The sequence below is a fragment of the Ascaphus truei genome, chromosome 1, assembly GCF_040206685.1.
Source record: "Ascaphus truei isolate aAscTru1 chromosome 1, aAscTru1.hap1, whole genome shotgun sequence".
NCBI lineage: Eukaryota > Metazoa > Chordata > Amphibia > Anura > Ascaphidae > Ascaphus > Ascaphus truei.
Genome location: NC_134483.1, coordinates 279451823 through 279523911, shown reverse-complemented (window position 1 = coordinate 279523911; position 72089 = coordinate 279451823).

Genomic DNA, 72089 nt, shown 5'->3' with positions numbered 1-72089 from the left:
TGAGCTGGCGATTTCTAAGTCTGTGGTTCCGAGAGGGGGTAACCAGGCTCACTAATAAAGGTCAAGCCACTTGGCTGCCAGAATGCCCTGCTTCAGCACAGACCAGAAAGGCATTGTGATAAGCGTATCCCCGGTATAGTCAGGGGTTAATGGGAGTCGTCCCCGTCCCCCCAGTATACGGCCAGAACCATGGACCCGGTACTTGTGATTCGGACTGTCTCCAACCAGCCATAATGTTGTGAGAGTGAAATTATGTCTAAGTCCAGCTTTGGTACATTAGAAGCAACTCTGAAACTTAACCTAAGCGGTTTTCGAAGCTACTTTTTGGCTAACTTCTTATAGGAAGGTCTACGAGCTCTGAAAATGAACGTGCGCGTCTTTCACTCTTCCCGAGGAATTTAGAAGAATTTTGTGATATTTTTTATTAAAATGGTGTATAAGGGTATATATATAAATATATTTTATGCACTGTATATGAGCTGGCGATTTCTAAGTCTGTGGTTCCGAGAGGGGGTAACCAGGCTCACTAATAAAGGTCAAGCCACTTGGTTGCCAGAATGCCCTGCTTCAGCACAGACCAGAAAGGCATTGTGATAAGCGTATCCCCGGTATAGTCAGGGGTTAATGGGAGTCGTCCCTGTCCCCCCAGTATACGCCCAGAACCATGGACCCGGTACTTGTGGTTCGGACTGTCTCCAAATAGCCATAATGTTGTGAGAGTGAAATTATGTCTAAGTCCAGCTTTGGTACATTAGAAGCAACTCTGAAACTTAACCTAAACGTTTTTCGAAGCTACTTTTTGGCTAACTTCTTATAGGAAGGTCTAGGAGCTCTAAAAATGAACGTGCGCGTCTTTCACTCTTCCCGAGGGACTTAGAAGAATTTTGTGATATTTTTTATTAAAATGGTGTATAAGGGTATATATATAAATATATTTTATGCACTGTATATGAGCTGGCGATTTCTAAGTCTGTGGTTCCGAGAGGGGGTAACCAGGCTCACTAATAAAGGTCAAGCCACTTGGCTGCCAGAATGCCCTGCTTCAGCACAGACCAGAAAGGCATTGTGATAAGCGTATCCCCGGTATAGTCAGGGGTTAATGGGAGTCGTCCCCGTCCCCCCAGTATACGCCCAGAACCATGGACCCGGTACTTGTGGTTCGGACTGTCTCCAACCAGCCATAATGTTGTGAGAGTGAAATTATGTCTAAGTCCAGCTTTGGTACATTAGAAGCAACTCTGAAACTTAACCTAAGCGTTTTTCGAAGCTACTTTTTGGCTAACTTCTTATAGGAAGGTCTAGGAGCTCTAAAAATGAACGTGCGCGTCTTTCACTCTTCCCGAGGGACTTAGAAGAATTTTGTGATATTTTTTATTAAAATGGTGTATAAGGGTATATATATAAATATATTTTATGCACTGTATATGAGCTGGCGATTTCTAAGTCTGTGGTTCCGAGAGGGGGTAACCAGGCTCACTAATAAAGGTCAAGCCACTTGGCTGCCAGAATGCCCTGCTTCAGCACAGACCAGAAAGGCATTGTGATAAGCGTATCCCCGGTATAGTCAGGGGTTAATGGGAGTCGTCCCCGTCCCCCCAGTATACGCCCAGAACCATGGACCCGGTACTTGTGGTTCGGACTGTCTCCAACCAGCCATAATGTTGTGAGAGTGAAATTATGTCTAAGTCCAGCTTTGGTACATTAGAAGCAACTCTGAAACTTAACCTAAGCGTTTTTCGAAGCTACTTTTTGGCTAACTTCTTATAGGAAGGCCTAGGAGCTCTGAAAATGAACGTGCGCGTCTTTCACTCTTCCCGAGGGACTTAGAAGAATTTTGTGATATTTTTTATTAAAATGGTGTATAAGGGTATATATATATATAAATATATTTTATGCACTGTATATGAGCTGGCGATTTCTAAGTCTGTGGTTCCGAGAGGGGGTAACCAGGCTCACTAATAAAGGTCAAGCCACTTGGTTGCCAGAATGCCCTGCTTCAGCACAGACCAGAAAGGCATTGTGATAACCGTATCCCCGGTATAGTCAGGGGTTAATGGGAGTCGTCCCCGTCCCCCCAGTATACGGCCAGAACCATGGACCCGGTACTTGTGGTTCGGACTGTCTCCAACCAGCCATAATGTTGTGAGAGTGAAATTATGTCTAAGTCCAGCATTGGTACATTAGAAGCAACTCTGAAACTTAACCTAAGCGTTTTTCGAAGCTACTTTTTGGCTAACTTCTTATACTGTAGGAAGGTCTTGGAGCTCTGAAAATGAACGTGCGCGTCTTTCACTCTTCCCGAGGGACTTAGAAGAATTTTGTGATATTTTTTATTAAAATGGTGTATAAGGGTATATATATAAATATATTTTATGCACTGTATATGAGCTGGCGATTTCTAAGTCTGTGGTTCCGAGAGGGGGTAACCAGGCTCACTAATAAAGGTCAAGCCACTTGGCTGCCAGAATGCCCTGCTTCAGCACAGACCAGAAAGGCATTGTGATAAGCGTATCCCCGGTATAGTCAGGGGTTAATGGGAGTCGTCCCCGTCCCCCCAGTATACGCCCAGAACCATGGACCCGGTACTTGTGGTTCGGACTGTCTCCAACCAGCCATAATGTTGTGAGAGTGAAATTATGTCTAAGTCCAGCTTTGGTACATTAGAAGCAACTCTGAAACTTAACCTAAGCGTTTTTCGAAGCTACTTTTTGGCTAACTTCTTATAGGAAGGCCTAGGAGCTCTGAAAATGAACGTGCGCGTCTTTCACTCTTCCCGAGGGACTTAGAAGAATTTTGTGATATTTTTTATTAAAATGGTGTATAAGGGTATATATATATAAATATATTTTATGCACTGTATATGAGCTGGCGATTTCTAAGTCTGTGGTTCCGAGAGGGGGTAACCAGGCTCACTAATAAAGGTCAAGCCACTTGGCTGCCAGAATGCCCTGCTTCAGCACAGACCAGAAAGGCATTGTGATAAGCGTATCCCCGGTATAGTCAGGGGTTAATGGGAGTCGTCCCTGTCCCCCCAGTATACGCCCAGAACCATGGACCCGGTACTTGTGGTTCGGACTGTCTCCAAATAGCCATAATGTTGTGAGATTGAAATTATGTCTAAGTCCAGCTTTGGTACATTAGAAGCAACTCTGAAACTTAACCTAAACGTTTTTCGAAGCTACTTTTTGGCTAACCTCTTATAGGAAGGTCTAGGAGCTCTAAAAATGAACGTGCGCGTCTTTCACTCTTCCCGAGGGACTTAGAAGAATTTTGTGATATTTTTTATTAAAATGGTGTATAAGGGTATATATATAAATATATTTTATGCACTGTATATGAGCTGGCGATTTCTAAGTCTGTGGTTCCGAGAGGGGGTAACCAGGCTCACTAATAAAGGTCAAGCCACTTGGCTGCCAGAATGCCCTGCTTCAGCACAGACCAGAAAGGCATTGTGATAAGCGTATCCCCGGTATAGTCAGGGGTTAATGGGAGTCGTCCCCGTCCCCCCAGTATACGCCCAGAACCATGGACCCGGTACTTGTGGTTCGGACTGTCTCCAACCAGCCATAATGTTGTGAGAGTGAAATTATGTCTAAGTCCAGCTTTGGTACATTAGAAGCAACTCTGAAACTTAACCTAAGCGTTTTTCGAAGCTACATTTTGGCTAACTTCTTATAGGAAGGTCTAGGAGCTCTGAAAATGAACGTGCGCGTCTTTCACTCTTCCCGAGGGACTTAGAAGAATTTTGTGATATTTTTTATTAAAATGGTGTATAAGGGTATATATATATAAATATATTTTATGCACTGTATATGAGCTGGCGATTTCTAAGTCTGTGGTTCCGAGAGGGGGTATCCAGGCTCACTAATAAAGGTCAAGCCACTTGGCTGCCAGAATGCCCTGCTTCAGCACAGACCAGAAAGGCATTGTGATAAGCGTATCTCCGGTATTGTCAGGGGTTAATGGGAGTCGTCCCTGTCCCCCCAGTATACGCCCAGAACCATGGACCCGGTACTTGTGGTTCGGACTGTCTCCAAATAGCCATAATGTTGTGAGAGTGAAATTATGTCTAAGTCCAGCTTTGGTACATTAGAAGCAACTCTGAAACTTAACCTAAACGTTTTTCGAAGCTACTTTTTGGCTAACTTCTTATAGGAAGGTCTAGGAGCTCTAAAAATGAACGTGCGCGTCTTTCACTCTTCCCGAGGGACTTAGAAGAATTTTGTGATATTTTTTATTAAAATGGTGTATAAGGGTATATATATAAATATATTTTATGCACTGTATATGAGCTGGCGATTTCTAAGTCTGTGGTTCCGAGAGGGGGTAACCAGGCTCACTAATAAAGGTCAAGCCACTTGGCTGCCAGAATGCCCTGCTTCAGCACAGACCAGAAAGGCATTGTGATAAGCGTATCCCCGGTATAGTCAGGGTTAATGGGAGTCGTCCCCGTCCCCCCAGTATACGGCCAGAACCATGGACCCGGTACTTGTGGTTCGGACTGTCTCCAACCAGCCATAATGTTGTGAGAGTGAAATTATGTCTAAGTCCAGCTTTGGTACATTAGAAGCAACTCTCAAACTTAACCTAAGCGTTTTTCGAAGCTACATTTTGGCTAACTTCTTATAGGAAGGTCTAGGAGCTCTGAAAATGAACGTGCGCGTCTTTCACTCTTCCCGAGGGACTTAGAAGAATTTTGTGATATTTTTTATTAAAATGGTGTATAAGGGTATATATATATAAATATATTTTATGCACTGTATATGAGCTGGTGATTTCTAAGTCTGTGGTTCCGAGAGGGGGTAACCAGGCTCACTAATAAAGGTCAAGCCACTTGGCTGCCAGAATGCCCTGCTTCAGCACAGACCAGAAAGGCATTGTGATAAGCGTATCCCCGGTATAGTCAGGGGTTAATGGGAGTCGTCCCTGTCCCCCCAGTATACGCCCAGAACCATGGACCCGGTACTTGTGGTTCGGACTGTCTCCAAATAGCCATAATGTTGTGAGAGTGAAATTATGTCTAAGTCCAGCTTTGGTACATTAGAAGCAACTCTGAAACTTAACCTAAACGTTTTTCGAAGCTACTTTTTGGCTAACTTCTTATAGGAAGGTCTAGGAGCTCTAAAAATGAACGTGCGCGTCTTTCACTCTTCCCGAGGGACTTAGAAGAATTTTGTGATATTTTTTATTAAAATGGTGTATAAGGGTATATATATAAATATATTTTATGCACTGTATATGAGCTGGCGATTTCTAAGTCTGTGGTTCCGAGAGGGGGTAACCAGGCTCACTAATAAAGGTCAAGCCACTTGCCTGCCAGAATGCCCTGCTTCAGCACAGACCAGAAAGGCATTGTGATAAGCGTATCCCCGGTATAGTCAGGGGTTAATGGGAGTCGTCCCCGTCCCCCCAGTATACGGCCAGAACCATGGACCCGGTACTTGTGGTTCGGACTGTCTCCAACCAGCCATAATGTTGTGAGAGTGAAATTATGTCTAAGTCCAGCTTTGGTACATTAGAAGCAACTCTGAAACTTAACCTAAGCGGTTTTCGAAGCTACTTTTTGGCTAACTTCTTATAGGAAGGTCTAGGAGCTCTGAAAATGAACGTGCGCGTCTTTCACTCTTCCCGAGGAATTTAGAAGAATTTTGTGATATTTTTTATTAAAATGGTGTATAAGGGTATATATATATAAATATATTTTATGCACTGTATATGAGCTGGCGATTTCTAAGTCTGTGGTTCCGAGAGGGGGTAACCAGGCTCACTAATAAAGGTCAAGCCACTTGGCTGCCAGAATGCCCTGCTTCAGCACAGACCAGAAAGGCATTGTGATAACCGTATCCCCGGTAAAGTCAGGGGTTAATGGGAGTCGTCCCCGTCCCCCCAGTATACGGCCAGAACCATGGACCCGGTACTTGTGGTTCGGACTGTCTCCAACCAGCCATAATGTTGTGAGAGTGAAATTATGTCTAAGTCCAGCATTGGTACATTAGAAGCAACTCTGAAACTTAACCTAAGCGTTTTTCGAAGCTACTTTTTGGCTAACTTCTTATACTGTAGGAAGGTCTTGGAGTTCTGAAAATGAACGTGCGCGTCTTTCACTCTTCCCGAGGGACTTAGAAGAATTTTGTGATATTTTTTATTAAAATGGTGTATAAGGGTATATATATATAAATATATTTTATGCACTGTATATGAGCTGGCGATTTCTAAGTCTGTGGTTCCGAGAGGGGGTAACCAGGCTCACTAATAAAGGTCAAGCCACTTGGCTGCCAGAATGCCCTGCTTCAGCACAGACCAGAAAGGCATTGTGATAAGCGTATCCCCGGTATAGTCAGGGGTTAATGGGAGTCGTCCCTGTCCCCCCAGTATACGCCCAGAACCATGGACCCGGTACTTGTGGTTCGGACTGTCTCCAAATAGCCATAATGTTGTGAGAGTGAAATTATGTCTAAGTCCAGCTTTGGTACATTAGAAGCAACTCTGAAACTTAACCTAAACGTTTTTCGAAGCTACTTTTTGGCTAACTTCTTATAGGAAGGTCTAGGAGCTCTAAAAATGAACGTGCGCGTCTTTCACTCTTCCCGAGGGACTTAGAAGAATTTTGTGATATTTTTTATTAAAATGGTGTATAAGGGTATATATATATAAATATATTTTATGCACTGTATATGAGCTGGCGATTTCTAAGTCTGTGGTTCCGAGAGGGGGTAACCAGGCTCACTAATAAAGGTCAAGCCACTTGGCTGCCAGAATGCCCTGCTTCAGCACAGACAAGAAAGGCATTGTGATAAGCGTATCCCCGGTATAGTCAGGGGTTAATGGGAGTCGTCCCCGTCCCCCCAGTATACGGCCAGAACCATGGACCCGGTACTTGTGGTTCGGACTGTCTCCAACCAGCCATAATGTTGTGAGAGTGAAATTATGTCTAAGTCCAGCTTTGGTACATTAGAAGCAACTCTGAAACTTAACCTAAGCGTTATTCGAAGCTACTTCTTGGCTAACTTCTTATAGGAAGGTCTAGGAGCTCTGAAAATGAACGTGCGCGTCTTTCACTCTTCCCGAGGGACTTAGAAGAATTTTGTGATATTTTTTATTAAAATGGTGTATAAGGGTATATATATAAATATATTTTATGCACTGTATATGAGCTGGCGATTTCTAAGTCTGTGGTTCCGAGAGGGGGTAACCAGGCTCACTAATAAAGGTCAAGCCACTTGGCTGCCAGAATGCCCTGCTTCAGCACAGACCAGAAAGGCATTGTGATAAGCGTATCCCCGGTATAGTCAGGGGTTAATGGGAGTCGTCCCCGTCCCCCCAGTATACGGCCAGAACCATGGACCCGGTACTTGTGGTTCGGACTGTCTCCAACCAGCCATAATGTTGTGAGAGTGAAATTATGTCTAAGTCCAGCTTTGGTACATTAGAAGCAACTCTGAAACTTAACCTAAGCGTTTTTCGAAGCTACTTTTTGGCTAACTTCTTATAGGAAGGTCTAGGAGCTCTAAAAATGAACGTGCGCGTCTTTCACTCTTCCCGAGGGACTTAGAAGAATTTTGTGATATTTTTTATTAAAATGGTGTATAAGGGTATATATATAAATATATTTTATGCACTGTATATGAGCTGGCGATTTCTAAGTCTGTGGTTCCGAGAGGGGGTAACCAGGCTCACTAATAAAGGTCAAGCCACTTGGCTGCCAGAATGCCCTGCTTCAGCACAGACCAGAAAGGCATTGTGATAAGCGTATCCCCGGTATAGTCAGGGGTTAATGGGAGTCGTCCCCGTCCCCCCAGTATACGGCCAGAACCATGGACCCGGTACTTGTGGTTCGGACTGTCTCCAACCAGCCATAATGTTGTGAGAGTGAAATTATGTCTAAGTCCAGCATTGGTACATTAGAAGCAACTCTGAAACTTAACCTAAGCGTTTTTCGAAGCTACTTTTTGGCTAACTTCTTATAGGAAGTTCTTGGAGCTCTGAAAATGACCGTGCGCGTCTTTCACTGTTCCCGAGGGACTTGGAAGAATTTTGTGATATTTTTTATTAAAATGGTGTATAAGGGTATATATATAAATATATTTTATGCACTGTATATGAGCTGGCGATTTCTAAGTCTGTGGTTCCGAGAGGGGGTAACCAGGCTCACTAATAAAGGTCAAGCCACTTGGCTGCCAGAATGCCCTGCTTCAGCACAGACCAGAAAGGCATTGTGATAAGCGTATCCCCGGTATAGTCAGGGGTTAATGGGAGTCGTCCACGTCCCCCCAGTATACGCCCAGAACCATGGACCCGGTACTCGTGGTTCGGACTGTCTCCAAATAGCCATAATGTTGTGAGAGTGAAATTATGTCTAAGTCCAGCTTTGGTACATTAGAAGCAACTCTGAAACTTAACCTAAACGTTTTTCGAAGCTACTTTTTGGCTAACTTCTTATAGGAAGGTCTAGGAGCTCTAAAAATGAACGTGCGCGTCTTTCATTCTTCCCGAGGGACTTAGAAGAATTTTGTGATATTTTTTATTAAAATGGTGTACAGTATAAGGGTATATATATAAATATATTTTATGCACTGTATATGAGCTGGCGATTTCTAAGTCTGTGGTTCCGAGAGGGGGTAACCAGGCTCACTAATAAAGGTCAAGCCACTTGGCTGCCAGAATGCCCTGCTTCAGCACAGACCAGAAAGGCATTGTGATAAGCGTATCCCCGGTTTAGTCAGGGGTTAATGGGAGTCGTCCCTGTCCCCCCAGTATACGCCCAGAACCATGGACCCGGTACTTGTGGTTCGGACTGTCTCCAAATAGCCATAATGTTGTGAGAGTGAAATTATGTCTAAGTCCAGCTTTGGTACATTAGAAGCAACTCTGAAACTTAACCTAAGCGTTATTCGAAGCTACTTCTTGGCTAACTTCTTATAGGAAGGTCTATGAGCTCTGAAAATGAACGTGCGCGTCTTTCACTCATCCCGAGGAATTTAGAAGAATTTTGTGATATTTTTTATTAAAATGGTGTATAAGGGTATATATATAAATATATTTTATGCACTGTATATGAGCTGGCGATTTCTAAGTCTGTGGTTCCGAGAGGGGGTAACCAGGCTCACTAATAAAGGTCAAGCCACTTGGTTGCCAGAATGCCCTGCTTCAGCACAGACCAGAAAGGCATTGTGATAACCGTATCCCCGGTATAGTCAGGGGTTAATGGGAGTCGTCCCCGTCCCCCCAGTATACGGCCAGAACCATGGACCCGGTACTTGTGGTTCGGACTGTCTCCAACCAGCCATAATGTTGTGAGAGTGAAATTATGTCTAAGTCCAGCATTGGTACATTAGAAGCAACTCTGAAACTTAACCTAAGCGTTTTTCGAAGCTACTTTTTGGCTAACTTCTTATACTGTAGGAAGGTCTTGGAGTTCTGAAAATGAACGTGCGCGTCTTTCACTCTTCCCGAGGGACTTAGAAGAATTTTGTGATATTTTTTATTAAAATGGTGTATAAGGGTATATATATATAAATATATTTTATGCACTGTATATGAGCTGGCGATTTCTAAGTCTGTGGTTCCGAGAGGGGGTAACCAGGCTCACTAATAAAGGTCAAGCCACTTGGCTGCCAGAATGCCCTGCTTCAGCACAGACCAGAAAGGCATTGTGATAAGCGTATCCCCGGTATAGTCAGGGGTTAATGGGAGTCGTCCCTGTCCCCCCAGTATACGCCCAGAACCATGGACCCGGTACTTGTGGTTCGGACTGTCTCCAAATAGCCATAATGTTGTGAGAGTGAAATTATGTCTAAGTCCAGCTTTGGTACATTAGAAGCAACTCTGAAACTTAACCTAAACGTTTTTCGAAGCTACTTTTTGGCTAACTTCTTATAGGAAGGTCTAGGAGCTCTAAAAATGAACGTGCGCGTCTTTCACTCTTCCCGAGGGACTTAGAAGAATTTTGTGATATTTTTTATTAAAATGGTGTATAAGGGTATATATATATAAATATATTTTATGCACTGTATATGAGCTGGCGATTTCTAAGTCTGTGGTTCCGAGAGGGGGTAACCAGGCTCACTAATAAAGGTCAAGCCACTTGGCTGCCAGAATGCCCTGCTTCAGCACAGACAAGAAAGGCATTGTGATAAGCGTATCCCCGGTATAGTCAGGGGTTAATGGGAGTCGTCCCCGTCCCCCCAGTATACGGCCAGAACCATGGACCCGGTACTTGTGGTTCGGACTGTCTCCAACCAGCCATAATGTTGTGAGAGTGAAATTATGTCTAAGTCCAGCTTTGGTACATTAGAAGCAACTCTGAAACTTAACCTAAGCGTTATTCGAAGCTACTTCTTGGCTAACTTCTTATAGGAAGGTCTAGGAGCTCTGAAAATGAACGTGCGCGTCTTTCACTCTTCCCGAGGGACTTAGAAGAATTTTGTGATATTTTTTATTAAAATGGTGTATAAGGGTATATATATAAATATATTTTATGCACTGTATATGAGCTGGCGATTTCTAAGTCTGTGGTTCCGAGAGGGGGTAACCAGGCTCACTAATAAAGGTCAAGCCACTTGGCTGCCAGAATGCCCTGCTTCAGCACAGACCAGAAAGGCATTGTGATAAGCGTATCCCCGGTATAGTCAGGGGTTAATGGGAGTCGTCCCCGTCCCCCCAGTATACGGCCAGAACCATGGACCCGGTACTTGTGGTTCGGACTGTCTCCAACCAGCCATAATGTTGTGAGAGTGAAATTATGTCTAAGTCCAGCTTTGGTACATTAGAAGCAACTCTGAAACTTAACCTAAGCGTTTTTCGAAGCTACTTTTTGGCTAACTTCTTATAGGAAGGTCTAGGAGCTCTAAAAATGAACGTGCGCGTCTTTCACTCTTCCCGAGGGACTTAGAAGAATTTTGTGATATTTTTTATTAAAATGGTGTATAAGGGTATATATATAAATATATTTTATGCACTGTATATGAGCTGGCGATTTCTAAGTCTGTGGTTCCGAGAGGGGGTAACCAGGCTCACTAATAAAGGTCAAGCCACTTGGCTGCCAGAATGCCCTGCTTCAGCACAGACCAGAAAGGCATTGTGATAAGCGTATCCCCGGTATAGTCAGGGGTTAATGGGAGTCGTCCACGTCCCCCCAGTATACGCCCAGAACCATGGACCCGGTACTCGTGGTTCGGACTGTCTCCAAATAGCCATAATGTTGTGAGAGTGAAATTATGTCTAAGTCCAGCTTTGGTACATTAGAAGCAACTCTGAAACTTAACCTAAACGTTTTTCGAAGCTACTTTTTGGCTAACTTCTTATAGGAAGGTCTAGGAGCTCTAAAAATGAACGTGCGCGTCTTTCACTCTTCCCGAGGGACTTAGAAGAATTTTGTGATATTTTTTATTAAAATGGTGTACAGTATAAGGGTATATATATAAATATATTTTATGCACTGTATATGAGCTGGCGATTTCTAAGTCTGTGGTTCCGAGAGGGGGTAACCAGGCTCACTAATAAAGGTCAAGCCACTTGGCTGCCAGAATGCCCTGCTTCAGCACAGACCAGAAAGGCATTGTGATAAGCGTATCCCCGGTTTAGTCAGGGGTTAATGGGAGTCGTCCCTGTCCCCCCAGTATACGCCCAGAACCATGGACCCGGTACTTGTGGTTCGGACTGTCTCCAAATAGCCATAATGTTGTGAGAGTGAAATTATGTCTAAGTCCAGCTTTGGTACATTAGAAGCAACTCTGAAACTTAACCTAAGCGTTTTTCGAAGCTACATTTTGGCTAACTTCTTATAGGAAGGTCTAGGAGCTCTGAAAATGAACGTGCGCGTCTTTCACTCTTCCCGAGGGACTTAGAAGAATTTTGTGATATTTTTTATTAAAATGGTGTATAAGGGTATATATATATATAAATATATTTTATGCACTGTATATGAGCTGGCGATTTCTAAGTCTGTGGTTCCGAGAGGGGGTAACCAGGCTCACTAATAAAGGTCAAGCCACTTGGCTGCCAGAATGCCCTGCTTCAGCACAGACCAGAAAGGCATTGTGATAAGCGTATCCCCGGTATAGTCAGGGGTTAATGGGAGTCGTCCCTGTCCCCCCAGTATACGCCCAGAACCATGGACCCGGTACTTGTGGTTCGGACTGTCTCCAAATAGCCATAATGTTGTGAGAGTGAAATTATGTCTAAGTCCAGCTTTGGTACATTAGAAGCAACTCTGAAACTTAACCTAAACGTTTTTCGAAGCTACTTTTTGGCTAACTTCTTATAGGAAGGTCTAGGAGCTCTAAAAATGAACGTGCGCGTCTTTCACTCTTCCCGAGGGACTTAGAAGAATTTTGTGATATTTTTTATTAAAATGGTGTATAAGGGTATATATATATAAATATATTTTATGCACTGTATATGAGCTGGCGATTTCTAAGTCTGTGGTTCCGAGAGGGGGTAACCAGGCTCACTAATAAAGGTCAAGCCACTTGGCTGCCAGAATGCCCTGCTTCAGCACAGACCAGAAAGGCATTGTGATAACCGTATCCCCGGTATAGTCAGGGGTTAATGGGAGTCGTCCCCGTCCCCCCAGTATACGGCCAGAACCATGGACCCGGTACTTGTGGTTCGGACTGTCTCCAACCAGCCATAATGTTGTGAGAGTGAAATTATGTCTAAGTCCAGCATTGGTACATTAGAAGCAACTCTGAAACTTAACCTAAGCGTTTTTCGAAGCTACTTTTTGGCTAACTTCTTATACTGTAGGAAGGTCTTGGAGCTCTGAAAATGAACGTGCGCGTCTTTCACTCTTCCCGAGGGACTTAGAAGAATTTTGTGATATTTTTTATTAAAATGGTGTATAAGGGTATATATATAAATATATTTTATGCACTGTATATGAGCTGGCGATTTCTAAGTCTGTGGTTCCGAGAGGGGGTAACCAGGCTCACTAATAAAGGTCAAGCCACTTGGCTGCCAGAATGCCCTGCTTCAGCACAGACCAGAAAGGCATTGTGATAAGCGTATCCCCGGTATAGTCAGGGGTTAATGGGAGTCGTCCCCGTCCCCCCAGTATACGGCCAGAACCATGGACCCGGTACTTGTGGTTCGGACTGTCTCCAACCAGCCATAATGTTGTGAGAGTGAAATTATGTCTAAGTCCAGCTTTGGAACATTAGAAGCAACTCTGAAACTTAACCTAAGCGTTATTCGAAGCTACTTCTTGGCTAACTTCTTATAGGAAGGTCTAGGAGCTCTGAAAATGAACGTGCGCGTCTTTCACTCTTCCCGAGGAATTTAGAAGAATTTTGTGATATTTTTTATTAAAATGGTGTATAAGGGTATATATATAAATATATTTTATGCACTGTATATGAGCTGGCGATTTCTAAGTCTGTGGTTCCGAGAGGGGGTAACCAGGCTCACTAATAAAGGTCAAGCCACTTGGTTGCCAGAATGCCCTGCTTCAGCACAGACCAGAAAGGCATTGTGATAACCGTATCCCCGGTATAGTCAGGGGTTAATGGGAGTCGTCCCCGTCCCCCCAGTATACGGCCAGAACCATGGACCCGGTACTTGTGGTTCGGACTGTCTCCAACCAGCCATAATGTTGTGAGAGTGAAATTATGTCTAAGTCCAGCATTGGTACATTAGAAGCAACTCTGAAACTTAACCTAAGCGTTTTTCGAAGCTACTTTTTGGCTAACTTCTTATACTGTAGGAAGGTCTTGGAGCTCTGAAAATGAACGTGCGCGTCTTTCACTCTTCCCGAGGGACTTAGAAGAATTTTGTGATATTTTTTATTAAAATGGTGTATAAGGGTATATATATAAATATATTTTATGCACTGTATATGAGCTGGCGATTTCTAAGTCTGTGGTTCCGAGAGGGGGTAACCAGGCTCACTAATAAAGGTCAAGCCACTTGGCTGCCAGAATGCCCTGCTTCAGCACAGACCAGAAAGGCATTGTGATAAGCGTATCCCCGGTATAGTCAGGGGTTAATGGGAGTCGTCCCCGTCCCCCCAGTATACGGCCAGAACCATGGACCCGGTACTTGTGATTCGGACTGTCTCCAACCAGCCATAATGTTGTGAGAGTGAAATTATGTCTAAGTCCAGCTTTGGTACATTAGAAGCAACTCTGAAACTTAACCTAAGCGGTTTTCGAAGCTACTTTTTGGCTAACTTCTTATAGGAAGGTCTACGAGCTCTGAAAATGAACGTGCGCGTCTTTCACTCTTCCCGAGGAATTTAGAAGAATTTTGTGATATTTTTTATTAAAATGGTGTATAAGGGTATATATATAAATATATTTTATGCACTGTATATGAGCTGGCGATTTCTAAGTCTGTGGTTCCGAGAGGGGGTAACCAGGCTCACTAATAAAGGTCAAGCCACTTGGTTGCCAGAATGCCCTGCTTCAGCACAGACCAGAAAGGCATTGTGATAAGCGTATCCCCGGTATAGTCAGGGGTTAATGGGAGTCGTCCCTGTCCCCCCAGTATACGCCCAGAACCATGGACCCGGTACTTGTGGTTCGGACTGTCTCCAAATAGCCATAATGTTGTGAGAGTGAAATTATGTCTAAGTCCAGCTTTGGTACATTAGAAGCAACTCTGAAACTTAACCTAAACGTTTTTCGAAGCTACTTTTTGGCTAACTTCTTATAGGAAGGTCTAGGAGCTCTAAAAATGAACGTGCGCGTCTTTCACTCTTCCCGAGGGACTTAGAAGAATTTTGTGATATTTTTTATTAAAATGGTGTATAAGGGTATATATATAAATATATTTTATGCACTGTATATGAGCTGGCGATTTCTAAGTCTGTGGTTCCGAGAGGGGGTAACCAGGCTCACTAATAAAGGTCAAGCCACTTGGCTGCCAGAATGCCCTGCTTCAGCACAGACCAGAAAGGCATTGTGATAAGCGTATCCCCGGTATAGTCAGGGGTTAATGGGAGTCGTCCCCGTCCCCCCAGTATACGCCCAGAACCATGGACCCGGTACTTGTGGTTCGGACTGTCTCCAACCAGCCATAATGTTGTGAGAGTGAAATTATGTCTAAGTCCAGCTTTGGTACATTAGAAGCAACTCTGAAACTTAACCTAAGCGTTTTTCGAAGCTACTTTTTGGCTAACTTCTTATAGGAAGGCCTAGGAGCTCTGAAAATGAACGTGCGCGTCTTTCACTCTTCCCGAGGGACTTAGAAGAATTTTGTGATATTTTTTATTAAAATGGTGTATAAGGGTATATATATATATAAATATATTTTATGCACTGTATATGAGCTGGCGATTTCTAAGTCTGTGGTTCCGAGAGGGGGTAACCAGGCTCACTAATAAAGGTCAAGCCACTTGGTTGCCAGAATGCCCTGCTTCAGCACAGACCAGAAAGGCATTGTGATAACCGTATCCCCGGTATAGTCAGGGGTTAATGGGAGTCGTCCCCGTCCCCCCAGTATACGGCCAGAACCATGGACCCGGTACTTGTGGTTCGGACTGTCTCCAACCAGCCATAATGTTGTGAGAGTGAAATTATGTCTAAGTCCAGCATTGGTACATTAGAAGCAACTCTGAAACTTAACCTAAGCGTTTTTCGAAGCTACTTTTTGGCTAACTTCTTATACTGTAGGAAGGTCTTGGAGCTCTGAAAATGAACGTGCGCGTCTTTCACTCTTCCCGAGGGACTTAGAAGAATTTTGTGATATTTTTTATTAAAATGGTGTATAAGGGTATATATATAAATATATTTTATGCACTGTATATGAGCTGGCGATTTCTAAGTCTGTGGTTCCGAGAGGGGGTAACCAGGCTCACTAATAAAGGTCAAGCCACTTGGCTGCCAGAATGCCCTGCTTCAGCACAGACCAGAAAGGCATTGTGATAAGCGTATCCCCGGTATAGTCAGGGGTTAATGGGAGTCGTCCCCGTCCCCCCAGTATACGCCCAGAACCATGGACCCGGTACTTGTGGTTCGGACTGTCTCCAACCAGCCATAATGTTGTGAGAGTGAAATTATGTCTAAGTCCAGCTTTGGTACATTAGAAGCAACTCTGAAACTTAACCTAAGCGTTTTTCGAAGCTACTTTTTGGCTAACTTCTTATAGGAAGGCCTAGGAGCTCTGAAAATGAACGTGCGCGTCTTTCACTCTTCCCGAGGGACTTAGAAGAATTTTGTGATATTTTTTATTAAAATGGTGTATAAGGGTATATATATATAAATATATTTTATGCACTGTATATGAGCTGGCGATTTCTAAGTCTGTGGTTCCGAGAGGGGGTAACCAGGCTCACTAATAAAGGTCAAGCCACTTGGCTGCCAGAATGCCCTGCTTCAGCACAGACCAGAAAGGCATTGTGATAAGCGTATCCCCGGTATAGTCAGGGGTTAATGGGAGTCGTCCCTGTCCCCCCAGTATACGCCCAGAACCATGGACCCGGTACTTGTGGTTCGGACTGTCTCCAAATAGCCATAATGTTGTGAGATTGAAATTATGTCTAAGTCCAGCTTTGGTACATTAGAAGCAACTCTGAAACTTAACCTAAACGTTTTTCGAAGCTACTTTTTGGCTAACCTCTTATAGGAAGGTCTAGGAGCTCTAAAAATGAACGTGCGCGTCTTTCACTCTTCCCGAGGGACTTAGAAGAATTTTGTGATATTTTTTATTAAAATGGTGTATAAGGGTATATATATAAATATATTTTATGCACTGTATATGAGCTGGCGATTTCTAAGTCTGTGGTTCCGAGAGGGGGTAACCAGGCTCACTAATAAAGGTCAAGCCACTTGGCTGCCAGAATGCCCTGCTTCAGCACAGACCAGAAAGGCATTGTGATAAGCGTATCCCCGGTATAGTCAGGGGTTAATGGGAGTCGTCCCCGTCCCCCCAGTATACGCCCAGAACCATGGACCCGGTACTTGTGGTTCGGACTGTCTCCAACCAGCCATAATGTTGTGAGAGTGAAATTATGTCTAAGTCCAGCTTTGGTACATTAGAAGCAACTCTGAAACTTAACCTAAGCGTTTTTCGAAGCTACATTTTGGCTAACTTCTTATAGGAAGGTCTAGGAGCTCTGAAAATGAACGTGCGCGTCTTTCACTCTTCCCGAGGGACTTAGAAGAATTTTGTGATATTTTTTATTAAAATGGTGTATAAGGGTATATATATATAAATATATTTTATGCACTGTATATGAGCTGGCGATTTCTAAGTCTGTGGTTCCGAGAGGGGGTATCCAGGCTCACTAATAAAGGTCAAGCCACTTGGCTGCCAGAATGCCCTGCTTCAGCACAGACCAGAAAGGCATTGTGATAAGCGTATCTCCGGTATTGTCAGGGGTTAATGGGAGTCGTCCCTGTCCCCCCAGTATACGCCCAGAACCATGGACCCGGTACTTGTGGTTCGGACTGTCTCCAAATAGCCATAATGTTGTGAGAGTGAAATTATGTCTAAGTCCAGCTTTGGTACATTAGAAGCAACTCTGAAACTTAACCTAAACGTTTTTCGAAGCTACTTTTTGGCTAACTTCTTATAGGAAGGTCTAGGAGCTCTAAAAATGAACGTGCGCGTCTTTCACTCTTCCCGAGGGACTTAGAAGAATTTTGTGATATTTTTTATTAAAATGGTGTATAAGGGTATATATATAAATATATTTTATGCACTGTATATGAGCTGGCGATTTCTAAGTCTGTGGTTCCGAGAGGGGGTAACCAGGCTCACTAATAAAGGTCAAGCCACTTGGCTGCCAGAATGCCCTGCTTCAGCACAGACCAGAAAGGCATTGTGATAAGCGTATCCCCGGTATAGTCAGGGTTAATGGGAGTCGTCCCCGTCCCCCCAGTATACGGCCAGAACCATGGACCCGGTACTTGTGGTTCGGACTGTCTCCAACCAGCCATAATGTTGTGAGAGTGAAATTATGTCTAAGTCCAGCTTTGGTACATTAGAAGCAACTCTCAAACTTAACCTAAGCGTTTTTCGAAGCTACATTTTGGCTAACTTCTTATAGGAAGGTCTAGGAGCTCTGAAAATGAACGTGCGCGTCTTTCACTCTTCCCGAGGGACTTAGAAGAATTTTGTGATATTTTTTATTAAAATGGTGTATAAGGGTATATATATATAAATATATTTTATGCACTGTATATGAGCTGGTGATTTCTAAGTCTGTGGTTCCGAGAGGGGGTAACCAGGCTCACTAATAAAGGTCAAGCCACTTGGCTGCCAGAATGCCCTGCTTCAGCACAGACCAGAAAGGCATTGTGATAAGCGTATCCCCGGTATAGTCAGGGGTTAATGGGAGTCGTCCCTGTCCCCCCAGTATACGCCCAGAACCATGGACCCGGTACTTGTGGTTCGGACTGTCTCCAAATAGCCATAATGTTGTGAGAGTGAAATTATGTCTAAGTCCAGCTTTGGTACATTAGAAGCAACTCTGAAACTTAACCTAAACGTTTTTCGAAGCTACTTTTTGGCTAACTTCTTATAGGAAGGTCTAGGAGCTCTAAAAATGAACGTGCGCGTCTTTCACTCTTCCCGAGGGACTTAGAAGAATTTTGTGATATTTTTTATTAAAATGGTGTATAAGGGTATATATATAAATATATTTTATGCACTGTATATGAGCTGGCGATTTCTAAGTCTGTGGTTCCGAGAGGGGGTAACCAGGCTCACTAATAAAGGTCAAGCCACTTGCCTGCCAGAATGCCCTGCTTCAGCACAGACCAGAAAGGCATTGTGATAAGCGTATCCCCGGTATAGTCAGGGGTTAATGGGAGTCGTCCCCGTCCCCCCAGTATACGGCCAGAACCATGGACCCGGTACTTGTGGTTCGGACTGTCTCCAACCAGCCATAATGTTGTGAGAGTGAAATTATGTCTAAGTCCAGCTTTGGTACATTAGAAGCAACTCTGAAACTTAACCTAAGCGGTTTTCGAAGCTACTTTTTGGCTAACTTCTTATAGGAAGGTCTAGGAGCTCTGAAAATGAACGTGCGCGTCTTTCACTCTTCCCGAGGAATTTAGAAGAATTTTGTGATATTTTTTATTAAAATGGTGTATAAGGGTATATATATATAAATATATTTTATGCACTGTATATGAGCTGGCGATTTCTAAGTCTGTGGTTCCGAGAGGGGGTAACCAGGCTCACTAATAAAGGTCAAGCCACTTGGCTGCCAGAATGCCCTGCTTCAGCACAGACCAGAAAGGCATTGTGATAACCGTATCCCCGGTAAAGTCAGGGGTTAATGGGAGTCGTCCCCGTCCCCCCAGTATACGGCCAGAACCATGGACCCGGTACTTGTGGTTCGGACTGTCTCCAACCAGCCATAATGTTGTGAGAGTGAAATTATGTCTAAGTCCAGCATTGGTACATTAGAAGCAACTCTGAAACTTAACCTAAGCGTTTTTCGAAGCTACTTTTTGGCTAACTTCTTATACTGTAGGAAGGTCTTGGAGTTCTGAAAATGAACGTGCGCGTCTTTCACTCTTCCCGAGGGACTTAGAAGAATTTTGTGATATTTTTTATTAAAATGGTGTATAAGGGTATATATATATAAATATATTTTATGCACTGTATATGAGCTGGCGATTTCTAAGTCTGTGGTTCCGAGAGGGGGTAACCAGGCTCACTAATAAAGGTCAAGCCACTTGGCTGCCAGAATGCCCTGCTTCAGCACAGACCAGAAAGGCATTGTGATAAGCGTATCCCCGGTATAGTCAGGGGTTAATGGGAGTCGTCCCTGTCCCCCCAGTATACGCCCAGAACCATGGACCCGGTACTTGTGGTTCGGACTGTCTCCAAATAGCCATAATGTTGTGAGAGTGAAATTATGTCTAAGTCCAGCTTTGGTACATTAGAAGCAACTCTGAAACTTAACCTAAACGTTTTTCGAAGCTACTTTTTGGCTAACTTCTTATAGGAAGGTCTAGGAGCTCTAAAAATGAACGTGCGCGTCTTTCACTCTTCCCGAGGGACTTAGAAGAATTTTGTGATATTTTTTATTAAAATGGTGTATAAGGGTATATATATATAAATATATTTTATGCACTGTATATGAGCTGGCGATTTCTAAGTCTGTGGTTCCGAGAGGGGGTAACCAGGCTCACTAATAAAGGTCAAGCCACTTGGCTGCCAGAATGCCCTGCTTCAGCACAGACAAGAAAGGCATTGTGATAAGCGTATCCCCGGTATAGTCAGGGGTTAATGGGAGTCGTCCCCGTCCCCCCAGTATACGGCCAGAACCATGGACCCGGTACTTGTGGTTCGGACTGTCTCCAACCAGCCATAATGTTGTGAGAGTGAAATTATGTCTAAGTCCAGCTTTGGTACATTAGAAGCAACTCTGAAACTTAACCTAAGCGTTATTCGAAGCTACTTCTTGGCTAACTTCTTATAGGAAGGTCTAGGAGCTCTGAAAATGAACGTGCGCGTCTTTCACTCTTCCCGAGGGACTTAGAAGAATTTTGTGATATTTTTTATTAAAATGGTGTATAAGGGTATATATATAAATATATTTTATGCACTGTATATGAGCTGGCGATTTCTAAGTCTGTGGTTCCGAGAGGGGGTAACCAGGCTCACTAATAAAGGTCAAGCCACTTGGCTGCCAGAATGCCCTGCTTCAGCACAGACCAGAAAGGCATTGTGATAAGCGTATCCCCGGTATAGTCAGGGGTTAATGGGAGTCGTCCCCGTCCCCCCAGTATACGGCCAGAACCATGGACCCGGTACTTGTGGTTCGGACTGTCTCCAACCAGCCATAATGTTGTGAGAGTGAAATTATGTCTAAGTCCAGCTTTGGTACATTAGAAGCAACTCTGAAACTTAACCTAAACGTTTTTCGAAGCTACTTTTTGGCTAACTTCTTATAGGAAGGTCTAGGAGCTCTAAAAATGAACGTGCGCGTCTTTCACTCTTCCCGAGGGACTTAGAAGAATTTTGTGATATTTTTTATTAAAATGGTGTACAGTATAAGGGTATATATATAAATATATTTTATGCACTGTATATGAGCTGGCGATTTCTAAGTCTGTGGTTCCGAGAGGGGGTAACCAGGCTCACTAATAAAGGTCAAGCCACTTGGCTGCCAGAATGCCCTGCTTCAGCACAGACCAGAAAGGCATTGTGATAAGCGTATCCCCGGTTTAGTCAGGGGTTAATGGGAGTCGTCCCTGTCCCCCCAGTATACGCCCAGAACCATGGACCCGGTACTTGTGGTTCGGACTGTCTCCAAATAGCCATAATGTTGTGAGAGTGAAATTATGTCTAAGTCCAGCTTTGGTACATTAGAAGCAACTCTGAAACTTAACCTAAGCGTTATTCGAAGCTACTTCTTGGCTAACTTCTTATAGGAAGGTCTATGAGCTCTGAAAATGAACGTGCGCGTCTTTCACTCATCCCGAGGAATTTAGAAGAATTTTGTGATATTTTTTATTAAAATGGTGTATAAGGGTATATATATAAATATATTTTATGCACTGTATATGAGCTGGCGATTTCTAAGTCTGTGGTTCCGAGAGGGGGTAACCAGGCTCACTAATAAAGGTCAAGCCACTTGGTTGCCAGAATGCCCTGCTTCAGCACAGACCAGAAAGGCATTGTGATAACCGTATCCCCGGTATAGTCAGGGGTTAATGGGAGTCGTCCCCGTCCCCCCAGTATACGGCCAGAACCATGGACCCGGTACTTGTGGTTCGGACTGTCTCCAACCAGCCATAATGTTGTGAGAGTGAAATTATGTCTAAGTCCAGCATTGGTACATTAGAAGCAACTCTGAAACTTAACCTAAGCGTTTTTCGAAGCTACTTTTTGGCTAACTTCTTATACTGTAGGAAGGTCTTGGAGTTCTGAAAATGAACGTGCGCGTCTTTCACTCTTCCCGAGGGACTTAGAAGAATTTTGTGATATTTTTTATTAAAATGGTGTATAAGGGTATATATATATAAATATATTTTATGCACTGTATATGAGCTGGCGATTTCTAAGTCTGTGGTTCCGAGAGGGGGTAACCAGGCTCACTAATAAAGGTCAAGCCACTTGGCTGCCAGAATGCCCTGCTTCAGCACAGACCAGAAAGGCATTGTGATAAGCGTATCCCCGGTATAGTCAGGGGTTAATGGGAGTCGTCCCTGTCCCCCCAGTATACGCCCAGAACCATGGACCCGGTACTTGTGGTTCGGACTGTCTCCAAATAGCCATAATGTTGTGAGAGTGAAATTATGTCTAAGTCCAGCTTTGGTACATTAGAAGCAACTCTGAAACTTAACCTAAACGTTTTTCGAAGCTACTTTTTGGCTAACTTCTTATAGGAAGGTCTAGGAGCTCTAAAAATGAACGTGCGCGTCTTTCACTCTTCCCGAGGGACTTAGAAGAATTTTGTGATATTTTTTATTAAAATGGTGTATAAGGGTATATATATATAAATATATTTTATGCACTGTATATGAGCTGGCGATTTCTAAGTCTGTGGTTCCGAGAGGGGGTAACCAGGCTCACTAATAAAGGTCAAGCCACTTGGCTGCCAGAATGCCCTGCTTCAGCACAGACAAGAAAGGCATTGTGATAAGCGTATCCCCGGTATAGTCAGGGGTTAATGGGAGTCGTCCCCGTCCCCCCAGTATACGGCCAGAACCATGGACCCGGTACTTGTGGTTCGGACTGTCTCCAACCAGCCATAATGTTGTGAGAGTGAAATTATGTCTAAGTCCAGCTTTGGTACATTAGAAGCAACTCTGAAACTTAACCTAAGCGTTATTCGAAGCTACTTCTTGGCTAACTTCTTATAGGAAGGTCTAGGAGCTCTGAAAATGAACGTGCGCGTCTTTCACTCTTCCCGAGGGACTTAGAAGAATTTTGTGATATTTTTTATTAAAATGGTGTATAAGGGTATATATATAAATATATTTTATGCACTGTATATGAGCTGGCGATTTCTAAGTCTGTGGTTCCGAGAGGGGGTAACCAGGCTCACTAATAAAGGTCAAGCCACTTGGTTGCCAGAATGCCCTGCTTCAGCACAGACCAGAAAGGCATTGTGATAACCGTATCCCCGGTATAGTCAGGGGTTAATGGGAGTCGTCCCCGTCCCCCCAGTATACGGCCAGAACCATGGACCCGGTACTTGTGGTTCGGACTGTCTCCAACCAGCCATAATGTTGTGAGAGTGAAATTATGTCTAAGTCCAGCATTGGTACATTAGAAGCAACTCTGAAACTTAACCTAAGCGTTTTTCGAAGCTACTTTTTGGCTAACTTCTTATACTGTAGGAAGGTCTTGGAGCTCTGAAAATGAACGTGCGCGTCTTTCACTCTTCCCGAGGGACTTAGAAGAATTTTGTGATATTTTTTATTAAAATGGTGTATAAGGGTATATATATAAATATATTTTATGCACTGTATATGAGCTGGCGATTTCTAAGTCTGTGGTTCCGAGAGGGGGTAACCAGGCTCACTAATAAAGGTCAAGCCACTTGGCTGCCAGAATGCCCTGCTTCAGCACAGACCAGAAAGGCATTGTGATAAGCGTATCCCCGGTATAGTCAGGGGTTAATGGGAGTCGTCGCCGTCCCCCCAGTATACGCCCAGAACCATGGACCCGGTACTTGTGGTTCGGACTGTCTCCAACCAGCCATAATGTTGTGAGAGTGAAATTATGTCTAAGTCCAGCTTTGGTACATTAGAAGCAACTCTGAAACTTAACCTAAGCGTTATTCGAAGCTACTTCTTGGCTAACTTCTTATAGGAAGGTCTAGGAGCTCTGAAAATGAACGTGCGCGTCTTTCACTCTTCCCGAGGGACTTAGAAGAATTTTGTGATATTTTTTATTAAAATGGTGTATAAGGGTATATATATAAATATATTTTATGCACTGTATATGAGCTGGCGATTTCTAAGTCTGTGGTTCCGAGAGGGGGTAACCAGGCTCACTAATAAAGGTCAAGCCACTTGGCTGCCAGAATGCCCTGCTTCAGCACAGACCAGAAAGGCATTGTGATAAGCGTATCCCCGGTATAGTCAGGGGTTAATGGGAGTCGTCCCCGTCCCCCCAGTATACGGCCAGAACCATGGACCCGGTACTTGTGGTTCGGACTGTCTCCAACCAGCCATAATGTTGTGAGAGTGAAATTATGTCTAAGTCCAGCTTTGGTACATTAGAAGCAACTCTGAAACTTAACCTAAGCGTTTTTCGAAGCTACTTTTTGGCTAACTTCTTATAGGAAGGTCTAGGAGCTCTAAAAATGAACGTGCGCGTCTTTCACTCTTCCCGAGGGACTTAGAAGAATTTTGTGATATTTTTTATTAAAATGGTGTATAAGGGTATATATATAAATATATTTTATGCACTGTATATGAGCTGGCGATTTCTAAGTCTGTGGTTCCGAGAGGGGGTAACCAGGCTCACTAATAAAGGTCAAGCCACTTGGCTGCCAGAATGCCCTGCTTCAGCACAGACCAGAAAGGCATTGTGATAAGCGTATCCCCGGTATAGTCAGGGGTTAATGGGAGTCGTCCACGTCCCCCCAGTATACGCCCAGAACCATGGACCCGGTACTCGTGGTTCGGACTGTCTCCAAATAGCCATAATGTTGTGAGAGTGAAATTATGTCTAAGTCCAGCTTTGGTACATTAGAAGCAACTCTGAAACTTAACCTAAACGTTTTTCGAAGCTACTTTTTGGCTAACTTCTTATAGGAAGGTCTAGGAGCTCTAAAAATGAACGTGCGCGTCTTTCACTCTTCCCGAGGGACTTAGAAGAATTTTGTGATATTTTTTATTAAAATGGTGTACAGTATAAGGGTATATATATAAATATATTTTATGCACTGTATATGAGCTGGCGATTTCTAAGTCTGTGGTTCCGAGAGGGGGTAACCAGGCTCACTAATAAAGGTCAAGCCACTTGGCTGCCAGAATGCCCTGCTTCAGCACAGACCAGAAAGGCATTGTGATAAGCGTATCCCCGGTTTAGTCAGGGGTTAATGGGAGTCGTCCCTGTCCCCCCAGTATACGCCCAGAACCATGGACCCGGTACTTGTGGTTCGGACTGTCTCCAAATAGCCATAATGTTGTGAGAGTGAAATTATGTCTAAGTCCAGCTTTGGTACATTAGAAGCAACTCTGAAACTTAACCTAAACGTTTTTCGAAGCTACTTTTTGGCTAACTTCTTATAGGAAGGTCTAGGAGCTCTAAAAATGAACGTGCGCGTCTTTCACTCTTCCCGAGGGACTTAGAAGAATTTTGTGATATTTTTTATTAAAATGGTGTATAAGGGTATATATATAAATATATTTTATGCACTGTATATGAGCTGGCGATTTCTAAGTCTGTGGTTCCGAGAGGGGGTAACCAGGCTCACTAATAAAGGTCAAGCCACTTGGCTGCCAGAATGCCCTGCTTCAGCACAGACCAGAAAGGCATTGTGATAAGCGTATCCCCGGTATAGTCAGGGGTTAATGGGAGTCGTCCCTGTCCCCCCAGTATACGGCCAGAACCATGGACCCGGTACTTGTGGTTCGGACTGTCTCCAACCAGCCATAATGTTGTGAGAGTGAAATTATGTCTAAGTCCAGCTTTGGTACATTAGAAGCAACTCTGAAACTTAACCTAAGCGTTATTCGAAGCTACTTCTTGGCTAACTTCTTATAGGAAGGTCTATGAGCTCTGAAAATGAACGTGCGCGTCTTTCACTCATCCCGAGGAATTTAGAAGAATTTTGTGATATTTTTTATTAAAATGGTGTATAAGGGTATATATATAAATATATTTTATGCACTGTATATGAGCTGGCGATTTCTAAGTCTGTGGTTCCGAGAGGGGGTAACCAGGCTCACTAATAAAGGTCAAGCCACTTGGTTGCCAGAATGCCCTGCTTCAGCACAGACCAGAAAGGCATTGTGATAACCGTATCCCCGGTATAGTCAGGGGTTAATGGGAGTCGTCCCCGTCCCCCCAGTATACGGCCAGAACCATGGACCCGGTACTTGTGGTTCGGACTGTCTCCAACCAGCCATAATGTTGTGAGAGTGAAATTATGTCTAAGTCCAGCATTGGTACATTAGAAGCAACTCTGAAACTTAACCTAAGCGTTTTTCGAAGCTACTTTTTGGCTAACTTCTTATACTGTAGGAAGGTCTTGGAGCTCTGAAAATGAACGTGCGCGTCTTTCACTCTTCCCGAGGGACTTAGAAGAATTTTGTGATATTTTTTATTAAAATGGTGTATAAGGGTATATATATAAATATATTTTATGCACTGTATATGAGCTGGCGATTTCTAAGTCTGTGGTTCCGAGAGGGGGTAACCAGGCTCACTAATAAAGGTCAAGCCACTTGGCTGCCAGAATGCCCTGCTTCAGCACAGACCAGAAAGGCATTGTGATAAGCGTATCCCCGGTATAGTCAGGGGTTAATGGGAGTCGTCGCCGTCCCCCCAGTATACGCCCAGAACCATGGACCCGGTACTTGTGGTTCGGACTGTCTCCAACCAGCCATAATGTTGTGAGAGTGAAATTATGTCTAAGTCCAGCTTTGGTACATTAGAAGCAACTCTGAAACTTAACCTAAGCGTTATTCGAAGCTACTTCTTGGCTAACTTCTTATAGGAAGGTCTAGGAGCTCTGAAAATGAACGTGCGCGTCTTTCACTCTTCCCGAGGAATTTAGAAGAATTTTGTGATATTTTTTATTAAAATGGTGTATAAGGGTATATATATATAAATATATTTTATGCACTGTATATGAGCTGGCGATTTCTAAGTCTGTGGTTCCGAGAGGGGGTAACCAGGCTCACTAATAAAGGTCAAGCCACTTGGCTGCCAGAATGCCCTGCTTCAGCACAGACCAGAAAGTCATTGTGATAAGCGTATCCCCGGTATAGTCAGGGGTTAATGGGAGTCGTCGCCGTCCCCCCAGTATACGCCCAGAACCATGGACCCGGTACTTGTGGTTCGGACTGTCTCCAACCAGCCATAATGTTGTGAGAGTGAAATTATGTCTAAGTCCAGCTTTGGTACATTAGAAGCAACTCTGAAACTTAACCTAAGCGTTATTCGAAGCTACTTCTTGGCTAACTTCTTATAGGAAGGTCTAGGAGCTCTGAAAATGAACGTGCGCGTCTTTCACTCTTCCCGAGGAATTTAGAAGAATTTTGTGATATTTTTTATTAAAATGGTGTATAAGGGTATATATATATAAATATATTTTATGCACTGTATATGAGCTGGCGATTTCTAAGTCTGTGGTTCCGAGAGGGGGTAACCAGGCTCACTAATAAAGGTCAAGCCACTTGGCTGCCAGAATGCCCTGCTTCAGCACAGACCAGAAAGTCATTGTGATAAGCGTATCCCCGGTATAGTCAGGGGTTAATGGGAGTCGTCCCCGTCCCCCCCAGTATACGCCCAGAACCATGGACCCGGTACTTGTGGTTCGGACTGTCTCCAACCAGCCATAATGTTGTGAGAGTGAAATTATGTCTAAGTCCAGCTTTGGTACATTAGAAGCAACTCTGAAACTTAACCTAAGCGTTTTTCGAAGCTACATTTTGGCTAACTTCTTATAGGAAGGTCTAGGAGCTCTGAAAATGAACGTGCGCGTCTTTCACTCTTCCCGAGGGATTTAGAAGAATTTTGTGATATTTTTTATTAAAATGGTGTATAAGGGTATATATATATAAATATATTTTATGCACTGTATATGAGCTGGCGATTTCTAAGTCTGTGGTTCCGAGAGGGGGTAACCAGGCTCACTAATAAAGGTCAAGCCACTTGGCTGCCAGAATGCCCTGCTTCAGCACAGACCAGAAAGTCATTGTGATAAGCGTATCCCCGGTATAGTCAGGGGTTAATGGGAGTCGTCCCTGTCCCCCCAGTATACGCCCAGAACCATGGACCCGGTACTTGTGGTTCGGACTGTCTCCAACCAGCCATAATGTTGTGAGAGTGAAATTATGTCTAAGTCCAGCTTTGGTACATTAGAAGCAACTCTGAAACTTAACCTAAGAGTTATTCGAAGCTACTTCTTGGCTAACTTCTTATAGGAAGGTCTAGGAGCTCTGAAAATGAACGTGCGCGTCTTTCACTCTTCCCTAGGAATTTAGAAGAATTTTGTGATATTTTTTATTAAAATGGTGTATAAGGGTATATATATACAAATATATTTTATGCACTGTATATGAGCTGGCGATTTCTAAGTCTGTGGTTCCGAGAGGGGGTAACCAGGCTCACTAATAAAGGTCAAGCCACTTGGCTGCCAGAATGCCCTGCTTCAGCACAGACCAGAAAGTCATTGTGATAAGCGTATCCCCGGTATAGTCAGGGGTTAATGGGAGTCGTCCCCGTCCCCCCCAGTATACGCCCAGAACCATGGACCCGGTACTTGTGGTTCGGACTGTCTCCAACCAGCCATAATGTTGTGAGAGTGAAATTATGTCTAAGTCCAGCTTTGGTACATTAGAAGCAACTCTGAAACTTAACCTAAGCGTTTTTCGAAGCTACATTTTGGCTAACTTCTTATAGGAAGGTCTAGGAGCTCTGAAAATGAACGTGCGCGTCTTTCACTCTTCCCGAGGGATTTAGAAGAATTTTGTGATATTTTTTATTAAAATGGTGTATAAGGGTATATATATATAAATATATTTTATGCACTGTATATGAGCTGGCGATTTCTAAGTCTGTGGTTCCGAGAGGGGGTAACCAGGCTCACTAATAAAGGTCAAGCCACTTGGCTGCCAGAATGCCCTGCTTCAGCACAGACCAGAAAGTCATTGTGATAAGCGTATCCCCGGTATAGTCAGGGGTTAATGGGAGTCGTCCCCGTCCCCCCCAGTATACGCCCAGAACCATGGACCCGGTACTTGTGGTTCGGACTGTCTCCAACCAGCCATAATGTTGTGAGAGTGAAATTATGTCTAAGTCCAGCTTTGGTACATTAGAAGCAACTCTGAAACTTAACCTAAGCGTTTTTCGAAGCTACATTTTGGCTAACTTCTTATAGGAAGGTCTAGGAGCTCTGAAAATGAACGTGCGCGTCTTTCACTCTTCCCGAGGGATTTAGAAGAATTTTGTGATATTTTTTATTAAAATGGTGTATAAGGGTATATATATATAAATATATTTTATGCACTGTATATGAGCTGGCGATTTCTAAGTCTGTGGTTCCGAGAGGGGGTAACCAGGCTCACTAATAAAGGTCAAGCCACTTGGCTGCCAGAATGCCCTGCTTCAGCACAGACCAGAAAGTCATTGTGATAAGCGTATCCCCGGTATAGTCAGGGGTTAATGGGAGTCGTCCACGTCCCCCCAGTATACGCCCAGAACCATGGACCCGGTACTTGTGGTTCGGACTGTCTCCAACCAGCCATAATGTTGTGAGAGTGAAATTATGTCTAAGTCCAGCATTGGTACATTAGAAGCAACTCTGAAACGTAACCTAAGCGTTTTTCGAAGCTACTTTTTGGCTAACTTCTTATACTGTAGGAAGGTCTTGGAGCTCTGAACATGAACGTGCGCGTCTTTCACTCTTCCCGAGGGACTTAGAAGAATTTTGTGATATTTTTTATTAAAATGGTGTATAAGGGTATATATATAAATATATTTTATGCACTGTATATGAGCTGGCGATTTCTAAGTCTGTGGTTCCGAGAGGGGGTAACCAGGCTCACTAATAAAGGTCAAGCCACTTGGCTGCCAGAATGCCCTGCTTCAGCACAGACCAGAAAGGCATTGTGATAAGCGTATCCCCGGTATAGTCAGGGGTTAATGGGAGTCGTCCCCGTCCCCCCAGTATACGCCCAGAACCATGGACCCGGTACTTGTGGTTCGGACTGTCTCCAACCAGCCATAATGTTGTGAGAGTGAAATTATGTCTAAGTCCAGCTTTGGTACATTAGAAGCAACTCTCAAACTTAACCTATTCGTTTTTCGAAGCTACTTTTTGGCTAACTTCTTATAGGAAGGCCTAGGAGCTCTGAAAATGAACGTGCGCGTCTTTCACTCTTCCCGAGGGACTTAGAAGAATTTTGTGATATTTTTAATTAAAATGGTGTATAAGGGTATATATATATATAAATATATTTTATGCACTGTATATGAGCTGGCGATTTCTAAGTCTGTGGTTCCGAGAGGGGGTAACCAGGCTCACTAATAAAGGTCAAGCCACTTGGCTGCCAGAATGCCCTGCTTCAGCACAGACCAGAAAGGCATTGTGATAAGCGTATCCCCGGTATAGTCAGGGGTTAATGGGAGTCGTCCCTGTCCCCCCAGTATACGCCCAGAACCATGGACCCGGTACTTGTGGTTCGGACTGTCTCCAAATAGCCATAATGTTGTGAGAGTGAAATTATGTCTAAGTCCAGCTTTGGTACATTAGAAGCAACTCTGAAACTTAACCTAAACGTTTTTCGAAGCTACTTTTTGCCTAACTTCTTATAGGAAGGTCTAGGAGCTCTAAAAATGAACGTGCGCGTCTTTCACTCTTCCCGAGGGACTTAGAAGAATTTTGTGATATTTTTTATTAAAATGTTGTATAAGGGTATATATATAAATATATTTTATGCACTGTATATGAGCTGGCGATTTCTAAGTCTGTGGTTCCGAGAGGGGGTAACCAGGCTCACTAATAAAGGTCAAGCCACTTGGCTGCCAGAATGCCCTGCTTCAGCACAGACCAGAAAGGCATTGTGATAAGCGTATCCCCGGTATAGTCAGGGGTTAATGGGAGTCGTCGCCGTCCCCCCAGTATACGCCCAGAACCATGGACCCGGTACTTGTGGTTCGGACTGTCTCCAACCAGCCATAATGTTGTGAGAGTGAAATTATGTCTAAGTCCAGCTTTGGTACATTAGAAGCAACTCTGAAACTTAACCTAAGCGTTATTCGAAGCTACTTCTTGGCTAACTTCTTATAGGAAGGTCTAGGAGCTCTGAAAATGAACGTGCGCGTCTTTCACTCTTCCCGAGGAATTTAGAAGAATTTTGTGATATTTTTTATTAAAATGGTGTATAAGGGTATATATATATAAATATATTTTATGCACTGTATATGAGCTGGCGATTTCTAAGTCTGTGGTTCCGAGAGGGGGTAACCAGGCTCACTAATAAAGGTCAAGCCACTTGGCTGCCAGAATGCCCTGCTTCAGCACAGACCAGAAAGTCATTGTGATAAGCGTATCCCCGGTATAGTCAGGGGTTAATGGGAGTCGTCGCCGTCCCCCCAGTATACGCCCAGAACCATGGACCCGGTACTTGTGGTTCGGACTGTCTCCAACCAGCCATAATGTTGTGAGAGTGAAATTATGTCTAAGTCCAGCTTTGGTACATTAGAAGCAACTCTGAAACTTAACCTAAGCGTTATTCGAAGCTACTTCTTGGCTAACTTCTTATAGGAAGGTCTAGGAGCTCTGAAAATGAACGTGCGCGTCTTTCACTCTTCCCGAGGAATTTAGAAGAATTTTGTGATATTTTTTATTAAAATGGTGTATAAGGGTATATATATATAAATATATTTTATGCACTGTATATGAGCTGGCGATTTCTAAGTCTGTGGTTCCGAGAGGGGGTAACCAGGCTCACTAATAAAGGTCAAGCCACTTGGCTGCCAGAATGCCCTGCTTCAGCACAGACCAGAAAGTCATTGTGATAAGCGTATCCCCGGTATAGTCAGGGGTTAATGGGAGTCGTCCCCGTCCCCCCCAGTATACGCCCAGAACCATGGACCCGGTACTTGTGGTTCGGACTGTCTCCAACCAGCCATAATGTTGTGAGAGTGAAATTATGTCTAAGTCCAGCTTTGGTACATTAGAAGCAACTCTGAAACTTAACCTAAGCGTTTTTCGAAGCTACATTTTGGCTAACTTCTTATAGGAAGGTCTAGGAGCTCTGAAAATGAACGTGCGCGTCTTTCACTCTTCCCGAGGGATTTAGAAGAATTTTGTGATATTTTTTATTAAAATGGTGTATAAGGGTATATATATATAAATATATTTTATGCACTGTATATGAGCTGGCGATTTCTAAGTCTGTGGTTCCGAGAGGGGGTAACCAGGCTCACTAATAAAGGTCAAGCCACTTGGCTGCCAGAATGCCCTGCTTCAGCACAGACCAGAAAGTCATTGTGATAAGCGTATCCCCGGTATAGTCAGGGGTTAATGGGAGTCGTCCCTGTCCCCCCAGTATACGCCCAGAACCATGGACCCGGTACTTGTGGTTCGGACTGTCTCCAACCAGCCATAATGTTGTGAGAGTGAAATTATGTCTAAGTCCAGCTTTGGTACATTAGAAGCAACTCTGAAACTTAACCTAAGCGTTATTCGAAGCTACTTCTTGGCTAACTTCTTATAGGAAGGTCTAGGAGCTCTGAAAATGAACGTGCGCGTCTTTCACTCTTCCCTAGGAATTTAGAAGAATTTTGTGATATTTTTTATTAAAATGGTGTATAAGGGTATATATATACAAATATATTTTATGCACTGTATATGAGCTGGCGATTTCTAAGTCTGTGGTTCCGAGAGGGGGTAACCAGGCTCACTAATAAAGGTCAAGCCACTTGGCTGCCAGAATGCCCTGCTTCAGCACAGACCAGAAAGTCATTGTGATAAGCGTATCCCCGGTATAGTCAGGGGTTAATGGGAGTCGTCCCCGTCCCCCCCAGTATACGCCCAGAACCATGGACCCGGTACTTGTGGTTCGGACTGTCTCCAACCAGCCATAATGTTGTGAGAGTGAAATTATGTCTAAGTCCAGCTTTGGTACATTAGAAGCAACTCTGAAACTTAACCTAAGCGTTTTTCGAAGCTACATTTTGGCTAACTTCTTATAGGAAGGTCTAGGAGCTCTGAAAATGAACGTGCGCGTCTTTCACTCTTCCCGAGGGATTTAGAAGAATTTTGTGATATTTTTTATTAAAATGGTGTATAAGGGTATATATATATAAATATATTTTATGCACTGTATATGAGCTGGCGATTTCTAAGTCTGTGGTTCCGAGAGGGGGTAACCAGGCTCACTAATAAAGGTCAAGCCACTTGGCTGCCAGAATGCCCTGCTTCAGCACAGACCAGAAAGTCATTGTGATAAGCGTATCCCCGGTATAGTCAGGGGTTAATGGGAGTCGTCCCCGTCCCCCCCAGTATACGCCCAGAACCATGGACCCGGTACTTGTGGTTCGGACTGTCTCCAACCAGCCATAATGTTGTGAGAGTGAAATTATGTCTAAGTCCAGCTTTGGTACATTAGAAGCAACTCTGAAACTTAACCTAAGCGTTTTTCGAAGCTACATTTTGGCTAACTTCTTATAGGAAGGTCTAGGAGCTCTGAAAATGAACGTGCGCGTCTTTCACTCTTCCCGAGGGATTTAGAAGAATTTTGTGATATTTTTTATTAAAATGGTGTATAAGGGTATATATATATAAATATATTTTATGCACTGTATATGAGCTGGCGATTTCTAAGTCTGTGGTTCCGAGAGGGGGTAACCAGGCTCACTAATAAAGGTCAAGCCACTTGGCTGCCAGAATGCCCTGCTTCAGCACAGACCAGAAAGTCATTGTGATAAGCGTATCCCCGGTATAGTCAGGGGTTAATGGGAGTCGTCCACGTCCCCCCAGTATACGCCCAGAACCATGGACCCGGTACTTGTGGTTCGGACTGTCTCCAACCAGCCATAATGTTGTGAGAGTGAAATTATGTCTAAGTCCAGCATTGGTACATTAGAAGCAACTCTGAAACGTAACCTAAGCGTTTTTCGACGCTACTTTTTGGCTAACTTCTTATACTGTAGGAAGGTCTTGGAGCTCTGAACATGAACGTGCGCGTCTTTCACTCTTCCCGAGGGACTTAGAAGAATTTTGTGATATTTTTTATTAAAATGGTGTATAAGGGTATATATATAAATATATTTTATGCACTGTATATGAGCTGGCGATTTCTAAGTCTGTGGTTCCGAGAGGGGGTAACCAGGCTCACTAATAAAGGTCAAGCCACTTGGCTGCCAGAATGCCCTGCTTCAGCACAGACCAGAAAGGCATTGTGATAAGCGTATCCCCGGTATAGTCAGGGGTTAATGGGAGTCGTCCCCGTCCCCCCAGTATACGCCCAGAACCATGGACCCGGTACTTGTGGTTCGGACTGTCTCCAACCAGCCATAATGTTGTGAGAGTGAAATTATGTCTAAGTCCAGCTTTGGTACATTAGAAGCAACTCTCAAACTTAACCTATTCGTTTTTCGAAGCTACTTTTTGGCTAACTTCTTATAGGAAGGCCTAGGAGCTCTGAAAATGAACGTGCGCGTCTTTCACTCTTCCCGAGGGACTTAGAAGAATTTTGTGATATTTTTAATTAAAATGGTGTATAAGGGTATATATATATATAAATATATTTTATGCACTGTATATGAGCTGGCGATTTCTAAGTCTGTGGTTCCGAGAGGGGGTAACCAGGCTCACTAATAAAGGTCAAGCCACTTGGCTGCCAGAATGCCCTGCTTCAGCACAGACCAGAAAGGCATTGTGATAAGCGTATCCCCGGTATAGTCAGGGGTTAATGGGAGTCGTCCCTGTCCCCCCAGTATACGCCCAGAACCATGGACCCGGTACTTGTGGTTCGGACTGTCTCCAAATAGCCATAATGTTGTGAGAGTGAAATTATGTCTAAGTCCAGCTTTGGTACATTAGAAGCAACTCTGAAACTTAACCTAAACGTTTTTCGAAGCTACTTTTTGCCTAACTTCTTATAGGAAGGTCTAGGAGCTCTAAAAATGAACGTGCGCGTCTTTCACTCTTCCCGAGGGACTTAGAAGAATTTTGTGATATTTTTTATTAAAATGTTGTATAAGGGTATATATATAAATATATTTTATGCACTGTATATGAGCTGGCGATTTCTAAGTCTGTGGTTCCGAGAGGGGGTAACCAGGCTCACTAATAAAGGTCAAGCCACTTGGCTGCCAGAATGCCCTGCTTCAGCACAGACCAGAAAGGCATTGTGATAAGCGTATCTCCGGTATAGTCAGGGGTTAATGGGAGTCGTCCACGTCCCCCCAGTATACGCCCAGAACCATGGACCCGGTACTTGTGGTTCGGACTGTCTCCAACCAGCCATAATGTTGTGAGAGTGAAATTATGTCTAAGTCCAGCTTTGGTACATTAGAAGCAACTCTGAAACTTAACCTAAGCGTTTTTCGAAGCTACATTTTGGCTAACTTCTTATAGGAAGGTCTAGGAGCTCTGAAAATGAACGTGCGCGTCTTTCACTCTTCCCGAGGGACTTAGAAGAATTTTGTGATATTTTTTATTAAAATGTTGTATAAGGGTATATATATAAATATATTTTATGCACTGTATATGAGCTGGCGATTTCTAAGTCTGTGGTTCCGAGAGGGGGTAACCAGGCTCACTAATAAAGGTCAAGCCACTTGGCTGCCAGAATGCCCTGCTTCAGCACAGACCAGAAAGGCATTGTGATAAGCGTATCTCCGGTATAGTCAGGGGTTAATGGGAGTCGTCCACGTCCCCCCAGTATACGCCCAGAACCATGGACCCGGTACTTGTGGTTCGGACTGTCTCCAACCAGCCATAATGTTGTGAGAGTGAAATTATGTCTAAGTCCAGCTTTGGTACATTAGAAGCAACTCTGAAACTTAACCTAAGCGTTTTTCGAAGCTACATTTTGGCTAACTTCTTATAGGAAGGTCTAGGAGCTCTGAAAATGAACGTGCGCGTCTTTCACTCTTCCCGAGGGACTTAGAAGAATTTTGTGATATTTTTTATTAAAATGGTGTATAAGGGTATATATATATAAATATATTTTATGCACTGTATATGAGCTGGCGATTTCTAAGTCTGTGGTTCCGAGAGGGGGTAACCAGGCTCACTAATAAAGGTCAAGCCACTTGGCTGCCAGAATGCCCTGCTTCAGCACAGACCAGAAAGGCATTGTGATAAGCGTATCCCCGGTATAGTCAGGGGTTAATGGGAGTCGTCCCTGTCCCCCCAGTATACGCCCAGAACCATGGACCCGGTACTTGTGGTTCGGACTGTCTTCAAATAGCCATAATGTTGTGAGAGTGAAATTATGTCTAAGTCCAGCTTTGGTACATTAGAAGCAACTCTGAAACTTAACCTAAACGTTTTTCGAAGCTACTTTTTGGCTAACTTCTTATAGGAAGGTCTAGGAGCTCTGAAAATGAACGTGCGCGTCTTTCACTCTTCCCGAGGAATTTAGAAGAATTTTGTGATATTTTTTATTAAAATGGTGTATAAGGGTATATATATAAATATATTTTATGCACTGTATATGAGCTGGCGATTTCTAAGTCTGTGGTTCCGAGAGGGGGTAACCAGGCTCACTAATAAAGGTCAAGCCACTTGGTTGCCAGAATGCCCTGCTTCAGCACAGACCAGAAAGGCATTGTGATAACCGTATCCCCGGTATAGTCAGGGGTTAATGGGAGTCGTCCCCGTCCCCCCAGTATACGGCCAGAACCATGGACCCGGTACTTGTGGTTCGGACTGTCTCCAACCAGCCATAATGTTGTGAGAGTGAAATTATGTCTAAGTCCAGCATTGGTACATTAGAAGCAACTCTGAAACTTAACCTAAGCGTTTTTCGAAGCTACTTTTTGGCTAACTTCTTATACTGTAGGAAGGTCTTGGAGCTCTGAAAATGAACGTGCGCGTCTTTCACTCTTCCCGAGGGACTTAGAAGAATTTTGTGATATTTTTTATTAAAATGGTGTATAAGGGTATATATATAAATATATTTTATGCACTGTATATGAGCTGGCGATTTCTAAGTCTGTGGTTCCGAGAGGGGGTAACCAGGCTCACTAATAAAGGTCAAGCCACTTGGCTGCCAGAATGCCCTGCTTCAGCACAGACCAGAAAGGCATTGTGATAAGCGTATCCCCGGTATAGTCAGGGGTTAATGGGAGTCGTCCCCGTCCCCCCAGTATACGCCCAGAACCATGGACCCGGTACTTGTGGTTCGGACTGTCTCCAACCAGCCATAATGTTGTGAGAGTGAAATTATGTCTAAGTCCAGCTTTGGTACATTAGAAGCAACTCTCAAACTTAACCTAAGCGTTTTTCGAAGCTACTTTTTGGCTAACTTCTTATAGGAAGGCCTAGGAGCTCTGAAAATGAACGTGCGCGTCTTTCACTCTTCCCGAGGGACTTAGAAGAATTTTGTGATATTTTTTATTAAAATGGTGTATAAGGGTATATATATATATAAATATATTTTATGCACTGTATATGAGCTGGCGATTTCTAAGTCTGTGGTTCCGAGAGGGGGTAACCAGGCTCACTAATAAAGGTCAAGCCACTTGGCTGCCAGAATGCCCTGCTTCAGCACAGACCAGAAAGGCATTGTGATAAGCGTATCCCCGGTATAGTCAGGGGTTAATGGGAGTTGTCCCTGTCCCCCCAGTATACGCCCAGAACCATGGACCCGGTACTTGTGGTTCGGACTGTCTCCAAATAGCCATAATGTTGTGAGAGTGAAATTATGTCTAAGTCCAGCTTTGGTACATTAGAAGCAACTCTGAAACTTAACCTAAACGTTTTTCGAAGCTACTTTTTGGCTAACTTCTTATAGGAAGGTCTAGGAGCTCTAAAAATGAACGTGCGCGTCTTTCACTCTTCCCGAGGGACTTAGAAGAATTTTGTGATATTTTTTATTAAAATGGTGTATAAGGGTATATATATAAATATATTTTATGCACTGTAAATGAGCTGGCGATTTCTAAGTCTGTGGTTCCGAGAGGGGGTAACCAGGCTCACTAATAAAGGTCAAGCCACTTGGCTGCCAGAATGCCCTGCTTCAGCACAGACCAGAAAGGCATTGTGATAAGCGTATCCCCGGTATAGTCAGGGGTTAATGGGAGTCGTCCACGTCCCCCCAGTATACGCCCAGAACCATGGACCCGGTACTTGTGGTTCGGACTGTCTCCAACCAGCCATAATGTTGTGAGAGTGAAATTATGTCTAAGTCCAGCTTTGGTACATTAGAAGCAACTCTGAAACTTAACCTAAGCGTTTTTCGAAGCTACATTTTGGCTAACTTCTTATAGGAAGGTCTAGGAGCTCTGAACATGAACGTGCGCGTCTTTCACTCTTCCCGAGGGACTTAGAAGAATTTTGTGATATTTTTTATTAAAATGGTGTATAAGGGTATATATATATAAATATATTTTATGCACTGTATATGAGCTGGCGATTTCTAAGTCTGTGGTTCCGAGAGGGGGTAACCAGGCTCACTAATAAAGGTCAAGCCACTTGGCTGCCAGAATGCCCTGCTTCAGCACAGACCAGAAAGTCATTGTGATAAGCGTATCCCCGGTATAGTCAGGGGTTAATGGGAGTCGTCCCTGTCCCCCCAGTATACGCCCAGAACCATGGACCCGGTACTTGTGGTTCGGACTGTCTCCAAATACTGTAGCCATAATGTTGTGAGAGTGAAATTATGTCTAAGTCCAGCTTTGGTACATTAGAAGCAACTCTGAAACTTAACCTAAACGTTTTTCGAAGCTACTTTTTGGCTAACTTCTTATAGGAAGGTCTAGGAGCTCTAAAAATGAACGTGCGCGTCTTTCACTCTTCCCGAGGGACTTAGAAGAATTTTGTGATATTTTTTATTAAAATGGTGTATAAGGGTATATATATAAATATATTTTATGCACTGTATATGAGCTGGCGATTTCTAAGTCTGTGGTTCCGAGAGGGGGTAACCAGGCTCACTAATAAAGGTCAAGCCACTTGGCTGCCAGAATGCCCTGCTTCAGCACAGACCAGAAAGGCATTGTGATAAGCGTATCCCCGGTATAGTCAGGGGTTAATGGGAGTCGTCCCCGTCCCCCCAGTATACGGCCAGAACCATGGACCCGGTACTTGTGGTTCGGACTGTCTCCAACCAGCCATAATGTTGTGAGAGTGAAATTATGTCTAAGTCCAGCTTTGGTACATTAGAAGCAACTCTGAAACTTAACCTAAGCGTTATTCGAAGCTACTTCTTGGCTAACTTCTTATAGGAAGGTCTAGGAGCTCTGAAAATGAACGTGCGCGTCTTTCACTCTTCCCGAGGAATTTAGAAGAATTTTGTGATATTTTTTATTAAAATGGTGTATAAGGGTATATATATAAATATATTTTATGCACTGTATATGAGCTGGCGATTTCTAAGTCTGTGGTTCCGAGAGGGGGTAACCAGGCTCACTAATAAAGGTCAAGCCACTTGGTTGCCAGAATGCCCTGCTTCAGCACAGACCAGAAAGGCATTGTGATAACCGTATCCCCGGTATAGTCAGGGGTTAATGGGAGTCGTCCCCGTCCCCCCAGTATACGGCCAGAACCATGGACCCGGTACTTGTGGTTCGGACTGTCTCCAACCAGCCATAATGTTGTGAGAGTGAAATTATGTCTAAGTCCAGCATTGGTACATTAGAAGCAACTCTGAAACGTAACCTAAGCGTTTTTCGAAGCTACTTTTTGGCTAACTTCTTATACTGTAGGAAGGTCTTGGAGCTCTGAAAATGAACGTGCGCGTCTTTCACTCTTCCCGAGGGACTTAGAAGAATTTTGTGATATTTTTTATTAAAATGGTGTATAAGGGTATATATATAAATATATTTTATGCACTGTATATGAGCTGGCGATTTCTAAGTCTGTGGTTCCGAGAGGGGGTAACCAGGCTCACTAATAAAGGTCAAGCCACTTGGCTGCCAGAATGCCCTGCTTCAGCACAGACCAGAAAGGCATTGTGATAAGCGTATCCCCGGTATAGTCAGGGGTTAATGGGAGTCGTCCCCGTCCCCCCAGTATACGCCCAGAACCATGGACCCGGTACTTGTGGTTCGGACTGTCTCCAACCAGCCATAATGTTGTGAGAGTGAAATTATGTCTAAGTCCAGCTTTGGTACATTAGAAGCAACTCTCAAACTTAACCTATTCGTTTTTCGAAGCTACTTTTTGGCTAACTTCTTATAGGAAGGCCTAGGAGCTCTGAAAATGAACGTGCGCGTCTTTCACTCTTCCCGAGGGACTTAGAAGAATTTTGTGATATTTTTTATTAAAATGGTGTATAAGGGTATATATATATATAAATATATTTTATGCACTGTATATGAGCTGGCGATTTCTAAGTCTGTGGTTCCGAGAGGGGGTAACCAGGCTCACTAATAAAGGTCAAGCCACTTGGCTGCCAGAATGCCCTGCTTCAGCACAGACCAGAAAGGCATTGTGATAAGCGTATCCCCGGTATAGTCAGGGGTTAATGGGAGTCGTCCCTGTCCCCCCAGTATACGCCCAGAACCATGGACCCGGTACTTGTGGTTCGGACTGTCTCCAAATAGCCATAATGTTGTGAGAGTGAAATTATGTCTAAGTCCAGCTTTGGTACATTAGAAGCAACTCTGAAACTTAACCTAAACGTTTTTCGAAGCTACTTTTTGGCTAACTTCTTATAGGAAGGTCTAGGAGCTCTAAAAATGAACGTGCGCGTCTTTCACTCTTCCCGAGGGACTTAGAAGAATTTTGTGATATTTTTTATTAAAATGTTGTATAAGGGTATATATATAAATATATTTTATGCACTGTATATGAGCTGGCGATTTCTAAGTCTGTGGTTCCGAGAGGGGGTAACCAGGCTCACTAATAAAGGTCAAGCCACTTGGCTGCCAGAATGCCCTGCTTCAGCACAGACCAGAAAGGCATTGTGATAAGCGTATCTCCGGTATAGTCAGGGGTTAATGGGAGTCGTCCCCGTCCCCCCAGTATACGCCCAGAACCATGGACCCGGTACTTGTGGTTCGGACTGTCTCCAACCAGCCATAATGTTGTGAGAGTGAAATTATGTCTAAGTCCAGCTTTGGTACATTAGAAGCAACTCTCAAACTTAACCTAAGCGTTTTTCGAAGCTACTTTTTGGCTAACTTCTTATAGGAAGGCCTAGGAGCTCTGAAAATGAACGTGCGCGTCTTTCACTCTTCCCGAGGGACTTAGAAGAATTTTGTGATATTTTTTATTAAAATGGTGTATAAGGGTATATATATATATAAATATATTTTATGCACTGTATATGAGCTGGCGATTTCTAAGTCTGTGGTTCCGAGAGGGGGTAACCAGGCTCACTAATAAAGGTCAAGCCACTTGGCTGCCAGAATGCCCTGCTTCAGCACAGACCAGAAAGGCATTGTGATAAGCGTATCCCCGGTATAGTCAGGGGTTAATGGGAGTTGTCCCTGTCCCCCCAGTATACGCCCAGAACCATGGACCCGGTACTTGTGGTTCGGACTGTCTCCAAATAGCCATAATGTTGTGAGAGTGAAATTATGTCTAAGTCCAGCTTTGGTACATTAGAAGCAACTCTGAAACTTAACCTAAACGTTTTTCGAAGCTACTTTTTGGCTAACTTCTTATAGGAAGGTCTAGGAGCTCTAAAAATGAACGTGCGCGTCTTTCACTCTTCCCGAGGGACTTAGAAGAATTTTGTGATATTTTTTATTAAAATGGTGTATAAGGGTATATATATAAATATATTTTATGCACTGTAAATGAGCTGGCGATTTCTAAGTCTGTGGTTCCGAGAGGGGGTAACCAGGCTCACTAATAAAGGTCAAGCCACTTGGCTGCCAGAATGCCCTGCTTCAGCACAGACCAGAAAGGCATTGTGATAAGCGTATCCCCGGTATAGTCAGGGGTTAATGGGAGTCGTCCACGTCCCCCCAGTATACGCCCAGAACCATGGACCCGGTACTTGTGGTTCGGACTGTCTCCAACCAGCCATAATGTTGTGAGAGTGAAATTATGTCTAAGTCCAGCTTTGGTACATTAGAAGCAACTCTGAAACTTAACCTAAGCGTTTTTCGAAGCTACATTTTGGCTAACTTCTTATAGGAAGGTCTAGGAGCTCTGAACATGAACGTGCGCGTCTTTCACTCTTCCCGAGGGACTTAGAAGAATTTTGTGATATTTTTTATTAAAATGGTGTATAAGGGTATATATATATAAATATATTTTATGCACTGTATATGAGCTGGCGATTTCTAAGTCTGTGGTTCCGAGAGGGGGTAACCAGGCTCACTAATAAAGGTCAAGCCACTTGGCTGCCAGAATGCCCTGCTTCAGCACAGACCAGAAAGTCATTGTGATAAGCGTATCCCCGGTATAGTCAGGGGTTAATGGGAGTCGTCCCTGTCCCCCCAGTATACGCCCAGAACCATGGACCCGGTACTTGTGGTTCGGACTGTCTCCAAATACTGTAGCCATAATGTTGTGAGAGTGAAATTATGTCTAAGTCCAGCTTTGGTACATTAGAAGCAACTCTGAAACTTAACCTAAACGTTTTTCGAAGCTACTTTTTGGCTAACTTCTTATAGGAAGGTCTAGGAGCTCTAAAAATGAACGTGCGCGTCTTTCACTCTTCCCGAGGGACTTAGAAGAATTTTGTGATATTTTTTATTAAAATGGTGTATAAGGGTATATATATAAATATATTTTATGCACTGTATATGAGCTGGCGATTTCTAAGTCTGTGGTTCCGAGAGGGGGTAACCAGGCTCACTAATAAAGGTCAAGCCACTTGGCTGCCAGAATGCCCTGCTTCAGCACAGACCAGAAAGGCATTGTGATAAGCGTATCCCCGGTATAGTCAGGGGTTAATGGGAGTCGTCCCCGTCCCCCCAGTATACGGCCAGAACCATGGACCCGGTACTTGTGGTTCGGACTGTCTCCAACCAGCCATAATGTTGTGAGAGTGAAATTATGTCTAAGTCCAGCTTTGGTACATTAGAAGCAACTCTGAAACTTAACCTAAGCGTTATTCGAAGCTACTTCTTGGCTAACTTCTTATAGGAAGGTCTAGGAGCTCTGAAAATGAACGTGCGCGTCTTTCACTCTTCCCGAGGAATTTAGAAGAATTTTGTGATATTTTTTATTAAAATGGTGTATAAGGGTATATATATAAATATATTTTATGCACTGTATATGAGCTGGCGATTTCTAAGTCTGTGGTTCCGAGAGGGGGTAACCAGGCTCACTAATAAAGGTCAAGCCACTTGGTTGCCAGAATGCCCTGCTTCAGCACAGACCAGAAAGGCATTGTGATAACCGTATCCCCGGTATAGTCAGGGGTTAATGGGAGTCGTCCCCGTCCCCCCAGTATACGGCCAGAACCATGGACCCGGTACTTGTGGTTCGGACTGTCTCCAACCAGCCATAATGTTGTGAGAGTGAAATTATGTCTAAGTCCAGCATTGGTACATTAGAAGCAACTCTGAAACGTAACCTAAGCGTTTTTCGAAGCTACTTTTTGGCTAACTTCTTATACTGTAGGAAGGTCTTGGAGCTCTGAAAATGAACGTGCGCGTCTTTCACTCTTCCCGAGGGACTTAGAAGAATTTTGTGATATTTTTTATTAAAATGGTGTATAAGGGTATATATATAAATATATTTTATGCACTGTATATGAGCTGGCGATTTCTAAGTCTGTGGTTCCGAGAGGGGGTAACCAGGCTCACTAATAAAGGTCAAGCCACTTGGCTGCCAGAATGCCCTGCTTCAGCACAGACCAGAAAGGCATTGTGATAAGCGTATCCCCGGTATAGTCAGGGGTTAATGGGAGTCGTCCCCGTCCCCCCAGTATACGCCCAGAACCATGGACCCGGTACTTGTGGTTCGGACTGTCTCCAACCAGCCATAATGTTGTGAGAGTGAAATTATGTCTAAGTCCAGCTTTGGTACATTAGAAGCAACTCTCAAACTTAACCTATTCGTTTTTCGAAGCTACTTTTTGGCTAACTTCTTATAGGAAGGCCTAGGAGCTCTGAAAATGAACGTGCGCGTCTTTCACTCTTCCCGAGGGACTTAGAAGAATTTTGTGATATTTTTTATTAAAATGGTGTATAAGGGTATATATATATATAAATATATTTTATGCACTGTATATGAGCTGGCGATTTCTAAGTCTGTGGTTCCGAGAGGGGGTAACCAGGCTCACTAATAAAGGTCAAGCCACTTGGCTGCCAGAATGCCCTGCTTCAGCACAGACCAGAAAGGCATTGTGATAAGCGTATCCCCGGTATAGTCAGGGGTTAATGGGAGTCGTCCCTGTCCCCCCAGTATACGCCCAGAACCATGGACCCGGTACTTGTGGTTCGGACTGTCTCCAAATAGCCATAATGTTGTGAGAGTGAAATTATGTCTAAGTCCAGCTTTGGTACATTAGAAGCAACTCTGAAACTTAACCTAAACGTTTTTCGAAGCTACTTTTTGGCTAACTTCTTATAGGAAGGTCTAGGAGCTCTAAAAATGAACGTGCGCGTCTTTCACTCTTCCCGAGGGACTTAGAAGAATTTTGTGATATTTTTTATTAAAATGTTGTATAAGGGTATATATATAAATATATTTTATGCACTGTATATGAGCTGGCGATTTCTAAGTCTGTGGTTCCGAGAGGGGGTAACCAGGCTCACTAATAAAGGTCAAGCCACTTGGCTGCCAGAATGCCCTGCTTCAGCACAGACCAGAAAGGCATTGTGATAAGCGTATCTCCGGTATAGTCAGGGGTTAATGGGAGTCGTCCACGTCCCCCCAGTATACGCCCAGAACCATGGACCCGGTACTTGTGGTTCGGACTGTCTCCAACCAGCCATAATGTTGTGAGAGTGAAATTATGTCTAAGTCCAGCTTTGGTACATTAGAAGCAACTCTGAAACTTAACCTAAGCGTTTTTCGAAGCTACATTTTGGCTAACTTCTTATAGGAAGGTCTAGGAGCTCTGAAAATGAACGTGCGCGTCTTTCACTCTTCCCGAGGGACTTAGAAGAATTTTGTGATATTTTTTATTAAAATGGTGTATAAGGGTATATATATATAAATATATTTTATGCACTGTATATGAGCTGGCGATTTCTAAGTCTGTGGTTCCGAGAGGGGGTAACCAGGCTCACTAATAAAGGTCAAGCCACTTGGCTGCCAGAATGCCCTGCTTCAGCACAGACCAGAAAGGCATTGTGATAAGCGTATCCCCGGTATAGTCAGGGGTTAATGGGAGTCGTCCCCGTCCCCCCAGTATACGCCCAGAACCATGGACCCGGTACTTGTGGTTCGGACTGTCTCCAACCAGCCATAATGTTGTGAGAGTGAAATTATGTCTAAGTCCAGCTTTGGTACATTAGAAGCAACTCTCAAACTTAACCTAAGCGTTTTTCGAAGCTACTTTTTGGCTAACTTCTTATAGGAAGGCCTAGGAGCTCTGAAAATGAACGTGCGCGTCTTTCACTCTTCCCGAGGGACTTAGAAGAATTTTGTGATATTTTTTATTAAAATGGTGTATAAGGGTATATATATATATAAATATATTTTATGCACTGTATATGAGCTGGCGATTTCTAACTCTGTGGTTCCGAGAGGGGGTAACCAGGCTCACTAATAAAGGTCAAGCCACTTGGCTGCCAGAATGCCCTGCTTCAGCACAGACCAGAAAGGCATTGTGATAAGCGTATCCCCGGTATAGTCAGGGGTTAATGGGAGTTGTCCCTGTCCCCCCAGTATACGCCCAGAACCATGGACCCGGTACTTGTGGTTCGGACTGTCTCCAAATAGCCATAATGTTGTGAGAGTGAAATTATGTCTAAGTCCAGCTTTGGTACATTAGAAGCAACTCTGAAACTTAACCTAAACGTTTTTCGAAGCTACTTTTTGGCAAACTTCTTATAGGAAGGTCTAGGAGCTCTAAAAATGAACGTGCGCGTCTTTCACTCTTCCCGAGGGACTTAGAAGAATTTTGTGATATTTTTTATTAAAATGGTGTATAAGGGTATATATATAAATATATTTTATGCACTGTATATGAGCTGGCGATTTCTAAGTCTGTGGTTCCGAGAGGGGGTAACCAGGCTCACTAATAAAGGTCAAGCCACTTGGCTGCCAGAATGCCCTGCTTCAGCACAGACCAGAAAGGCATTGTGATAAGCGTATCCCCGGTATAGTCAGGGGTTAATGGGAGTCGTCCCCGTCCCCCCAGTATACGCCCAGAACCATGGACCCGGTACTTGTGGTTCGGACTGTCTCCAACCAGCCATAATGTTGTGAGAGTGAAATTATGTCTAAGTCCAGCTTTGGTACATTAGAAGCAACTCTCAAACTTAACCTATTCGTTTTTCGAAGCTACTTTTTGGCTAACTTCTTATAGGAAGGCCTAGGAGCTCTGAAAATGAACGTGCGCGTCTTTCACTCTTCCCGAGGGACTTAGAAGAATTTTGTGATATTTTTTATTAAAATGGTGTATAAGGGTATATATATATATAAATATATTTTATGCACTGTATATGAGCTGGCGATTTCTAAGTCTGTGGTTCCGAGAGGGGGTAACCAGGCTCACTAATAAAGGTCAAGCCACTTGGCTGCCAGAATGCCCTGCTTCAGCACAGACCAGAAAGGCATTGTGATAAGCGTATCCCCGGTATAGTCAGGGGTTAATGGGAGTCGTCCCTGTCCCCCCAGTATACGCCCAGAACCATGGACCCGGTACTTGTGGTTCGGACTGTCTCCAAATAGCCATAATGTTGTGAGAGTGAAATTATGTCTAAGTCCAGCTTTGGTACATTAGAAGCAACTCTGAAACTTAACCTAAACGTTTTTCGAAGCTACTTTTTGGCTAACTTCTTATAGGAAGGTCTAGGAGCTCTAAAAATGAACGTGCGCGTCTTTCACTCTTCCCGAGGGACTTAGAAGAATTTTGTGATATTTTTTATTAAAATGTTGTATAAGGGTATATATATAAATATATTTTATGCACTGTATATGAGCTGGCGATTTCTAAGTCTGTGGTTCCGAGAGGGGGTAACCAGGCTCACTAATAAAGGTCAAGCCACTTGGCTGCCAGAATGCCCTGCTTCAGCACAGACCAGAAAGGCATTGTAATAAGCGTATCTCCGGTATAGTCAGGGGTTAATGGGAGTCGTCCACGTCCCCCCAGTATACGCCCAGAACCATGGACCCGGTACTTGTGGTTCGGACTGTCTCCAACCAGCCATAATGTTGTGAGAGTGAAATTATGTCTAAGTCCAGCTTTGGTACATTAGAAGCAACTCTGAAACTTAACCTAAGCGTTTTTCGAAGCTACATTTTGGCTAACTTCTTATAGGAAGGTCTAGGAGCTCTGAAAATGAACGTGCGCGTCTTTCACTCTTCCCGAGGGACTTAGAAGAATTTTGTGATATTTTTTATTAAAATGGTGTATAAGGGTATATATATATAAATATATTTTATGCACTGTATATGAGCTGGCGATTTCTAAGTCTGTGGTTCCGAGAGGGGGTAACCAGGCTCACTAATAAAGGTCAAGCCACTTGGCTGCCAGAATGCCCTGCTTCAGCACAGACCAGAAAGGCATTGTGATAAGCATATCCCCGGTATAGTCAGGGGTTAATGGGAGTCGTCCCCGTCCCCCCAGTATACGGCCAGAACCATGGACCCGGTACTTGTGGTTCGGACTGTCTCCAACCAGCCATAATGTTGTGAGAGTGAAATTATGTCTAAGTCCAGCTTTGGTACATTAGAAGCAACTCTGAAACTTAACCTAAGCGTTATTCGAAGCTACTTCTTGGCTAACTTCTTATAGGAAGGTCTAGGAGCTCTGAAAATGAACGTGCGCGTCTTTCACTCTTCCCGAGGAATTTAGAAGAATTTTGTGATATTTTTTATTAAAATGGTGTATAAGGGTATATATATAAATATATTTTATGCACTGTATATGAGCTGGCGATTTCTAAGTCTGTGGTTCCGAGAGGGGGTAACCAGGCTCACTAATAAAGGTCAAGCCACTTGGTTGCCAGAATGCCCTGCTTCAGCACAGACCAGAAAGGCATTGTGATAACCGTATCCCCGGTATAGTCAGGGGTTAATGGGAGTCGTCCCCGTCCCCCCAGTATACGGCCAGAACCATGGACCCGGTACTTGTGGTTCGGACTGTCTCCAACCAGCCATAATGTTGGGAGAGTGAAATTATGTCTAAGTCCAGCTTTGGTACATTAGAAGCAACTCTGAAACTTAACCTAAACGTTTTTCGAAGCTTCTTTTTGGCTAACTTCTTATAGGAAGGTCTAGGAGCTCTAAAAATGAACGTGCGCGTCTTTCACTCTTCCCGAGGGACTTAGAAGAATTTTGTGATATTTTTTATTAAAATGGTGTATAAGGGTATATATATAAATATATTTTATGCACTGTATATGAGCTGGCGATTTCTAAGTCTGTGGTTCCGAGAGGGGGTAACCAGGCTCACTAATAAAGGTCAAGCCACTTGGCTGCCAGAATGCCCTGCTTCAGCACAGACCAGAAAGGCATTGTGATAAGCGTATCCCCGGTATAGTCAGGGGTTAATGGGAGTCGTCCCCGTCCCCCCAGTATACGGCCAGAACCATGGACCCGGTACTTGTGGTTCGGACTGTCTCCAACCAGCCATAATGTTGTGAGAGTGAAATTATGTCTAAGTCCAGCTTTGGTACATTAGAAGCAACTCTGAAACTTAACCTAAGCGTTATTCGAAGCTACTTCTTGGCTAACTTCTTATAGGAAGGTCTAGGAGCTCTGAAAATGAACGTGCGCGTCTTTCACTCTTCCCGAGGAATTTAGAAGAATTTTGTGATATTTTTTATTAAAATGGTGTATAAGGGTATATATATAAATATATTTTATGCACTGTATATGAGCTGGCGATTTCTAAGTCTGTGGTTCCGAGAGGGGGTAACCAGGCTCACTAATAAAGGTCAAGCCACTTGGTTGCCAGAATGCCCTGCTTCAGCACAGACCAGAAAGGCATTGTGATAACCGTATCCCCGGTATAGTCAGGGGTTAATGGGAGTCGTCCCCGTCCCCCCAGTATACGGCCAGAACCATGGACCCGGTACTTGTGGTTCGGACTGTCTCCAACCAGCCATAATGTTGTGAGAGTGAAATTATGTCTAAGTCCAGCATTGGTACATTAGAAGCAACTCTGAAACTTAACCTAAGCGTTTTTCGAAGCTACTTTTTGGCTAACTTCTTATACTGTAGGAAGGTCTTGGAGCTCTGAAAATGAACGTGCGCGTCTTTCACTCTTCCCGAGGGACTTAGAAGAATTTTGTGATATTTTTTATTAAAATGGTGTATAAGGGTATATATATAAATATATTTTATGCACTGTATATGAGCTGGCGATTTCTAAGTCTGTGGTTCCGAGAGGGGGTAACCAGGCTCACTAATAAAGGTCAAGCCACTTGGCTGCCAGAATGCCCTGCTTCAGCACAGACCAGAAAGGCATTGTGATAAGCGTATCCCCGGTATAGTCAGGGGTTAATGGGAGTCGTCCCCGTCCCCCCAGTATACGCCCAGAACCATGGACCCGGTACTTGTGGTTCGGACTGTCTCCAACCAGCCATAATGTTGTGAGAGTGAAATTATGTCTAAGTCCAGCTTTGGTACATTAGAAGCAACTCTCAAACTTAACCTAAGCGTTTTTCGAAGCTACTTTTTGGCTAACTTCTTATAGGAAGGCCTAGGAGCTCTGAAAATGAACGTGCGCGTCTTTCACTCTTCCCGAGGGACTTAGAAGAATTTTGTGATATTTTTTATTAAAATGGTGTATAAGGGTATATATATATATAAATATATTTTATGCACTGTATATGAGCTGGCGATTTCTAAGTCTGTGGTTCCGAGAGGGGGTAACCAGGCTCACTAATAAAGGTCAAGCCACTTGGCTGCCAGAATGCCCTGCTTCAGCACAGACCAGAAAGGCATTGTGATAAGCGTATCCCCGGTATAGTCAGGGGTTAATGGGAGTTGTCCCTGTCCCCCCAGTATACGCCCAGAACCATGGACCCGGTACTTGTGGTTCGGACTGTCTCCAAATAGCCATAATGTTGTGAGAGTGAAATTATGTCTAAGTCCAGCTTTGGTACATTAGAAGCAACTCTGAAACTTAACCTAAACGTTTTTCGAAGCTACTTTTTGGCTAACTTCTTATAGGAAGGTCTAGGAGCTCTAAAAATGAACGTGCGCGTCTTTCACTCTTCCCGAGGGACTTAGAAGAATTTTGTGATATTTTTTATTAAAATGTTGTATAAGGGTATATATATAAATATATTTTATGCACTGTATATGAGCTGGCGATTTCTAAGTCTGTGGTTCCGAGAGGGGGTAACCAGGCTCACTAATAAAGGTCAAGCCACTTGGCTGCCAGAATGCCCTGCTTCAGCACAGACCAGAAAGGCATTGTGATAAGCGTATCCCCGGTATAGTCAGGGGTTAATGGGAGTCGTCCACGTCCCCCCAGTATACGCCCAGAACCATGGACCCGGTACTCGTGGTTCGGACTGTCTCCAACCAGCCATAATGTTGTGAGAGTGAAATTATGTCTAAGTCCAGCTTTGGTACATTAGAAGCAACTCTGAAACTTAACCTAAGCGTTTTTCGAAGCTACATTTTGGCTAACTTCTTATAGGAAGGTCTAGGAGCTCTGAAAATGAACGTGCGCGTCTTTCACTCTTCCCGAGGGACTTAGAAGAATTTTGTGATATTTTTTATTAAAATGGTGTATAAGGGTATATATATATAAATATATTTTATGCACTGTATATGAGCTGGCGATTTCTAAGTCTGTGGTTCCGAGAGGGGGTAACCAGGCTCACTAATAAAGGTCAAGCCACTTGGCTGCCAGAATGCCCTGCTTCAGCACAGACCAGAAAGGCATTGTGATAAGCGTATCCCCGGTATAGTCAGGGGTTAATGGGAGTCGTCCCTGTCCCCCCAGTATACGCCCAGAACCATGGACCCGGTACTTGTGGTTCGGACTGTCTCCAAATAGCCATAATGTTGTGAGAGTGAAATTATGTCTAAGTCCAGCTTTGGTACATTAGAAGCAACTCTGAAACTTAACCTAAGCGTTATTCGAAGCTACTTCTTGGCTAACTTCTTATAGGAAGGTCTAGGAGCTCTGAAAATGAACGTGCGCGTCTTTCACTCTTCCCGAGGAATTTAGAAGAATTTTGTGATATTTTTTATTAAAATGGTGTATAAGGGTATATATATAAATATATTTTATGCACTGTATATGAGCTGGCGATTTCTAAGTCTGTGGTTCCGAGAGGGGGTAACCAGGCTCACTAATAAAGGTCAAGCCACTTGGTTGCCAGAATGCCCTGCTTCAGCACAGACCAGAAAGGCATTGTGATAACCGTATCCCCGGTATAGTCAGGGGTTAATGGGAGTCGTCCCCGTCCCCCCAGTATACGGCCAGAACCATGGACCCGGTACTTGTGGTTCGGACTGTCTCCAACCAGCCATAATGTTGTGAGAGTGAAATTATGTCTAAGTCCAGCATTGGTACATTAGAAGCAACTCTGAAACTTAACCTAAGCGTTTTTCGAAGCTACTTTTTGGCTAACTTCTTATACTGTAGGAAGGTCTTGGAGCTCTGAAAATGAACGTGCGCGTCTTTCACTCTTCCCGAGGGACTTAGAAGAATTTTGTGATATTTTTTATTAAAATGGTGTATAAGGGTATATATATAAATATATTTTATGCACTGTATATGAGCTGGCGATTTCTAAGTCTGTGGTTCCGAGAGGGGGTAACCAGGCTCACTAATAAAGGTCAAGCCACTTGGCTGCCAGAATGCCCTGCTTCAGCACAGACCAGAAAGGCATTGTGATAAGCGTATCCCCGGTATAGTCAGGGGTTAATGGGAGTCGTCCCCGTCCCCCCAGTATACGCCCAGAACCATGGACCCGGTACTTGTGGTTCGGACTGTCTCCAACCAGCCATAATGTTGTGAGAGTGAAATTATGTCTAAGTCCAGCTTTGGTACATTAGAAGCAACTCTCAAACTTAACCTAAGCGTTTTTCGAAGCTACTTTTTGGCTAACTTCTTATAGGAAGGCCTAGGAGCTCTGAAAATGAACGTGCGCGTCTTTCACTCTTCCCGAGGGACTTAGAAGAATTTTGTGATATTTTTTATTAAAATGGTGTATAAGGGTATATATATATATAAATATATTTTATGCACTGTATATGAGCTGGCGATTTCTAAGTCTGTGGTTCCGAGAGGGGGTAACCAGGCTCACTAATAAAGGTCAAGCCACTTGGCTGCCAGAATGCCCTGCTTCAGCACAGACCAGAAAGGCATTGTGATAAGCGTATCCCCGGTATGGTCAGGGGTTAATGGGAGTTGTCCCTGTCCCCCCAGTATACGCCCAGAACCATGGACCCGGTACTTGTGGTTCGGACTGTCTCCAAATAGCCATAATGTTGTGAGAGTGAAATTATGTCTAAGTCCAGCTTTGGTACATTAGAAGCAACTCTGAAACTTAACCTAAACGTTTTTCGAAGCTACTTTTTGGCTAACTTCTTATAGGAAGATCTAGGAGCTCTAAAAATGAACGTGCGCGTCTTTCACTCTTCCCGAGGGACTTAGAAGAATTTTGTGATATTTTTTATTAAAATGGTGTATAAGGGTATATATATAAATATATTTTATGCACTGTATATGAGCTGGCGATTTCTAAGTCTGTGGTTCCGAGAGGGGGTAACCAGGCTCACTAATAAAGGTCAAGCCACTTGGCTGCCAGAATGCCCTGCTTCAGCACAGACCAGAAAGGCATTGTGATAAGCGTATCCCCGGTATAGTCAGGGGTTAATGGGAGTCGTCCACGTCCCCCCAGTATACGCCCAGAACCATGGACCCGGTACTCGTGGTTCGGACTGTCTCCAACCAGCCATAATGTTGTGAGAGTGAAATTATGTCTAAGTCCAGCTTTGGTACATTAGAAGCAACTCTGAAACTTAACCTAAGCGTTTTTCGAAGCTACATTTTGGCTAACTTCTTATAGGAAGGTCTAGGAGCTCTGAAAATGAACGTGCGCGTCTTTCACTCTTCCCGAGGGACTTAGAAGAATTTTGTGATATTTTTTATTAAAATGGTGTATAAGGGTATATATATATAAATACATTTTATGCACTGTATATGAGCTGGCGATTTCTAAGTCTGTGGTTCCGAGAGGGGGTAACCAGGCTCACTAACAAAGGTTTAGCGACTTGGCTGCCAGAATGCCCTGCTTCAGCACAGACCAGAAAGGCATTGTGATAAGCGTATCCCCGGTATAGTCAGGGGTTAATGGGAGTCGTCCCTGTCCCCCCAGTATACGCCCAGAACCATGGACCCGGTACTTGTGGTTCGGACTGTCTCCAAATAGCCATAATGTTGTGAGAGTGAAATTATGTCTAAGTCCAGCTTTGGTACATTAGAAGCAACTCTGAAACTTAACCTAAACGTTTTTCGAAGCTACTTTTTGGCTAACTTCTTATAGGAAGGTCTAGGAGCTCTAAAAATGAACGTGCGCGTCTTTCACTCTTCCCGAGGGACTTAGAAGAATTTTGTGATATTTTTTATTAAAATGGTGTATAAGGGTATATATATAAATATATTTTATGCACTGTATATGAGCTGGCGATTTCTAAGTCTGTGGTTCCGAGAGGGGGTAACCAGGCTCACTAATAAAGGTCAAGCCACTTGGCTGCCAGAATGCCCTGCTTCAGCACAGACCAGAAAGGCATTGTGATAAGCGTATCCCCGGTATAGTCAGGGGTTAATGGGAGTCGTCCCCGTCCCCCCAGTATACGCCCAGAACCATGGACCCGGTACTTGTGGTTCGGACTGTCTCCAACCAGCCATAATGTTGTGAGAGTGAAATTATGTCTAAGTCCAGCTTTGGTACATTAGAAGCAACTCTCAAACTTAACCTAAGCGTTTTTCGAAGCTACTTTTTGGCTAACTTCTTATAGGAAGGCCTAGGAGCTCTGAAAATGAACGTGCGCGTCTTTCACTCTTCCCGAGGGACTTAGAAGAATTTTGTGATATTTTTTATTAAAATGGTGTATAAGGGTATATATATATATAAATATATTTTATGCACTGTATATGAGCTGGCGATTTCTAAGTCTGTGGTTCCGAGAGGGGGTAACCAGGCTCACTAATAAAGGTCAAGCCACTTGGCTGCCAGAATGCCCTGCTTCAGCACAGACCAGAAAGGCATTGTGATAAGCGTATCCCCGGTATAGTCAGGGGTTAATGGGAGTCGTCCCTGTCCCCCCAGTATACGCCCAGAACCATGGACCCGGTACTTGTGGTTCGGACTGTCTCCAAATAGCCATAATGTTGTGAGAGTGAAATTATGTCTAAGTCCAGCTTTGGTACATTAGAAGCAACTCTGAAACTTAACCTAAACGTTTTTCGAAGCTACTTTTTGGCTAACTTCTTATAGGAAGGTCTAGGAGCTCTAAAAATGAACGTGCGCGTCTTTCACTCTTCCCGAGGGACTTAGAAGAATTTTGTGATATTTTTTATTAAAATGGTGTATAAGGGTATATATATAAATATATTTTATGCACTGTATATGAGCTGGCGATTTCTAAGTCTGTGGTTCCGAGAGGGGGTAACCAGGCTCACTAATAAAGGTCAAGCCACTTGGCTGCCAGAATGCCCTGCTTCAGCACAGACCAGAAAGGCATTGTGATAAGCGTATCCCCGGTATAGTCAGGGGTTAATGGGAGTCGTCCCCGTCCCCCCAGTATACGCCCAGAACCATGGACCCGGTACTTGTGGTTCGGACTGTCTCCAACCAGCCATAATGTTGTGAGAGTGAAATTATGTCTAAGTCCAGCTTTGGTACATTAGAAGCAACTCTCAAACTTAACCTAAGCGTTTTTCGAAGCTACTTTTTGGCTAACTTCTTATAGGAAGGCCTAGGAGCTCTGAAAATGAACGTGCGCGTCTTTCACTCTTCCCGAGGGACTTAGAAGAATTTTGTGATATTTTTTATTAAAATGGTGTATAAGGGTATATATATATATAAATATATTTTATGCACTGTATATGAGCTGGCGATTTCTAAGTCTGTGGTTCCGAGAGGGGGTAACCAGGCTCACTAATAAAGGTCAAGCCACTTGGCTGCCAGAATGCCCTGCTTCAGCACAGACCAGAAAGGCATTGTGATAAGCGTATCCCCGGTATAGTCAGGGGTTAATGGGAGTTGTCCCTGTCCCCCCAGTATACGCCCAGAACCATGGACCCGGTACTTGTGGTTCGGACTGTCTCCAAATAGCCATAATGTTGTGAGAGTGAAATTATGTCTAAGTCCAGCTTTGGTACATTAGAAGCAACTCTGAAACTTAACCTAAACGTTTTTCGAAGCTACTTTTTGGCTAACTTCTTATAGGAAGGTCTAGGAGCTCTAAAAATGAACGTGCGCGTCTTTCACTCTTCCCGAGGGACTTAGAAGAATTTTGTGATATTTTTTATTAAAATGGTGTATAAGGGTATATATATAAATATATTTTATGCACTGTATATGAGCTGGCGATTTCTAAGTCTGTGGTTCCGAGAGGGGGTAACCAGGCTCACTAATAAAGGTCAAGCCACTTGGCTGCCAGAATGCCCTGCTTCAGCACAGACCAGAAAGGCATTGTGATAAGCGTATCCCCGGTATAGTCAGGGGTTAATGGGAGTCGTCCATGTCCCCCCAGTATACGCCCAGAACCATGGACCCGTGGTTCGGACTGTCTCCAACCAGCCATAATGTTGTGAGAGTGAAATTATGTCTAAGTCCAGCTTTGGTACATTAGAAGCAACTCTGAAACTTAACCTAAGCGTTTTTCGAAGCTACTTTTTGGCTAACTTCTTATAGGAAGGTCTAGGAGCTCTGAAAATGAACGTGCGCGTCTTTCACTCTTCCCGAGGGACTTAGAAGAATTTTGTGATATTTTTTATTAAAATGGTGTATAAGGGTATATATATATAAATATATTTTATGCACTGTATATGAGCTGGCGATTTCTAAGTCTGTGGTTCCGAGAGGGGGTAACCAGGCTCACTAATAAAGGTCAAGCCACTTGGCTGCCAGAATGCCCTGCTTCAGCACAGACCAGAAAGGCATTGTGATAAGCGTATCCCCGGTATAGTCAGGGGTTAATGGGAGTCGTCCCTGTCCCCCCAGTATACGCCCAGAACCATGGACCCGGTACTTGTGGTTCGGACTGTCTCCAAATAGCCATAATGTTGTGAGAGTGAAATTATGTCTAAGTCCAGCTTTGGTACATTAGAAGCAACTCTGAAACTTAACCTAAACGTTTTTCGAAGCTACTTTTTGGCTAACTTCTTATAGGAAGGTCTAGGAGCTCTAAAAATGAACGTGCGCGTCTTTCACTCTTCCCGAGGGACTTAGAAGAATTTTGTGATATTTTTTATTAAAATGGTGTATAAGGGTATATATATAAATATATTTTATGCACTGTATATGAGCTGGCGATTTCTAAGTCTGTGGTTCCGAGAGGGGGTAACCAGGCTCACTAATAAAGGTCAAGCCACTTGGCTGCCAGAATGCCCTGCTTCAGCACAGACCAGAAAGGCATTGTGATAAGCGTATCCCCGGTATAGTCAGGGGTTAATGGGAGTCGTCCCCGTCCCCCCAGTATACGGCCAGAACCATGGACCCGGTACTTGTGGTTTGGACTGTCTCCAACCAGCCATAATGTTGTGAGAGTGAAATTATGTCTAAGTCCAGCTTTGGTACATTAGAAGCAACTCTAAAACTTAACCTAAGCGTTTTTCGAAGCTACTTTTTGGCTAACTTCTTATAGGAAGGCCTAGGAGCTCTGAAAATGAACGTGCGCGTCTTTCACTCTTCCCGAGGGACTTAGAAGAATTTTGTGATATTTTTTATTAAAATGGTGTATAAGGGTATATATATATAAATATATTTTATGCACTGTATATGAGCTGGCGATTTCTAAGTCTGTGGTTCCGAGAGGGGGTAACCAGGCTCACTAATAAAGGTCAAGCCACTTGGCTGCCAGAATGCCCTGCTTCAGCACAGACCAGAAAGGCATTGTGATAAGCGTATCCCCGGTATAGTCAGGGGTTAATGGGAGTCGTCCCTGTCCCCCCAGTATACGCCCAGAACCATGGACCCGGTACTTGTGGTTCGGACTGTCTCCAACCAGCCATAATGTTGTGAGAGTGAAATTATGTCTAAGTCCAGCTTTGGTACATTAGAAGCAACTCTGAAACTTAACCTAAGCGTTTATCGAAGCTACTTTTTGGCTAACTTCTTATAGGAAGGTCTAGGAGCTCTGAAAATGAACGTGCGCGTCTTTCACTCTTCCCGAGGGACTTAGAAGAATTTTGTGATATTTTTTATTAAAATGGTGTATAAGGGTATATATATAAATATATTATATACAGTAAATATATTTTATGCACTGTATATGAGCTGGCGATTTCTAAGTCTGTGGTTCCGAGAGGGGGTAACCAGGCTCACTAATAAAGGTCAAGTCACTTGGCTGCCAGAATGCCCTGCTTCAGCACAGACCAGAAAGGCATTGTGATAAGCGTATCCCCGGTATAGTCAGGGGTTAATGGGAGTCGTCCCCGTCCCCCCAGTATACGCCCAGAACCATGGACCCGGTACTTGTGGTTCGGACTGTCTCCAACCAGCCATAATGTTGTGAGAGTGAAATTATGTCTAAGTCCAGCTTTGGTACATTAGAAGCAACTCTCAAACTTAACCTAAGCGTTTTTCGAAGCTACTTTTTGGCTAACTTCTTATAGGAAGGCCTAGGAGCTCTGAAAATGAACGTGCGCGTCTTTCACTCTTCCCGAGGGACTTAGAAGAATTTTGTGATATTTTTTATTAAAATGGTGTATAAGGGTATATATATATATAAATATATTTTATGCACTGTACAGTATATGAGCTGGCGATTTCTAAGTCTGTGGTTCCGAGAGGGGGTAACCAGGCTCACTAATAAAGGTCAAGCCACTTGGCTGCCAGAATGCCCTGCTTCAGCACAGACCAGAAAGGCATTGTGATAAGCGTATCCCCGGTATAGTCAGGGGTTAATGGGAGTCGTCCCTGTCCCCCCAGTATACGCCCAGAACCATGGACCCGGTACTTGTGGTTCGGACTGTCTCCAAATAGCCATAATGTTGTGAGAGTGAAATTATGTCTAAGTCCAGCTTTGGTACATTAGAAGCAACTCTGAAACTTAACCTAAACGTTTTTCGAAGCTACTTTTTGGCTAACTTCTTATAGGAAGGTCTAGGAGCTCTAAAAATGAACGTGCGCGTCTTTCACTCTTCCCGAGGGACTTAGAAGAATTTTGTGATATTTTTTATTAAAATGGTGTATAAGGGTATATATATAAATATATTTTATGCACTGTATATGAGCTGGCGATTTCTAAGTCTGTGGTTCCGAGAGGGGGTAACCAGGCTCACTAATAAAGGTCAAGCCACTTGGCTGCCAGAATGCCCTGCTTCAGCACAGACCAGAAAGGCATTGTGATAAGCGTATCCCCGGTATAGTCAGGGGTTAATGGGAGTCGTCCCCGTCCCCCCAGTATACGGCCAGAACCATGGACCCGGTACTTGTGGTTCGGACTGTCTCCAACCAGCCATAATGTTGTGAGAGTGAAATTATGTCTAAGTCCAGCTTTGGTACATTAGAAGCAACTCTGAAACTTAACCTAAGCGTTATTCGAAGCTAATTCATGGCTAACTTCTTATAGGAAGGTCTATGAGCTCTGAAAATGAACGTGCGCGTCTTTCACTCTTCCCGAGGGACTTAGAAGAATTTTGTGATATTTTTTATTAAAATGGTGTATAAGGGTATATATATAAATATATTTTATGCACTGTATATGAGCTGGCGATTTCTAAGTCTGTGGTTCCGAGAGGGGGTAACCAGGCACACTAATAAAGGTCAAGCCACTTGGCTGCCAGAATGCCCTGCTTCAGCACAGACCAGAAAGGCATTGTGATAAGCGTATCCCCGGTATAGTCAGGGGTTAATGGGAGTCGTCCCCGTCCCCCCAGTATACGCCCAGAACCATGGACCCGGTACTTGTGGTTCGGACTGTCTCCAACCAGCCATAATGTTGTGAGAGTGAAATTATGTCTAAGTCCAGCTTTGGTACATTAGAAGCAACTCTGAAACTTAACCTAAGCGTTTTTCGAAGCTACATTTTGGCTAACTTCTTATAGGAAGGTCTAGGAGCTCTGAAAATGAACGTGCGCGTCTTTCACTCTTCCCGAGGGACTTAGAAGAATTTTGTGATATTTTTTATTAAAATGGTGTATAAGGGTATATATATATAAATATATTTTATGCACTGTATATGAGCTGGCGATTTCTAAGTCTGTGGTTCCGAGAGGGGGTAACCAGGCTCACTAATAAAGGTCAAGCCACTTGGCTGCCAGAATGCCCTGCTTCAGCACAGACCAGAAAGGCATTGTGATAAGCGTATCCCCGGTATAGTCAGGGGTTAATGGGAGTCGTCCCTGTCCCCCCAGTATACGCCCAGAACCATGGACCCGGTACTTGTGGTTCGGACTGTCTCCAAATAGCCATAATGTTGTGAGAGTGAAATTATGTCTAAGTCCAGCTTTGGTACATTAGAAGCAACTCTGAAACTTAACCTAAACGTTTTTCGAAACTACTTTTTGGCTAACTTCTTATAGGAAGGTCTAGGAGCTCTAAAAATGAACGTGCGCGTCTTTCACTCTTCCCGAGGGACTTAGAAGAATTTTGTGATATTTTTTATTAAAATGGTGTATAAGGGTATATATATAAATATATTTTATGCACTGTATATGAGCTGGCGATTTCTAAGTCTGTGGTTCCGAGAGGGGGTAACCAGGCTCACTAATAAAGGTCAAGCCACTTGGCTGCCAGAATGCCCTGCTTCAGCACAGACCAGAAAGGCATTGTGATAAGCGTATCCCCGGTATAGTCAGGGGTTAATGGGAGTCGTCTCCGTCCCCCCAGTATACGGCCAGAACCATGGACCCGGTACTTGTGGTTCGGACTGTCTCCAACCAGCCATAATGTTGTGAGAGTGAAATTATGTCTAAGTCCAGCTTTGGTACATTAGAAGCAACTCTGAAACTTAACCTAAGCGTTATTCGAAGCTACTTCTTGGCTAACTTCTTATAGGAAGGTCTATGAGCTCTGAAAATGAACGTGCGCGTCTTTCACTCTTCCCGAGGGACTTAGAAGAATTTTGTGATATTTTTTATTAAAATGGTGTATAAGGGTATATATATAAATATATTTTATGCACTGTATATGAGCTGGCGATTTCTAAGTCTGTGGTTCCGAGAGGGGGTAACCAGGCTCACTAATAAAGGTCAAGCCACTTGGCTGCCAGAATGCCCTGCTTCAGCACAGACCAGAAAGGCATTGTGATAAGCGTATCCCCGGTATAGTCAGGGGTTAATGGGAGTCGTCCCCGTCCCCCCAGTATACGCCCAGAACCATGGACCCGGTACTTGTGGTTCGGACTGTCTCCAACCAGCCATAATGTTGTGAGAGTGAAATTATGTCTAAGTCCAGCATTGGTACATTAGAACCAACTCTGAAACTTAACCTAAGCGTTTTTCGAAGCTACTTTTTGGCTAACTTCTTATAGGAAGGTCTTGGAGCTCTGAAAATGACCGTGCGCGTCTTTCACTCTTCCCGAGGGACTTGGAAGAATTTTGTGATATTTTTTACTAAAATGGTGTATAAGGGTATATATATAAATATATTTTATGCACTGTATATGAGCTGGCGATTTCTAAGTCTGTGGTTCCGAGAGGGGGTAACCAGGCTCACTAATAAAGGTCAAGCCACTTGGCTGCCAGAATGCCCTGCTTCAGCACAGACCAGAAAGGCATTGTGATAAGCGTATCCCCGGTATAGTCAGGGGTTAATGGGAGTCGTCCCCGTCCCCCCAGTATACGCCCAGAACCATGGACCCGGTACTTGTGGTTCGGACTGTCTCCAACCAGCCATAATGTTGTGAGAGTGAAATTATGTCTAAGTCCAGCTTTGGTACATTAGAAGCAACTCTGAAACTTAACCTAAGCGTTTTTCGAAGCTACTTTTTGGCTAACTTCTTACAGGAAGGTCTAGGAGCTCTGAAAATGAACGTGCGCGTCTTTCACTCTTCCCGAGGGACTTAGAAGAATTTTGTGATATTTTTTATTAAAATGGTGTATAAGGGTATATATATATAAATATATTTTATGCACTGTATATGAGCTGGCGATTTCTAAGTCTGTGGTTCCGAGAGGGGGTAACCAGGCTCACTAATAAAGGTCAAGCCACTTGGCTGCCAGAATGCCCTGCTTCAGCACAGACCAGAAAATCATTGTGATAAGCGTATCCCCGGTATAGTCAGGGGTTAATTGGGAGTCGTCCCCGTCCCCCCCAGTATACGCCCAGAACCATGGACCCGGTACTTGTGGTTCGGACTGTCTCCAACCAGCCATAATGTTGTGAGAGTGAAATTATGTCTAAGTCCAGCTTTGGTACATTAGAAGCAACTCTGAAACTCAACCTAAGCGTTTTTCGAAGCTACTTTTTGGCTAACTTCTTACAGGAAGGTCTAGGAGCTCTGAAAATGAACGTGCGCGTCTTTCACTCTTCCCGAGGGACTTAGAAGATTTTTGTGATATTTTTTATTAAAATGGTGTATAAGGGTATATATATATAAATATATTTTATGCACTGTATATGAGCTGGCGATTTCTAAGTCTGTGGTTCCGAGAGGGGGTAACTAGGCTCACTAATAAAGGTCAAGCCACTTGGCTGCCAGAATGCCCTGCTTCAGCACAGACCAGAAAGTCATTGTGATAAGCGTATCCCCGGTATAGTCAGGGGTTAATGGGAGTCGTCCCCGTCCCCCCCAGTATACGCCCAGAACCATGGACCCGGTACTTGTGGTTCGGACTGTCTCCAACCAGCCATAATGTTGTGAGAGTGAAATTATGTCAAGTCCAGCTTTGGTACATTAGAAGCAACTCTGAAACTTAACCTAAGCGTTTTTCGAAGCTACTTTTTGGCTAACTTCTTATAGGAAGGTCTTGGAGCTCTGAAAATGACCGTGCGCGTCTTTCACTCTTCCCGAGGGACTTGGAAGAATTTTGTGATATTTTTTACTAAAATGGTGTATAAGGGTATATATATAAATATATTTTATGCACTGTATATGAGCTGGCGATTTCTAAGTCTGTGGTTCCGAGAGGGGGTAACCAGGCTCACTAATAAAGGTCAAGCCACTTGGCTGCCAGAATGCCCTGCTTCAGCACAGACCAGAAAGGCATTGTGATAAGCGTATCCCCGGTATAGTCAGGGGTTAATGGGAGTCGTCCCCGTCCCCCCAGTATACGCCCAGAACCATGGACCCGGTACTTGTGGTTCGGACTGTCTCCAACCAGCCATAATGTTGTGAGAGTGAAATTATGTCAAGTCCAGCTTTGGTACATTAGAAGCAACTCTGAAACTTAACCTAAGCGTTTTTCGAAGCTACTTTTTGGCTAACTTCTTATAGGAAGGTCTTGGAGCTCTGAAAATGACCGTGCGCGTCTTTCACTCTTCCCGAGGGACTTGGAAGAATTTTGTGATATTTTTTACTAAAATGGTGTATAAGGGTATATATATAAATATATTTTATGCACTGTATATGAGCTGGCGATTTCTAAGTCTGTGGTTCCGAGAGGGGGTAACCAGGCTCACTAATAAAGGTCAAGCCACTTGGCTGCCAGAATGCCCTGCTTCAGCACAGACCAGAAAGGCATTGTGATAAGCGTATCCCCGGTATAGTCAGGGGTTAATGGGAGTCGTCCCCGTCCCCCCAGTATACGCCCAGAACCATGGACCCGGTACTTGTGGTTCGGACTGTCTCCAACCAGCCATAATGTTGTGAGAGTGAAATTATGTCTAAGTCCAGCTTTGGTACATTAGAAGCAACTCTGAAACTTAACCTAAGCGTTTTTCGAAGCTACTTTTTGGCTAACTTCTTACAGGAAGGTCTAGGAGCTCTGAAAATGAACGTGCGCGTCTTTCACTCTTCCCGAGGGACTTAGAAGAATTTTGTGATATTTTTTATTAAAATGGTGTATAAGGGTATATATATATAAATATATTTTATGCACTGTATATGAGCTGGCGATTTCTAAGTCTGTGGTTCCGAGAGGGGGTAACCAGGCTCACTAATAAAGGTCAAGCCACTTGGCTGCCAGAATGCCCTGCTTCAGCACAGACCAGAAAATCATTGTGATAAGCGTATCCCCGGTATAGTCAGGGGTTAATTGGGAGTCGTCCCCGTCCCCCCCAGTATACGCCCAGAACCATGGACCCGGTACTTGTGGTTCGGACTGTCTCCAACCAGCCATAATGTTGTGAGAGTGAAATTATGTCTAAGTCCAGCTTTGGTACATTAGAAGCAACTCTGAAACTCAACCTAAGCGTTTTTCGAAGCTACTTTTTGGCTAACTTCTTATAGAAAGGTCTAGGAGCTCTCAAAATGAACGTGCGCGTCTTTCACTCTTCCCGAGGGACTTAGAAGAATTTTGTGATATTTTTTATTAAAATGGTGTATAAGGGTATATATATAAATATATTTTATGCACTGTATATGAGCTGGCGATTTCTAAGTCTGTGGTTCCGAGAGGGGGTAACCAGGCTCACTAATAAAGGTCAAGCCACTTGGCTGCCAGAATGCCCTGCTTCAGCACAGACCAGAAAGGCATTGTGATAAGCGTATCCCCGGTATAGTCAGGGGTTAATGGGAGCCGTCGCCGTCCCCCCAGTATACGCCCAGAACCATGGACCCGGTACTTGTGGTTCGGACTGTCTCCAACCAGCCATAATGTTGTGAGAGTGAAATTATGTCAAGTCCAGCTTTGGTACATTAGAAGCAACTCTGAAACTTAACCTAAGCGTTTTTCGAAGCTACTTTTTGGCTAACTTCTTACAGGAAGGTCTAGGAGCTCTGAAAATGAACGTGCGCGTCTTTCACTCTTCCCGAGGGACTTAGAAGATTTTTGTGATATTTTTTATTAAAATGGTGTATAAGGGTATATATATATAAATATATTTTATGCACTGTATATGAGCTGGCGATTTCTAAGTCTGTGGTTCCGAGAGGGGGTAACTAGGCTCACTAATAAAGGTCAAGCCACTTGGCTGCCAGAATGCCCTGCTTCAGCACAGACCAGAAAGTCATTGTGATAAGCGTATCCCCGGTATAGTCAGGGGTTAATGGGAGTCGTCCCCGTCCCCCCCAGTATACGCCCAGAACCATGGACCCGGTACTTGTGGTTCGGACTGTCTCCAACTAGCCATAATGTTGTGAGAGTGAAATTATGTCTAAGTCCAGCTTTGGTACATTAGAAGCAACTCTGAAACTCAACCTAAGCGTTTTTCGAAGCTACTTTTTGGCTAACTTCTTATAGGAAGGTCTAGGAGCTCTCAAAATGAACGTGCGCGTCTTTCACTCTTCCCGAGGGACTTAGAAGAATTTTGTGATATTTTTTATTAAAATGGTGTATAAGGGTATATATATAAATATATTTTATGCACTGTATATGAGCTGGCGATTTCTAAGTCTGTGGTTCCGAGAGGGGGTAACCAGGCTCACTAATAAAGGTCAAGCCACTTGGCTGCCAGAATGCCCTGCTTCAGCACAGACCAGAAAGGCATTGTGATAAGCGCATCCCCGGTATAGTCAGGGGTTAATGGGAGTCGTCGCCGTCCCCCCAGTATACGCCCAGAACCATGGACCCGGTACTTGTGGTTCGGACTGTCTCCAACCAGCCATAATGTTGTGAGAGTGAAATTATGTCAAGTCCAGCTTTGGTACATTAGAAGCAACTCTGAAACTTAACCTAAGCGTTATTCGAAGCTACTTCTTGGCTAACTTCTTATAGGAAGGTCTAGGAGCTTTGAAAATGAACGTGCGCGTCTTTCACTCTTCCCGAGGAATTTAGAAGAATTTGGTGATATTTTTTATTAAAATGGTGTATAAGGTTATATATATATAAATATATTTTATGCACTGTATATGAGCTGGCGATTTCTAAGTCTGTGGTTTCGAGAGGGGGTAACAAGGCTCACTAATAAAGGTCAAGCCACTTGGCTGCCAGAATGCCCTGCTTCAGCACAGACCAGAAAGTCATTGTGATAAGCGTATCCCCGGTATAGTCAGGGGTTAATGGGAGTCGTCCCCGTCCCCCCCAGTATACGCCCAGAACCATGGACCCGGTACTTGTGGTTCGGACTGTCTCCAACCAGCCATAATGTTGTGAGAGTGAAATTATGTCTAAGTCCAGCTTTGGTACATTAGAAGCAACTCTGAAACTTAACCTAAGCGTTATTCGAAGCTACTTCTTGGCTAACTTCTTATAGAAAGGTCTAGGAGCTCTGAAAATGAACGTGCGCGTCTTTCACTCTTCCCGAGGAATTTAGAAGAATTTTGTGATATTTTTTATTAAAATGGTGTATAAGGGTATATATACTGTATATATAAATATATTTTATGCACTGTATATGAGCTGGCGATTTCTAAGTCTGTGGTTCCGAGAGGGGGTAACCAGGCTCACTAATAAAGGTCAAGCCACTTGGCTGCCAGAATGCCCTGCTACAGCACAGACCAGAAAGTCATTGTGATAAGCATATCCCCGGTATAGTCAGGGGTTAATGGGAGTCGTCCTCGTCCCCCCCAGTATACGCCCAGAACCATGGACCCGGTACTTGTGGTTCGGACTGTCTCCAACCAGCCATAATGTTGTGAGAGTGAAATTATGTCTAAGTCCAGCTTTGGTAAATTAGAAGTAACTCTGAAACTCAACCTAAGCGTTTTTCGAAGCTACTTTTTAGCTAACTTCTTATAGGAAGGTCTAGGAGCTCTCAAAATGAACGTGCGCTTCTTTCACTCTTCCCGAGGGACTTAGAAGAATTTTGTGATATTTTTTATTAAAATGGTGTATAAGGGTATATATATATATATATATATATATATATATATATATATATATATATATATATATATATATATTATGCACTGTATATGAGCTGGCGATTTCTAAGTCTGTGATTCCGAGAGGGGGTAACCAGGCTCACTAATAAAGGTCAAGCCACTTGACTGCCAGAATGCCCTGCTTTAGCACAGACCAGAAAGGCATTGTGATAAGCGTATCCCCGGTATAGTCAGGGGTTAATGGGAGTCGTCCCCGTCCCCCCAGTATACGCCCAGAACCATGGACCCGGTACTTGTGGTTCGGACTGTCTCCAACCAGCCATAATGTTGTGAGAGTGAAATTATGTCTAAGTCCAGCTTTGGTACATTAGAAGCAACTCTGAAACTCAACCTAAGCGTTTTTCGAAGCTACTTTTTGGCTAACTTCTTATAGGAAGGTCTAGGAGCTCTGAAAATGAACGTGCGCGTCTTTCAATCTTCCCGAGGGCCTTAGAAGAATTTTGTGATATTTTTTATTAAAATGGTGTATAAGGGTATATATAATATATAAATATATTTTATGCACTGTATATGAGCTGGCGATTTCTAAGTCTGTGGTTCCAAGAGGGGGTAACCAGGCTCACTAATAAAGGTCAAGCCACTTGGCTGCCAGAATGCCCTGCTTCAGCACAGACCAGAAAGTCATTGTGATAAGCGTATCCCCGGTATAGTCAGGGGTTAATGGGAGTCGTCCCCGTCCCCCCCAGTATACGCCCAGAACCATGGACCCGGTACTTGTGGTTCGGACTGTCTCCAACCAGCCATAATGTTGTGAGAGTGAAATTATGTCTAAGTCCAGCTTTGGTACATTAGAAGCAACTCTGAAACTCAACCTAAGCGTTTTTCGAAGCTACTTTTTGGCTAACTTCTTATAGAAAGGTCTAGGAGCTCTCAAAATGAACGTGCGCGTCTTTCACTCTTCCCGAGGGACTTAGAAGAATTTTGTGATATTTTTTATTAAAATGGTGTATAAGGGTATATATATAAATATATTTTATGCACTGTATATGAGCTGGCGATTTCTAAGTCTGTGGTTCCGAGAGGGGGTAACCAGGCTCACTAATAAAGGTCAAGCCACTTGGCTGCCAGAATGCCCTGCTTCAGCACAGACCAGAAAGGCATTGTGATAAGCGTATCCCCGGTATAGTCAGGGGTTAATGGGAGTCGTCTCCGTCCCCCCAGTATACGGCCAGAACCATGGACCCGGTACTTGTGGTTCGGACTGTCTCCAACCAGCCATAATGTTGTGAGAGTGAAATTATGTCTAAGTCCAGCTTTGGTACATTAGAAGCAACTCTGAAACTTAACCTAAGCGTTATTCGAAGCTACTTCTTGGCTAACTTCTTATAGGAAGGTCTATGAGCTCTGAAAATGAACGTGCGCGTCTTTCACTCTTCCCGAGGGACTTAGAAGAATTTTGTGATATTTTTTATTAAAATGGTGTATAAGGGTATATATATAAATATATTTTATGCACTGTATATGAGCTGGCGATTTCTAAGTCTGTGGTTCCGAGAGGGGGTAACCAGGCTCACTAATAAAGGTCAAGCCACTTGGCTGCCAGAATGCCCTGCTTCAGCACAGACCAGAAAGGCATTGTGATAAGCGTATCCCCGGTATAGTCAGGGGTTAATGGGAGTCGTCCCCGTCCCCCCAGTATACGCCCAGAACCATGGACCCGGTACTTGTGGTTCGGACTGTCTCCAACCAGCCATAATGTTGTGAGAGTGAAATTATGTCTAAGTCCAGCATTGGTACATTAGAAGCAACTCTGAAACTTAACCTAAGCGTTTTTCGAAGCTACTTTTTGGCTAACTTCTTATAGGAAGGTCTTGGAGCTCTGAAAATGACCGTGCGCGTCTTTCACTCTTCCCGAGGGACTTGGAAGAATTTTGTGATATTTTTTACTAAAATGGTGTATAAGGGTATATATATAAATATATTTTATGCACTGTATATGAGCTGGCGATTTCTAAGTCTGTGGTTCCGAGAGGGGGTAACCAGGCTCACTAATAAAGGTCAAGCCACTTGGCTGCCAGAATGCCCTGCTTCAGCACAGACCAGAAAGGCATTGTGATAAGCGTATCCCCGGTATAGTCAGGGGTTAATGGGAGTCGTCCCCGTCCCCCCAGTATACGCCCAGAACCATGGACCCGGTACTTGTGGTTCGGACTGTCTCCAACCAGCCATAATGTTGTGAGAGTGAAATTATGTCTAAGTCCAGCTTTGGTACATTAGAAGCAACTCTGAAACTTAACCTAAGCGTTTTTCGAAGCTACTTTTTGGCTAACTTCTTACAGGAAGGTCTAGGAGCTCTGAAAATGAACGTGCGCGTCTTTCACTCTTCCCGAGGGACTTAGAAGAATTTTGTGATATTTTTTATTAAAATGGTGTATAAGGGTATATATATATAAATATATTTTATGCACTGTATATGAGCTGGCGATTTCTAAGTCTGTGGTTCCGAGAGGGGGTAACCAAGCTCACTAATAAAGGTCAAGCCACTTGGCTGCCAGAATGCCCTGCTTCAGCACAGACCAGAAAATCATTGTGATAAGCGTATCCCCGGTATAGTCAGGGGTTAATTGGGAGTCGTCCCCGTCCCCCCCAGTATACGCCCAGAACCATGGACCCGGTACTTGTGGTTCGGACTGTCTCCAACCAGCCATAATGTTGTGAGAGTGAAATTATGTCTAAGTCCAGCTTTGGTACATTAGAAGCAACTCTGAAACTCAACCTAAGCGTTTTTCGAAGCTACTTTTTGGCTAACTTCTTATAGAAAGGTCTAGGAGCTCTCAAAATGAACGTGCGCGTCTTTCACTCTTCCCGAGGGACTTAGAAGAATTTTGTGATATTTTTTATTAAAATGGTGTATAAGGGTATATATATAAATATATTTTATGCACTGTATATGAGCTGGCGATTTCTAAGTCTGTGGTTCCGAGAGGGGGTAACCAGGCTCACTAATAAAGGTCAAGCCACTTGGCTGCCAGAATGCCCTGCTTCAGCACAGACCAGAAAGGCATTGTGATAAGCGTATCCCCGGTATAGTCAGGGGTTAATGGGAGCCGTCGCCGTCCCCCCAGTATACGCCCAGAACCATGGACCCGGTACTTGTGGTTCGGACTGTCTCCAACCAGCCATAATGTTGTGAGAGTGAAATTATGTCAAGTCCAGCTTTGGTACATTAGAAGCAACTCTGAAACTTAACCTAAGCGTTTTTCGAAGCTACTTTTTGGCTAACTTCTTACAGGAAGGTCTAGGAGCTCTGAAAATGAACGTGCGCGTCTTTCACTCTTCCCGAGGGACTTAGAAGATTTTTGTGATATTTTTTATTAAAATGGTGTATAAGGGTATATATATATAAATATATTTTATGCACTGTATATGAGCTGGCGATTTCTAAGTCTGTGGTTCCGAGAGGGGGTAACTAGGCTCACTAATAAAGGTCAAGCCACTTGGCTGCCAGAATGCCCTGCTTCAGCACAGACCAGAAAGTCATTGTGATAAGCGTATCCCCGGTATAGTCAGGGGTTAATGGGAGTCGTCCCCGTCCCCCCCAGTATACGCCCAGAACCATGGACCCGGTACTTGTGGTTCGGACTGTCTCCAACTAGCCATAATGTTGTGAGAGTGAAATTATGTCTAAGTCCAGCTTTGGTACATTAGAAGCAACTCTGAAACTCAACCTAAGCGTTTTTCGAAGCTACTTTTTGGCTAACTTCTTATAGGAAGGTCTAGGAGCTCTCAAAATGAACGTGCGCGTCTTTCACTCTTCCCGAGGGACTTAGAAGAATTTTGTGATATTTTTTATTAAAATGGTGTATAAGGGTATATATATAAATATATTTTATGCACTGTATATGAGCTGGCGATTTCTAAGTCTGTGGTTCCGAGAGGGGGTAACCAGGCTCACTAATAAAGGTCAAGCCACTTGGCTGCCAGAATGCCCTGCTTCAGCACAGACCAGAAAGGCATTGTGATAAGCGCATCCCCGGTATAGTCAGGGGTTAATGGGAGTCGTCGCCGTCCCCCCAGTATACGCCCAGAACCATGGACCCGGTACTTGTGGTTCGGACTGTCTCCAACCAGCCATAATGTTGTGAGAGTGAAATTATGTCAAGTCCAGCTTTGGTACATTAGAAGCAACTCTGAAACTTAACCTAAGCGTTATTCGAAGCTACTTCTTGGCTAACTTCTTATAGGAAGGTCTAGGAGCTTTGAAAATGAACGTGCGCGTCTTTCACTCTTCCCGAGGAATTTAGAAGAATTTGGTGATATTTTTTATTAAAATGGTGTATAAGGTTATATATATATAAATATATTTTATGCACTGTATATGAGCTGGCGATTTCTAAGTCTGTGGTTTCGAGAGGGGGTAACAAGGCTCACTAATAAAGGTCAAGCCACTTGGCTGCCAGAATGCCCTGCTTCAGCACAGACCAGAAAGTCATTGTGATAAGCGTATCCCCGGTATAGTCAGGGGTTAATGGGAGTCGTCCCCGTCCCCCCCAGTATACGCCCAGAACCATGGACCCGGTACTTGTGGTTCGGACTGTCTCCAACCAGCCATAATGTTGTGAGAGTGAAATTATGTCTAAGTCCAGCTTTGGTACATTAGAAGCAACTCTGAAACTTAACCTAAGCGTTATTCGAAGCTACTTCTTGGCTAACTTCTTATAGGAAGGTCTAGGAGCTCTGAAAATGAACGTGCGCGTCTTTCACTCTTCCCGAGGAATTTAGAAGAATTTTGTGATATTTTTTATTAAAATGGTGTATAAGGGTATATATACTGTATATATAAATATATTTTATGCACTGTATATGAGCTGGCGATTTCTAAGTCTGTGGTTCCGAGAGGGGGTAACCAGGCTCACTAATAAAGGTCAAGCCACTTGGCTGCCAGAATGCCCTGCTACAGCACAGACCAGAAAGTCATTGTGATAAGCATATCCCCGGTATAGTCAGGGGTTAATGGGAGTCGTCCTCGTCCCCCCCAGTATACGCCCAGAACCATGGACCCGGTACTTGTGGTTCGGACTGTCTCCAACCAGCCATAATGTTGTGAGAGTGAAATTATGTCTAAGTCCAGCTTTGGTAAATTAGAAGTAACTCTGAAACTCAACCTAAGCGTTTTTCGAAGCTACTTTTTAGCTAACTTCTTATAGGAAGGTCTAGGAGCTCTCAAAATGAACGTGCGCTTCTTTCACTCTTCCCGAGGGACTTAGAAGAATTTTGTGATATTTTTTATTAAAATGGTGTATAAGGGTATATATATATATATATATATATATATATATATATATATATATATATATATATATATATATATATATATATATATATATATATATATATATATATATTATGCACTGTATATGAGCTGGCGATTTCTAAGTCTGTGATTCCGAGAGGGGGTAACCAGGCTCACTAATAAAGGTCAAGCCACTTGACTGCCAGAATGCCCTGCTTTAGCACAGACCAGAAAGGCATTGTGATAAGCGTATCCCCGGTATAGTCAGGGGTTAATGGGAGTCGTCCCCGTCCCCCCAGTATACGCCCAGAACCATGGACCCGGTACTTGTGGTTCGGACTGTCTCCAACCAGCCATAATGTTGTGAGAGTGAAATTATGTCTAAGTCCAGCTTTGGTACATTAGAAGCAACTCTGAAACTCAACCTAAGCGTTTTTCGAAGCTACTTTTTGGCTAACTTCTTATAGGAAGGTCTAGGAGCTCTGAAAATGAACGTGCGCGTCTTTCAATCTTCCCGAGGGCCTTAGAAGAATTTTGTGATATTTTTTATTAAAATGGTGTATAAGGGTATATATAGTATATAAATATATTTTATGCACTGTATATGAGCTGGCGATTTCTAAGTCTGTGGTTCCAAGAGGGGGTAACCAGGCTCACTAATAAAGGTCAAGCCACTTGGCTGCCAGAATGCCCTGCTTCAGCACAGACCAGAAAGTCATTGTGATAAGCGTATCCCCGGTATAGTCAGGGGTTAATGGGAGTCGTCCCCGTCCCCCCCAGTATACGCCCAGAACCATGGACCCGGTACTTGTGGTTCGGACTGTCTCCAACCAGCCATAATGTTGTGAGAGTGAAATTATGTCTAAGTCCAGCTTTGGTACATTAGAAGCAACTCTGAAACTCAACCTAAGCGTTTTTCGAAGCTACTTTTTGGCTAACTTCTTATAGAAAGGTCTAGGAGCTCTCAAAATGAACGTGCGCGTCTTTCACTCT